General features: G+C 51.5%; 1 protein-coding gene across 1 annotated transcript; it reads right to left on the minus strand.

Annotated features, from left to right (window-relative positions):
* Positions 1 to 756: 756 nt before the first annotated feature.
* Positions 757 to 33,311, minus strand: FAIM2 (Fas apoptotic inhibitory molecule 2). Its single transcript, XM_006729236.3, has 12 exons — positions 33,154 to 33,311; positions 29,819 to 30,014; positions 27,114 to 27,214; positions 26,586 to 26,650; positions 26,122 to 26,175; positions 20,349 to 20,399; positions 19,972 to 20,011; positions 19,404 to 19,441; positions 18,785 to 18,872; positions 18,420 to 18,515; positions 16,677 to 16,730; positions 757 to 4,384 (listed from the first exon to the last, which is right to left on the minus strand). The coding sequence occupies exons 1-12, from the start codon at positions 33,166 to 33,168 to the stop codon at positions 4,235 to 4,237; spliced, it is 948 nt and encodes a 315-aa protein (XP_006729299.1). The 5' UTR covers positions 33,169 to 33,311; the 3' UTR covers positions 757 to 4,234.
* Between the last annotated feature and the right edge of the window lie 37,649 nt (positions 33,312 to 70,960).

Genomic DNA, 70,960 nt, shown 5'->3' on the forward strand with positions numbered 1-70,960 from the left:
CTGTTGCTCTTGGGAATCCTTCCAGCTACAACATAGGCTTTCCTTCTAGGGACACAGGTTTGGGGTCGACATAAGGAAGGCTCTTCTAACAGAAGTAGAAGAGGGGCACCTCCAGCTGGGCGGTGACAGGTGCAAGCATCCAAAGAGCCTCTGCAAAGGGTATATATTGACAGGAGGACCTGTGTTTCTTTTCTTTTTTTTAAGATTTTTTATTTATTTATTTGACAGAGAGAGACACAGCAAGAGAGAGAACACAAGCAGGGGGAGTGGGAGAGGGAGAAGCAGGCTTCCTGCTGAGCAGGGAGCCTGAGATGGGGCTTGATCCCAGGACCCTGGGATCATGACCTGAGCTGAAGGCAGACGCTTAACGACTGAGCCACCCAGGTGCCCCGTGTTTCTTTTTTCTATTTTTTATTCATCTGAGAGAGAGGGAGGGAGGGAGGGAGCACGGGGGGGAGGGGCAGAGGGAGATTGAGAAGCAGACTCCCCGCTGAGCAGGGAGCCCGACTCCAGGCTGGATCCCAGGACCCTGGGATCAAGACCTGAGCCGAAGGTAGCCGCTTAACCATCTGAGCCACCCAGGCACCCCCAGTGTTTCTTTTTCCCCATCAAGATAAGTGTGGAGATTTAATTCACACTTAGCTATGCTGGGAGAAACAGCTCTGGTGTGAACCTTTCACATCGAATCTGAGTTAAACCTCACACGGACTCCCCAGCCATCTGAGGTGACAAGCAAAAGGCAGGCGAAGGAAAGGGTTCAGGTGTCATAATTTTATTCTTATCTCCTGTCAGTCACGGACCGGGAAGGCGAGGCCAGGGAAGGGAACAGGTGCGGACCCTGGGCAGTTTGGAGGAGCTGAGGCCAGAAGGGCTGTGAGTGGCGGTAGGTCTCTGCCCTCAGTCACTTGGGAGAAAGCTCTGGGGCCCGGGCGGCGCAGGGTAGATTCCAGCAGACAGAGATGTGACAACGACTGGACTAAGGGGAACCATCGGAGGCTGATGAGGAGGGAGGTCTTGGGAGGTCTGAGAAGGGTCACGAATGAAAGCCAGATCCTGCCTGAAACCTCAGGCCATACAGCCCGCCTGCTTCCCGCCTGCAGAACCAGGCCCTGCTTTTCCTCCGGCAGCCACTGCGGGGCAGTAAAGTGCTTGCGTGAAATCAGCCCACAGGGAGCTCTGCTCCGTCCTGGCCTTGTCCCAGGAGGGTCGGGGAGGGAGAGGCAGGGCCTTTTTGAAATCGGGGTATTCTGGTGAATTCTGGTGTCTGATTCCCAGTCAGAATCCTGGTTGGTTGGTTCCTGACTCCCCCGGGAGGAAGAATCAAGATTCCTGGGGCTTCCTCAGGTGACAAAGGAGCCACACACGCGCCTGGGAATTGGGGCAGGAGTCTGGGGAATTCCATGTGCCCTGGGGACCCCAGCTGCAATCCCAGCAGAGGATCTCTTGATCTGTCTTCCTCTTGGCAAGAAACCTCCGGCCTCCCATCCCAGATGGTCAGATTCCTGGCTGCCTTGAGCTCTATAAAATCCAACCTACCCCTTCCTGGGCCCAGCCCCACCCCTGCCAAACATGTGAGGGGCCAGCAGGTTCTCTTCCTCCTCTACAGACTGTGGCACTTCCTCAGTTTGGGATTCTCAGTTTCTCCTAATCCTGCATTCCTGTTCCTCCGCCCTTCCTCCTTCGCACGCCCCAGCCAGGTGTTCCTGGGGCTCCTCCTGGCCTCGGTGCAGGTGGAAGGCACGGCCCCCAGCCCTGGCTCTGTTGCCGGCTCGGCATGTCCCGGATCCCTCACAGGACCCAGAGCAGGAGGCTCTGTGGCATATTCTTGCTGCTTTGAGAATGCCCAAGTGGCCCTGTCAGGTTTGTTGCTGAGCGCTTACCTCCTCCCTGCAAGCTTTCGGAGCTCAGCCTTGGATTTAAGCTTCTCAATCCTATTTCTGCATCAACTGTCCTAGGAAGAAGAGGACTTGGACAAGAGGATTCTGGGAAGCATGGCCAAGGCCCGGGCTGAGTGAGCCCTTTGGAACTGGGGCCAGAGATTAGGAGAGGAAGTGAAGGGGCCTTGGAGGAAAGGTGGCAACCAGACCAGGAAGTCAGTGGAAACAAGGGTTCTGGCGCCTCTCCCTCCACTGTGCAGACCGAGGTCTTCCATCTCGCTCAATACCATGACCCTGCGGCAGTGAGACTGGGAATCAGACACCAGAATCCTGCTCCCCAGCTTGTGTCTAAAAGGTGGAAATGACAGAGTACAAAATTTGGGGGTGGTAGTTGGGGGCAGGGGGGAGGCCAGGGGTGGCACAGAGGACAACAAATCTCCAAAGACATCAGGAGATGTCTGGCCTGACCACCTGGTCTCATTCTAGCCCCAACCTAGTAGGTTAGCTGTATGCCCTTGGTCTTGTTCCCGATCCTCTCCATCACCTCAGCTTTTCCCTCTGCGATTGGCATGTGCAGACTACTCCCTTTATAGGATTGCTTTAATGGATTAATTGGGACCAGCACACAGTAGGCATCCAGCCATGCTCCCAGTTGCCTTTGTCTCATACACAAACACCACCATCTGTTTTTGCTTCCCTCTTTCCTCAAGTGCCCAAGGTGGAACAAAACTTCAAAGGCTTCTGCAATATTTCTTGAAAGCTGAAAACAGGAAGGGTGGTCTGAAGGAAGAGTCAAAACAGATTGATAACGTACCTAGTCACTCTCTCCAAGAGCAAAAGAGCCCCCAGCATAGGGGAGAGAGGTGAGCCCAGAAGGGAGAGGCCAAGGGAAGGTCCAGGTATCTGAACCTCCCTGACCCCACCCGGTAACTTTCCACTGGCCCAGAGCCAGCTTTGAGGCGCCGGCTACACACTTCCCCCAGGTGTGGCCCCCTCGTCCCCTCCCCAGCAGGGCCTGCAGGGGACTGGCTGGCTGACGCACACCCTGCCCAAGTCTCAGCTCTCAGCTGCCTGGAGGCTGATAAGGAGACCAGACCTCATCACATGGGACCAGCTGGAGGGACGGGCTCTGGCTGAACAGCTTCCAAACTGGAGAGATAAGGAGATAAGGAATGGAGGGGGCTTAGGATTCCAGGCTGAGTGGCCAGAGAAGCCAGGGGGAGGGACATGGGCACTGCCAACTGAGGCCTCAGGAGGCCTGGCTTGGGGATCAGCCGGCACATGGCAGCAGGGGATGGGGGAGAGTTTAGGAAAGAAGTGCAGAAAGGACTCAGGGCAGGGCAGGATTGCCTCCCCGTGGGGCTGGTTCAGCAGCCAGTATAACCATCCCTCTCTCAGAGCATCCAATCCTCTAGGGCCCAAGCACTCCACTCAGCCTCAGGCCTAGGGTGGGGGTCAACCCAGGGGCTCCAGAGAAGAGGGTGAGAGAAGGTCAGTCCTGCCAACCTCAAACGCCCCCCAGGGAGATGCAGGTCTGAGTGAATTGGTGCCACTACAGAGCCCACGCCTCCCAGAGGGCTGCCTGCTCCCCCTTCCCTTACAACCCCTGGACAGGTCCCCACTTAGAAGCAGAGCCCCCTGTCCCCACCTCCTACCCCAGCAGTGCTCTGTCATGACCCAGGAGGGTAAACCAAGGCAAGTGCAGATGGCTTCCTGTCCCTCTCCCACGGGCCCCAGGGCTCAAGTGCCTAGAACAAGCTGCTGGTCTCAAAGCTGCGAGGATGGGCAGCCTGGGACAACCATTCGGTCCACCCACATCCCCCACCTGCAAAGCAGCCTCACCTCCTCGCCCAGCTTCCTACCACCCCCTTATAAGTGTCAATGCCTGATCTGCAAGGAAAGAACAGAGGGGTGGATTGGACAGAGGACAGTGTGCCCCAAGGTCACATAGCTGTGGCAGCCTTAGGAGGAACCTCAGTGGGGTGCAGGCTTCAGCTAGGCTTCCTGGGGTCTCTTTCCCACATCTGAAATCCTGCTGGTCCTCAAACCCAGGGGAGCCTCTGGCCTTGACTGTCCACTTTGGGAGATTAAGTGGGGGAAAGGGGCAGCACAGAGGGGGAGGGTGTGACCTCGGTTCCACAGGGCCCCTAATGCTTGGGTACGAGCTGCAGAGGGTGAGGATGAGCATCGGGCTGAGGGGAGGCCAAAGGATGGGCTGGCAGCTAGTTTTATATCTGGGCTTGCAGGAATACAGGGAGGGTCAGAGGACCAGCAAGGGGACATTCTTGGAAGGAAGGAAGGAAGGAAGAAGGAAGGAAGGAAGGAAGGAAGGAAGGAAGGAAGGAAGGAAGGGCTCCTCATTCCCGGTTGGTGCCAAAAAGCTGCAGGAAGAAGGTGAAGATGTAGATGATGTCTAGGTAAATGTTGAGGGCTCCAAAAATATACTCCTCAGGGCTCAGTGAGTGGCGTCGGTTACCCATCAGCAACTGGGTGTCAAATGCCAGGAACTGAGAGAAGGGGGAAGAGAGAGAAGTCAGAAGGTCCAGCACTGTGTCACCAACCGAGGGGGCTCAGTGTCCCCATCCAGCCTCTCCCCTCCCCGATTTTGTTACCATCATCTGCTGCTTGGCTGCTCAGTGACCCTCCTGGAATGGCCCAGAATCTGGAACTTTCTCAACACCTCCCGTCCCTAATTAACACCTATTTCCCCAAGCATCTACTATGTGCCAAGCACAGGGAAATAGTCAAGAAAGACAGACAAGATCAGGCCTTAGAGTCTAGAGTGGAAGTAATCGTTAATATGAGGGAAACCAAAGAGAAATGGGAAGTGTCCCAGGAGGGTGGCTAATAATAAGGATCTTGACCTATGTGAGTGTGGCAGGGAGCTAGGGAAGGCTTCCTGGAGGAAGGGACCTTCAAGCTGAGGCCTAGTCTTCTCGCCATTGCCTCAGGGCCCTGCCCTTAGAAGATGAACAAATGCTTCATTTAACAGTGAGCAGAGAATAGGCACTTACTCTGTGTTCTGTGGACATTAGCCCACTTAGTCCTAATAACATCCCTTGAGTAGGGATTATTCCTAGAGGAAACCATGGCCCAGAGATGTTAAGCTCTTGCCTGAGGTCACAGAGCTGGGAAGTGGCAAAGCTAGGATTTGAACCTGAGCAGTCTGGCTCCACAGGGCCCCACGCTTAGGCATTCTGTTCTGCTGTCTGTGAGCAGCACCAGTGGTTAATGTGTCTCCTGCCAGGCAACACTCTCTTTCCAGGGCACCTTCTTGGCCTAACAGACTATGAACAGTGATTCCCTTAGAGAGAGCTCCTCTCTGCCCCCCTCCTGCCCCCTCACCAGGCCTTCCTACTGTCTACACCAACTTAGCTATTCCCTGGGGTCCAAGCACAGGAAGCAGAACCCCCTAGAAATAGCATATGACACTTCACAGGTACAGTGTAGTTTTCTGGGAGAAAAGAAGCCCAAAAGTTCCACCAGTATCTCAGAGGTTATGAACCACTGGCCCACATGGGTTTGGAATTCTTTAGATCCATTCACATTCTTGTTAACTGGGCTGTGCCCAGCTCTTCCGTCACTTGTGTGTGGAAGACCTATGTACCTTGAATCCTCTGGAACATTCATCATGCAATAAATATGTATGAGGCAAGAGTTGGTGTGAGCAACTTACTGGCAGAGACACCACCATGCCGTGCCTGCCTTCTGGGGCTCACCGCTTCGTGGGGTGATTACAATAAAACTCAGTAAATGCCATAATTAGGGCTGATTGAGCAGGAGGAAGGTGGCCCAGGAGAGATGACATTTTACCTGGGGCTGGAAGGACGAGTTGGAGTTTGCTAGACTGAGAAGGCCTGGGGAGGTGTGGGCCATGGTGGGGAAAGTGAGGAATGCAGCATGGCAGGAGCAGGGGGCAAGGGGACAGAGGGAGAGGGACTAGAGCCCAGGGGCCGGAGGCTCTGATAGGGAGCATCTCCAGCATATGGGACATCAAGGCATGACACCCTGGAAGGTGGGGGCGTGGGGGTGATTATGAGCACGGGCTTGAAAGTCAGCCCGAACTGAATCCAGCCTCAGCTCCACTCCTCACTAGCTCCGGGACCCTGGGCAAGGCAGTCTCCCTGAGCCTGAGTCCACATCTAGAAAAGGGAGACGAGTGTGCTTGCCTCCTGAGGTTGCGAGAATGAGGATGCGCACAGAGTGCCTGGCCTGGTGCCTGACACGTGGCAAGAACTTAATGAATGCAGGCTGTTAATGTGGGCTTGTAGTTATTATCTGCAGAAGGAAAGGTGCCCCCTTGAGAACATGTCATAGGCTGCTGCTGAGACCCAGGGGTCTCCGGCGGCCCACCAAGGAGGCAGAAATGTTTCTAGGGGATGCTGTGTAGCCTTAACAGAAGGAATGGGGAGAGCCACAGCGGGGGCTGAGGGGGGCCTTGTGCAGCGCAGGTCAGGCTCCCTGAGCTCAGCAGCGTTGAGGGGAGGGTGCATGAGGACACAGGACTGGAGTCAGAACATTTGCATTTGAGCATTGTTTCCATCCCTCCGTAGCCATCACCCGCCTGACCTTAGTGTCCTCGTCTACAAAATGGGACAGTGATAATGACCACACCACGGCGTGGTGTTGAGGGTAAACGAGCATTATTATTCTCTCACTTCTTCTGCTCTGCTCCTTCTGATTTGGATTTGGATTCCCACGGAAGTGTTCCCCTCTCCAGAGAGAACGAGCAAGGAGAGGGACCTCCATGCTGCCAGCAGAAGTTAATAAATTGCTGATCTGGCTTATCAATCAGTGGCTTGCTTCGTTGATTTCTCAGAGCCCGGTCACCCCTGGGTGAGCTAATGAAATTGAATCTCTCAACCTAGAAGGCTTGGACCTGACCAGGTTCTGGGGGTGGCTCCTCCAAGGAGCACCCACCCAGGAGGCCTCCCAGAGCAGCCAGCAGGCTTTGCTCTTGCAGAAAAGAGGAATGAAATGATTTCTGCCCCTGCCTTTGACCTGTGGCCATGGATGCTTATCAACGTGGTGCTACCTGGGATAGCGTGGCCCAGATTTCAACTGCACTGCCTGGTACCACCCAGCACTGCAGCCTCACACCTGCGAGTCAGCTGACGGCTTTCCGCTCATTTAGTCCCAACAGTATTGATCGAGCACCTACTAGGTTCCAGGGAGCTTGCCTTCAGACAGCCGGCGGTCTAATGAAAGCAAATTATCAGAGATTCCATTATGAGCATGCACTTACTGCAGGGGAAAGGAACCTGATAACCTTGGGCGATGGTGAGCTTTGTTAACTAACGTCTCGGTTTGAGAGCAGCTATGTTGGTCATAGTTAACATCTTGGCAGCTAAGATCTTAGTTGCGAGCTAATAGCTGGGTTGACCGCTGACGCCTGAAAGGTCACAGGTGCTTGAGCTGGCAGCCACCTGAGCACGGGATGAGATGCTGCAGGAGGAGCACGCGGGAGGAGGGGCACGGCTCAGGGCCAAGAGGCAGAGGGGGACTAGGAGGCTACTAACTTACCTCTGAGGCGCCCTTTCACCCACTAATCCTTGATCTCAGCTCACTTCATAGGAGGTGGGTATTACTATCACTGTTTTACATACGAGGAAAGGCGTCTCGAGCCAGTGAGGGGCTTGCTGACGGTCACTTCCCTGGCGCTGGATCCAGACCATCTGTCTCCCATTTTGATAGAGAAGCAGGCCGGGGTGGCTGGTGGGGACGGGGCGGGGGGGGGGGGCGGTCATTCACAGAGGACAGAGGAGCCAAAGGCCAACTTGCCTCGTCCACCCTCTTCGCCAGGCTGGGCCCGGTCAGGGCCCCCTGGCCACACTCCTGGCCTGAGGCTGCTGTGTCCAGGACCTCGGCTTATGTCTGCTGTCCTCCCAGAGGTGAGGCTGAGAAACACTGGGGAGCTGTGCCAGGCAGAGGCCCGCTCAGAGCCAGCAACAAACAGGCACTGAATACAAAAAGCTGGGGTTACCATGTGTTGAATCAGCATAAAAAAATCACACGGGGACCGTGTCCATCCTACAGAAATATCAGTGTTGAGTGTGCCAAGCAGCGCACGCCCAGGGCCACGTGCAGCAGTGCCGGTTCTGACAGTGAAGGGCTGGAAGCCCCAAACGCGCAACCAGGGTGGGTTAAATAAACCGTGGGCAGCACCTACCGAGGCAGAAACATCCCTGAAATAGGCCGTCACGAGAAAAGAACAGGCTGCAGAAAAATCTACATCATAAAGTCCCCTTTCTGTAACAACAACAACAAAATACCTGCACAAGACTATGTCATAGAGGCCCACATAGCATATACCTGTAAAATGAATATAGAAAGGTCTGGAAGGAGAGACAACTGACCACCGCACTTACCGCTGAGGAAGGTAGCGAAGGGCATGCAAGTGACATTTGCTTTATCTATATTAACTGAAATATATGAATGAATGTAATCATATATTATTTAATTGGAAATTTTGAAAAGAAGGATTAAAGTAACACACAAAAAAAGAGCTGGTGAACCTTTTCATTGGATCCTCACACAAGCTTCTAGGACAGGTGTTCCGTCATCATGTCCATCATGAAGCTGAGGAGTCTGGGGCACACAGAGTGTAAGTGACTTGCTCACTTCACATAGCCAAGAGGACAGACCCCAAATCCCGTTCTCCTTCCACCATGTGACACTGCTTTGGGGCATATGTGTGTGTGTGTGTGTGTGTGTGTGGAAGGCTGGAGGTGGGGGGAAGAGAAGCACAAACAGAGCACAAGGCCAAGAGCGCTGTAGGCTTCCTGGGGGGCTGTAGGGAGCGCTGGGCCCACCTGGCCTGGGCCTGGGGGATTCTATAGAAAGAGGCTGCCAGCCTTAAGCCCTTGTGTCCTTGGCCGGGATGTGGGACAGGATGAGGGAGTAGGGGAGTGGAGGAGAGGCAGTGAGTGGAGACCTGGGGTCCACTGTTGCCTGGTGCCAACAGAAGATACTCGAGTGTCAAAAGTTTAAATGGCAAAACAGCATCTGCATGCAGCCCTGGGTCCTGGGGAGCACCTCCAGGTGGCCACTGGAGAAACAGGGTCTGGCAGGCACGTGAGCCAGAAAGCCTGCCCCAGGATAAAGGGGAGCAGTACATGAAAGTGTGTGAAAGAGCCCCTGTGTGGTCCTCTGAGGAAGGGCATGAGTGTAATACAGTGCTTAAAAACACGGGCTGGGGAGTCATGCAGACCTGGGTTCCAATCTTGCAACTGACTACTACTAACAGGTGATATTATTGATTAATCATGTGCCAGGCACTTTCTGAGTGCTTTGCATATATTAATTCACTTGCAAGTGACAACAACCTATGAGGTAGGTACTATTATTATCTGCATTTTAGAGATAAGGAAACGGAAGCACAGGGAGGTGATATAATTTTATCAGTCCACACAGCTAGAATGTGGCAGAGAATGGATTTGAACCCCAGGAACTCTGCTCCAAAATTTGGTGCTCTGAGTTACAAGGTTAACATTTACAATAAGGATAAAAGCTATCATGGTAGTTGAGAAAGCACCAAGTTCCAGGTGCTAGGCTGTTTTCATTTTTCCTTTCGTATATTGTCTTATTTAGTTATTACCACGGCTTTGTGGAATAGTTCATAGTAGCCCATTTTGAAGATGAAGCAACTGAGGCACAGAGAAGTCAAGTAACTTGCCCAGGGTCACAGTGGTAAGAGGATGAGCTAGATCTTGAAAATTGTTTGGGTAGAGCGCATGTGGCCACCTAGAGAGCTCCCCGGCCCTTCTGATAGCACCTCTTCCTGGCTCTGCTCTGGATAAGAGAGCAGTGACTCGTGCCTTCCCTGCCCCAGCATGTCAGTTAGATACTCCTTGGCCCTGCGCCCTACAGGAACTCTGAACCGCCCCTCCCCTTCAGTCCCCCATCCCTGGGGGCTGGGAGGGAGACTTCTTGCACTTTCTCCAGGTCAAAATGTCGGTTTGAAGGGCTTGGTTTGAGCAGGGCTTTGTTGCTGAGGATTAGTGCCTCAGAAAGTGAAACTGAGGAGAGTCCCGGGAGGGGGACACCAAGTGCACTTTCCCCCTGAAGGAGCAATCACCCGGCAATCCACCCTCCCACCTGTAGCCCTCAGAGGAAAGCACTCCATTTCTGGAGGGTTCAGATGAGGCCTCAGGGGAGGTGTTAGGGCTGTTTTAGTGGCCGGAGGATGGGTGGCAGAACAGAGAAGGTTCTCATAAGATCTTTCAGGCTCATGTAAAAAACTGAGGCAAAAGAACCTCTAAGCTCTGAATGAAATAAAGATAAGACTAAAATAAAATCATACCCTGCCTTGGGTTTGTGTAGACCTTTTTGCTTTTCAAAGTGTTTCTCTAATTGTGAAGAAGATAAGGCATATATCATGGCCCTGACAAGAAAAGCAGGGAGAGGGGTGGGGTGGTGGCAAACAGGAGTCTCTTTCCAGATGCTGTGGGGCTGGCCCAGGCCAGTCATGGGGACACAGGGGACATAGATTCTCTGTTGCGACTGGCTGGAAGTAACTGCTACAAGCCTGGTCTCAGGTTGAGAAAGCCTCTCTGGGTCCTTCTGCTGTGGAGGGAGTCGGCCGGGAGGCCTCTGTTTTCCCTGTGAAATGGACAGGGAGGTAGAGTTGAAAGAATACTGGGCTGAGAGTCAGGAAAATGGGGCTTTCATCCCGCTTTGGCAGCTAACACTGTGTGCCTGTCTATGTGTGTGAGTGTGTACAAACATGGTGTGTGGTGCATGTGTGGTGTGTGTGGTGTGTGGGGGGGGTTGTGTGGTATGTGGGAGTGTATGTGGGGTGGGGGGCATCTCTCTCGAGGCCTCAGCACAAATAGGTCCATGCCAGCTCTGAGCGCTCAGTCTCCGCCCTCCTTTCTTCCAGGGGCTGAGGACAGATGGCTGTGTGCATCTTTCCCATGGTCAAGGGCCAACATCCAGTATTGGGGGCCTAGCACCTCCACAAACAAAGCATCTTCCTACCTAAGCTTCATTCATCCAAACACCATCGGGCCCTGAAACGTCCAGTTCTGACCAACACATGTTCTTTGTACCACATATTCTTTCTGCCACCCTGTCCCTGATGCTGGGACTTGGCAGTGGCCTCTTAACTGGTCTCTCTGCCTCCGGCCTATCCACACAGCTTCTTGATAATCTTCCTTAAAACACAGAGACTGTGGTGTTTTCTGAGGTCCCCATACTGGCCAGGCTGAGCAGGGGAGAGTTTTGTTCCTACTGGGCTTGTCACCTCATTTCTAAAATCCTATGCCTAATTTCTTCCCTAAGTTTCCTGGCTTGGCTTCTCGATTTAGGCGGCTAGGAGAACTTAGCTTCCCGAAAGAAGGGCCAGCTCTGAGGTAGAGCCATGTGAGCACAGAGGCTCAGCCACAGTGGGAAACCTGCTGGCCTGACCTGCTTTCTCTCTCCCTGCCCCAACCCTTCTGCTTTGTCCCAGCCCCTCCACCTTGCCCCATCATCCCACCCAGCCAAGCCCTCATGCTCCCCTGCCTGATCTTCCATGAGCTTCTACATGAAAGCACCCAAGAAGAGGGAATGAGATGGGTGAGGAAGATGAGGCCGCCCTGAGGTACCTGTGGGCTGACTCACCCACTTCTACTGGCATTTGTGTCTGGTGCCCAGTGCGGGGTATGAGATAGAGGTGAGGCAGAAAATCCAAAGCCTCTTGAGAATGCACCAAGGCTAGACAGGTGAGGCCTAGAAGGGGCCTGTTCCTCAAGGCTGGACCTCGGCTCTAAGAAGCCTGGGCTCCCCACCCCCAAGCTCAGCTTCATCCACCTTGGCGGCTCTGCCCTCCCAGATGACGGAGACTGTCAGGGAGGGGCTGAGGTCTCCAAGAGAGGAGACCATTTGATTCTAGCAGCCCTTCCAAGGCCCTGGCTGGGAGGATTGGGTCGGGGAGGGGGCTCCTCCCTGGGGTCTGGGACCTCCTCTGATGCCTCTCTCCTCTCTCACACATCCTCCTTGCAGCAGCTGGGCAGGGATGCTCTGAGTGGCATCTTGTCGTTCTAGCTGCAATGCTGGGAGGGCCCATCATGGTGCTGAGACTTCTCCACAGCCTGGGGTGGGAGATGCCAGGGTGGGCAGATGAAGAGACTAGGGGACCACAGCTTCCACAGGACAGAACTGACCCAGGAAGCAGGGTCAGATTGAGGTCAAGGACATTCTGAGTTGGGGTTAATGGAAAGGCCCCAAGACAGTTCTTGTGGGGCTGGGCCTCTGATGGCCTCTGTCTACCTGAAACTCAGAGGAGGGAGGAGAATGAATCGAGGGCCCCTCCTCAGCTCTATCCTACCCCAGGGGGCCCAGAGGACCTGTGGCACGTCTCCCCTCCTGGTGACCCAGGCGAACAAGGGGCAAGGAACAGAGCTGGGGTATTCACACCACACCATGCACTCCTGACCTTTGTTTACATAATCGGCAGGAGGAGCAGGACCTTTCAGCGTGTTGTTCTCCTAATGAGACATTAACTGGTCATTAGGCACTGAGGCTTTTCCTCCCTGTGACTCACTATACCACTGAGGCTGTCTTTGTTCTGCTCTGACGAGCACCTCGGCCAGCCCTGACCCCTCGGCTGGCCGGGCCTCTCAGGCCTCCACTCCTTCCACAAATATCAACGGGGTGCTTACTGGGTGCCGGGCACTATTCGAGGCGCTGGGGATGCGGTGAAGAACAAGCCAGACAAAAATCCCTGCCCTCAGGGAACTTAAATTCTGCTGCAGGGAGACAAGCAATCAACAAAGAAATCAGAAAAATATAAGAGTGTGTCAGAGGATGAGAAGTGCTATGGTGAGAAATAAAGCAGGGAAGAGGAGTAGGGAGTTGTGTGTGTGTGTGTGCACACGTGTGGGTGTGCGCGCGTGCACGTGTGGGCGTGTGTGCGTGCACAGTCACACAGGATCGTAAACAAAGTGAAGACTTGAAGGCGGGGGACACAGAGAGCTGTGAGTGGATCCGAGGGGACAGACGGAGGCAGCTGCAGGTGCAGAGGTGCTGGCCCGGGCGTGAGCCTGTCATGGTCAGGGGTGGCAAGAAGGCAGCAGAGTCGGGGAGGGGGCATGGGGGGAGGTGAGGTCAGCAGGGGCCTGGGGAGCGATCTCTGACGGCCAAGTGGAGGAATGATCTGACCTCATTCACCCTTAACAGGATCACTCTAACTGCTTGCATTGAGCATTGACTGTGGGGGCCCCACCAGTGGGAGCAATTCGGGACATGGACCAGGGAGTCCTCACGTAGGTGGAGACAAGTGGTCAGATTCTGGCTAGAAGGTGGAGCCAACAGAATTTGCTGCGGGGCCAGATGTGGGGCGTGAAGAGAATGGAGGAGTGGAGGATGTCAGCAGGGCGTTTGGCCTGAGTGACTGGAAGGAGGAGTTGCCATTGACAGAGATGGGGAAGTTGTGGGAGAAGCAGGGGTTCAGGGAGAAAGCAGGCGCTCGGTTTTGTACATAATAGGTTTGGGGTGCCTCGTAGATTTCCAAATGGGGATACTGAGTAGGCAACTGGAAATTCTAGTCTGGAAGTCTGGGCTGGAGATCAGTTTTAGGGCCATCCGCATTAAAGATGGTATTCAAAGTCTTGAGACAGTCTGAGATCCCGTAGGGAGTGAGGGTAGAGAGAGAAGAGCTGATGGCCCCATGGCACTCAGGGTGAGCATGGAGGCTGAAGGAAAACAGGACAGCTGGTGGCCAAGATGCCCAGGGAAGAAGATGCTTCTGGGTGGAGGAATGAGCAACTATATCAAAGAAGCTGAGTCTGGCAAGGCGAGGGCTGGGAGATGACCTCTGGATTTAGCAACATGGAACCCGTTGCTGACCCTGGTGAGAGCATTAAGAGGGTTCAGAGAATTGGAGAAGGATTGGGAGGAGAGAAAGCAGGAGACAAATTGGAAATACAGGTACCCCCTCTTGTCGAAATTTCAAGTTACACCATTTCATTTTTACAAAAGACCTGCGGTAGTACCTGATTTCACTAACCAAAAGAAATCCAAAGAGGATTTTCACTTTTATAAAAAAGAAGTATCGACCACAGCATCCAGGATTTGCTTTGCAGTGAGCTGTTATTGAGGCAGCATGCACCCTGAGCAACGAGCGGCGCCCCCAAGCTCCTTGCCTCGGAACCACACCCAGCATCTCGGCATCAAGCTGCCGCAGCTTGGAGCCATGTCTGTGAGCTCCTGTGTTTTATCTCTATTTATTTTGTGCCAAACGTCAGCAAGATGTGTCCTAAGGTAGCAGAAAAACCTAAGAGGGGTTATTTTTGGAGTCTGGGACACTCAAAATCTCTTCCATATAAATGAATGGTCATTGCTTGTTCAGTTTACACCGTTCTAGTTTACGAAAGGTTTCATAGGAATGCTCTACTTCCAAGGGGGAAGCCTCTAGTCAGAGTAGATTCCCTTATTAGAGCTTCTTGCTCTAAATGGGGGTGTTAGAAGGGGATGTGGGTCAAGAGTGGGCTGTGTGTGTGTTTCCAGACGGGAGAAATTATAGCCTGTTTCCATGCTGATGGGAATAATCCAGGAGAGAGGGCAATGCTGGTGGGGGTGGGGAGCAGGGAGGTTGTTGCAGAGAGCTCCCCAGCTTCCCCCCAACTCCGAGCTAGTAAGAGTTGTCTTCTTTGAGGGGGACCACAGGGGTGCTGGAAATGACACCAGGCTGGGCACAGGACACCTGGGTCCTGTCCTAAATCTGCCCCTTCCCGGCAATGGGACTCTGTGCCAGCCCGAAACACCCAGGGCTTCAGATGTGGAAAGCAGGTCTTATAACATCAGCCACTTCCTCCCTCCCTGGGTTGTGGTGGAGAGCCAACGAAGTAACAGGTGTGAAAGTGTTTTGTAAAATGTAAAGGGTGGAACAGATGATTGGGATTATTTTTATTATTCTAATATCACAGGGGATTATTCAACAAATTTTAGAGATTACTGTTCATCCAGCCCTATTTGTATGTACAGCCTTCCCGCTACGCTGACATACTAGCTGTGACCTGATCCACATGAAGCCAAGTAACCTCCCCAACCCCCCACTGATGCTCATCTGCCTCCCACTCTGCCCTGCATATTGACCCCTCTTCTTCCATTTGTCCCTGGCAAAAGCTGCCCTCCGAAGCCTCCCAGGCTCGCTCCACCCCACCCCCCCACCCCCCGGTGACCCTGCCTCTTTCTTTCCTCCTGGCCCTATTCCCCATCCGTCCTCTTCACTGAAATTTGTTTTAAGTAGGTACTGCCTGCAGGAGAGAGCTTTGGAGCAGGAGCCAAGAGAAGTTAGTGCAGTGTGGTGACCAACCTTCCCGATTTGCCCAGGATTTAGGGGTTCCCTCAAGAAGTGGGACTTTCAGTGCTCAAACTGGGAAAGTTCCAGGTAAACTGAGATAAATTGGTCAACCTAGTCTTGACCAAGGCCACGGTTAGTTGATATGCCCTTATCTTGCCAGTCATTCAACTTCTTTGTGGTCCAGTTTTCTCATCTATAAAAGGAAGGGTTTGGAGTTTCACTAGATTCCTTTTCAGTCCCCTCCAGCCTCAGGTTTCAAGCCTGAAGGTCATTTCCTCATTCCACAAATATTTCCTGAACGCCACTGTATGCCACACACTGTGCCCCTCCTGTTGACCGTGGCATCCTGGGCACAGAGCACAGCACCTCACACATAGTAGCTGCTCAATAAACACCTGAGGAGATGAATGAATGAATCTACCACACCCTGACCACACCCCTCAAAACATCTGCTCCTAGTTCTGACCCTCCATTTTTTCCAGTCGGTCACCCACAAGCCTGTGGAACCTGTGAATAAGCCTAGAACTCTGGCCAGACTGAGCTGAGCTGAGCATTCCAATGAGGGAGGGCCGGAGGGCCGGGTGGCTGCTCGTGCTGGCAGTGAATGTTGACCTTGGGTGCTCCCTGAGAAGATGTTACCAAGATGAGCTTGCCCACCTCGGGGGTGGGGGTCCTGGAACACCATCGCATTCAGGTGCACGGAGCCCACCTGAGCAAAGGACCTGTGGTGGGCTGCTCCAGGCAGTTGTCTGCCCCTGGCTAACTCCTGTCTCCTGGGCCTCTGCTTCCAACCATCCCATGCCCCTCCCCATGTGGCCTCAGACCCAGAGTGGGGCTCTGGAACCAGACCATCCGGGTTCCCAGTGGGGTTCTCCACCTCCTAGGATGCTGTGTGAACTTGGCCAAGTCATTTGGTCTCAGAGCTTCAGGTTTCTCATCTGAATCTGATAACAATAGATCCTATTTTATAGAGCTTTGGTGAGGACGAAATGCACATGAAGGGTTTGCTGGTGGGGGGAAGTGCTCAATAAATATTAGCTATTACTGTTATCATCGTCATCCTCATTGTCGTCAACGCTCTCAGTCCAGTGAGAACAACCAAGAGCGAGCTTGAACTAAGTGCATCTCTCACACTTGGAATCTCCCTGACTCCAAGAAGCCTTCCCACATTACCCCTAGGACAGCAATGACTTAGTCCCCGTGGCCAGGGCACCCTCAGTCTCCCACCCCCACAAGCAGCACTGCCTCCCCAGGACCCAGGGGTGCCTCTTCTCAGCTCTGGCTAAAGCTCTAATCCTATTGTTACAACCTCCCTCCTTCCCTTCCCTGCAGCTAAGCTGCGTGTTCTGGAGACCAGAGAGAGTTCCCTGAATGTGGCATTGAGCCCTGACCCGCCCCCAGGAGCTTCACAAGGTGTCAGGAAGGAGGACTGTGAGGAAGACAGGGACAGAGGAGGGACCTGGGGAGGTGATCAGAGGCTGAGAAGGCGGGGCCCCCCAGGGAGCCACACTCACCAACGTAAACACGCCCGCTCCCAGCACGGCATACACTGCATGGAGCCAGGGCACCTGCGGAGCAGACATGGAAAGGGTTTAGGGTGGTGGGGGTGAGGGGCAGGGAGGAGGGCTTAGTCCAGAAAGCAGAGGACATAGCACAGATCTCCGTAGTGGATTCCATCTCTCACAGCACCCCCCAACCCTCCCCAGCAGTCCCTAAGAAGCCCCAGAACAGAGAGGGGTCCTTGATTCTCTGTGGGCTCAGGGTGGGTCTGGGGAACCCCAGGATAGCAGTGATCATGGAGGGACTGGCAGGGCCATTCCCAGGTGACTGGTACTTGTTCCCTGCACACACAGCCCCAGACTCAGGCTGGATGAGGGAGACTCATCCTGTGGGACCCCTGTCATCCTCCCAGCCTGAGCCTGGCCTCAGGTTGCGACCTCCCCCTCCGCCCAGTGCGAACTCATCCCTGTCCTGTGTGGGGTCTGTCTGTTCCTCTGTAGGGGAACTCCCGAGCTTTGTCTGAAGGGGTAAGGGGCTCAAGGATGTGTGTCGGGGGGAGAGTCCTCTGGAGTCCCTACCAGGTGTGCATGATGGGACTGCTTGCAGAGACTGGAACAGCGCCCCTGCCCAACCTTGGCTCCCCCTAGGTCTCAGGGGCACCCAGGTGTGGAAACTCTGCAAGTTTCAAGTCATGCCCCCCTCCATAGGGCCTTCCCCCAGAAGAGTCCTGGAAACACAAGCATCCCATTAGCCTGCCCTGAGTCAATAAAGGGTTCTTTGAAGCTCTGAGGCCCCTTCCTGTAACCGTGCCCCCATCCTAGATACACAGAGGGCCCCCAGACCAGCTCCGGTCCCTCCCTTTGTCAACAGGATCCTGGGAAGTGCCAAGGAAATGCTAGAATCAATCCTGATGTCCTGGACTTGGAGCCAATACCCTGGGGGCCGGAGCTGGGCAGGATGGGGTGGGGGAAGGGGAGAGTGAGGAATGCTGCTCCTAGCCTAGCAGAAGAGGGGCAGCGGGGGGATCATGCACCAAAAGTGGCTAAGAGGAGCCTTGGGTGGAGGCTGGGGGGTGGAAGAACTGAGCCCTCTAGCAGGGGTCTAATAGCCTCATCCCTGGGGTTCCCAGGATTAAATCTCAGTCCCCTCCCGTGATGCCCTCGATCTGCCCCCTTCTCCGTCTGCAGCAGCCTGACTGCTTCAGTCACCACTGAGCCCTTTGCAGTCCTGGTTGGATTTCCCAGGGCCAACCAGCGGCTGAGGCCCCACTGATACTCTAATGGGGTGGGGGTATGCTCAGAGCCCCACTGCCCCACCTCCTGCCTGTCTGGCCAGCCAGATTCTGTCTCTCTGGACTTCACTGATCCCACAAGAGCTCCGGGGGGCCCTTGCTCAGGGCCCTTCTGGGCCTCGTGGCCCTCTGGCGTTCCTGTGCTCCCTTCTCTGCCCCGGGTTTAAATGTGTTGTGCTCCCCCCCTCAGCCTCACCTCCCCCCTAGAGGGGAGGATGAGAAAGGTGAAGCGGATGTGGCTCATGGTGCAAGCAGGTGCCCAGGCCTGCCAAGAAAAGCCTCCTTGTTGGTTTGCTTATCCTGCCAACAAGCCCAGGGCAGGTGCCAGGAGGCCTGGACAGGATGTCAGGCTGTAGGCCTTTGGCTCTGGGCCTTCCCTGGAGGGCGGGGGAGGAAACAGCACCCTTGGGCAAGGTGGGCTCTCCCTCCCTCCCCAGGGCCCCACTGGGAGACCCGGGGGACTCACATATTGGAAGGGCAGGAGGATGGCCAGGATGAGTCCACTGAAGAAAAGAGTCATGAGCAGCACGAAGATCACACCCTGGCAGGAGGTGAAGTCAAACTGCAGGGATGGGACAGGCGTCAGCTGTTAGGCCTGCCCAAGAGGGCTGCACATTCCCAGGGGGCCCCAGCTGGGCAGTGTGCTGGTGTGCTGGTCAGAGGGCGGAGGCCTACACGGCAGCCTCACGCTCCCCCCTAGAAGCCGGCATTCCTCCTCCAGGGGGCCTCCGCATATCCTACTCACCCCTTTCACTTCTCCCTAGCCAGGGACCCAAGCCTGGAGCCCCCCATCCCACAGGCCTTGCCCTGCCCACCAGCCCCAGAGCTGACCTTAGTCTGGAAGCTGAAGACAGTGACGGAGAGGCAGACAAGAGCCGTGATGCCCAGGCACAGAAGGACGGACGTGGTGTTGTAGTAGCTGCAGGACGCGGGGCCAGGGGCTCAGCTTCAGGCAGGCCTTCCGGTCTCCCTGGCCCTCCCCTTCTGCCAGCACCTGACCCCTTGACCTCAGGTCCCCACCCTCCCCCCCTTCCCACGGTCCTCCCTCTCCCTGCCTTCCCAGCCTCTTCCCTGGGCCCTGCCCTGCCCAGCATGCTTAGACTCAGACTCCTGTTAGAAGGATCTTGAAGAGGTGGGAGTAGAGGGTGGGGGGGGGCTTTGTGCTGCTGCCAGGAGGTGGTTCACAGGGAATGGGGTGATCAGCCAGTCTGGGGTCCTTCGGGCTGCAGCTCGAGAGAGGTCACCTTGCTCCCCTCCGTTCCCCACCTCCACCCCGCTGACCTGGCCAGGTCCCGCTGTCACTGTGGAGCGGAGTGTGCGAGAAGAGGGCTCCAGGCCAATGTCTCCTGCCTGCCTGAACCCCCTCTCATCTGAATGCTCTCTGAAGGGATGTGTTTGGGAGCAGCTCCCCTCAGAGTGTGGCCTGTCCCCCTCCACCTGTCCCCTTTACCTGGACAACATCCCAGTGAGGTAGGCCATGGACAGGGTCTGGAAGGAGAAGCAGGATGAGGGAATGCTCCAGAACTCAGCCTCTGGGGGCCCAGACACCTTCAAGGCCCAGCCTGGGTCTCCACCCATGGTGCACAGCCCTCAGCTCTGCATCTGCCTCGCCCCCACACACATTCACTTCCACAACTCAGGCCTGGTGAGGAGCGTCCTGACAGGCCTGCCTACCTGTCCCCTTCTTTCTTTTGCAGTCCTGCTTCCACCTCCCCACCCCCCAACTCTCTACAACCCACTCTTCATTATCCAGAGCTCTAGGATGCCTCATTCAAACCTCTTAAAAACAACATCACAAAGAAAAGAGACAGTGGATGGAGTCGGGGAGAGACTAAGACCATTTGGAAAGAGAGGATGAGACGTCTGTAGCAGAAGTGGGGTGAAAATACCCCTGCCCCAACCAGTGACCTCACATTGGACACCCCCAACCCAGACTTCTGGGCCCTCGAAGCCCAGCCTCCTTCCCCCCCCACCACCTCCACTCAGCATCTGTCCCCAGCCACCCCTCGGTCACTTACGAAGATGGTCAGGAGAATCAGGTTCCAGGGGAAATGCCTCCTGCAAGACAAGCCACAGAGTTCAGAGGAGAATGGGGGGGACTGAAAGCCACAGGCCGGGTCACTGCCGCAGCGAGGAGGTCTTGGCCTCACCCCAACCCCACTCCTCGGAGCCCCTTCCTTCAGCCACATCCCCAGGTACCCCCATCAGTGGATCCACGCTGCGCTGTTGCTACCTCAGGGGCCCCAAGTAAAGGAGGGAGGGGCAGGCTTGATGGAGCCCAGAAGATAGAGACCTCTCAGAGATGCACAGAATACTGGGGGAGGGCAAGACCGAGGCCAGAACTTTCCAGATCCTGCTCATGTTCCCACAAGTTGCTCCTCGAGCCATCACATACCTAGGTCCAGAACAGCAGGCCAGGGTCAGATAGGTCGCAAAGAATACAGCGCTGTGAGAGACAGATGGATGGGCCAGTCAGCCCGTGCCCCCTGAGGCCCCTTCACCCAGTCCCCTGCTCCTTCTCCTCTCTGCCACCCCTGCCCACAGGTGCCAGGCAGTAGGATCAGGTTGGGGGAAGGGTGTTTAAGACGGCAGTCATCCTAGAACCTGGCAATTGGCAGGCTGGTGGTCCAATCCCCAAAAGACAGGAATGGGCATTGGACGAGCTTCTGGAAATACTGAGTCTGGGGTGCCACGGGGCAGCTGACCACCTGATCCAAAGTGGCCTCCCCAGACACTCTCAGTACTTCACACAGAAAGTTTGTCTACGGTGTTTTCTATGTGCCAGGCAGAGTGCTAAATGCTTTATGACTACTAATGGATGCAATCCTCCACCTTCTTGCTCCAGAGTCCTGGCTTGTGACCAGTGGCCCATACTGCCTCAGTCCCCTCCCGCCCTTCTCACTACTTGTAATCACCTTGTCACTTTATTGTTAGTCTACCCTACTAGACTGCGATTGAATCAAGGGAAGGGCCCTCATCTGTCCTGCCAGGACCTGGCCCAAGCAGGAAGTACCTGTGGCATGAATTTCTGGATCAGGTGGCCATGTCCAGCAGACGACTGGCCGGGAGCTCAAGTGCCACACAGTGACAGGAGCCGAGGATTGAGGGTTTTCTAGAGAGCAGTGGAGGTGAAGGCCAGTCTAGGAGGTGGAAGATGAGGAGCTGAGGACCCCAGGGGCATGTTCATGCCTACCTAGATTGGTGCCACCACCAACGAATGGTCTCCAGCCCCCAGTGGGCTCTCAACATGGCACCTGCCATCCTTGCCCTTCTCCCTCCTCGGTTCGTCACCTATCCCCCACAGCAGCAATTCCAACCATCCTCCGCCACCCACAGACCTCCCAGGCTGCCTCACTCCTGCATGGTCTGGCCTGATGCATCCCAGAAAGATTTGAGATGAGGTGGGGCTCCCTTGGCTCCCTGGCTGCCACCTGCAGACATCGTATCATGCATCTATGTGCCCTTTTTCCTGTCCTTCCATCCCAGACCAACCCAACCATCCCAGGCTCAACTGCCCCACCATCTCTGTCTCTAATACCTCATCCTTTCTACTGGCGCCTCTCCTTCCACACAACCCTCCTCAGCTCTTTTCTATCTTCGGTCTACGTCTTCCCCAGTTCCAGCTACTGCCACTTTATCCACCCTCACAGATAAGCTTGAAACAGTCGTCCCCACTTCACTATCTCCTTCTTCATCTCCAAATTACTCCCCAACCCTGCAAACCCAAATCCAGCCCCACTTAATGAGAGCCGGCTTTGCCACATCCCTGTGACCTTGTTGAATCCAAGTGACACTTGTCAGTCCCTGTCTTACCTGACTTTTCTTTTTTTTAAATTATTTATTTATTTATTTGAGAGAGAGAGAGAGAGAGAAACAGCATGAGAGGGGGGAGGGGCAGAGGGAGAAGCAGGCTCCCCGCCGAGCCGGGAGTTACCTGACTTTTCAACATCTGATCACTCCCATTGTTCCCCGGGTTCCACAGTGACAAACTCTTGGGCCCCCTCCTACCTCCCTGGCCACTCCTTCCCAGTCTCCCTCAGGATATCTAAATATTCCCTGTTCCTTTGGTACAGAGTCCCACCCGGCTGTCTCCCCTCATGCTCTCCCTGGGGGCTCGCTCTTCCACAGGACTCCCTTTAGCAGGCAAATGCTCACGGCTCCCACACCCTTGTTTCTCATCTAGATGCTCCTTCTTAATCCCAGACCTGCATAGGCAACTGCCAACTCGGCAGACATAGCCATTCAGAAACATGCCAAACCCAACAGGTCAGGAGTGAACTCGCCCTCCTCCCTGCCCCTGCTCCTGCATCTCCTATTGTCAAGGACGTCATGCACATTCAGGTGGCCCAACCAGAGAACTCAGCATCCTTGACTCTCACCTGGCCTCGCCCGATTAATCACAGGGACCTGCCGATCCTCTTACCCAGGCAGCGCACAGATCTGTCACCTTCTCTCCATGCCCAATTCCACCCTTTTAGGTGGGGCCACCTCTCCCTATCTGGTCCTGCTGCCTCCAGCCCTACCTTTCACCCTCCAAGCGACAGACAGATCTGACCATGGGACTCCCTTGTTTAAAATTCCCAAAGACCTGGCAAGGCCCTGCTTGATCTGCCCCACCTACCTCCCCCTGTCTTCTGCACCCTCATAACATGCCCGCCACACTGTGCTTTTGCTGGAAAGGACTGACTGGCAGCGACGCCCGAGGCCTGGGTTAGAAGGGCTCCCTCCATGCACCATGGGCATTCCTCAACTGAGGCCCGCACTCACACACCCTACGGGCCTGTTCATCTGAACCCTCACCCAGATGTAGCATCTGGCATGAGCTACTCATTTTGCATTCCTACAATTACCCCGGGGCCTGGCAATGGTTAGGTGACCTTTAAATACTTCTGGATGAAATGCAAAAGCATAAAGGATGTAGGGACGGAGAAAAGCCGATTGGATTTGGCAAATAGGACCCCTCCATCTTCACCTTCTCCTATACTTTGGAGGCTCTCAAGTGATGTGGGACAGTTGTCACAGTGATTAAGGGGCTCTTAGTGCCGGGACCAGTGAGGGACAGTAGAATTGTCCTGCCCCAGTTGAGAAACACTCCAGGATCTGCTCTCTTCTGGTCTCAACTTGAGTCATTGGTCGGTCACGTCGGCAATATTGATAATAATAATACCCTTGTCTATGTGCATCCTGGGTGTGAGTCCTGTCTCCCTACCGGACTGGGAGCTTCCAAAGGGCAAGGGCCCAGTCTCCTTTCCTCCCTGGCCCTCAGCTCCTCAGCCCTCAAGACCAGGGGTCAGAGGAAGGGCAGAGGGACACCACCCAAGGCTTATGATGCAGCTTTGGAGCCCGACTCCCCTATTCTTAGCCCAGCTTTGCCACTTTGATTGTGTGAGCTTGAACAAGCTACTTAATTGCGGAGCCCCCTCATTTCCTCCTTTGTAAAACAGCAATACTGATACCAATTCACGGGGCTGTAGCTGGATTGGCCGAGAGCACGCACTCCAGCGCTTAGCACAGGGCCTGGCACAGGGTACGGACTTGAGAATGGGAGTTGTTATTACAATTAGACTGACAGCCTCCTGGGGAGGCTCTGACCCACCTCTCCCAGCTCTGGTCTCACCGTTTCCTCCTCTGCCTGGCCCCCCCACCCCCACCCCCCAACAGCCCCAACTCCTTCCCGCCGCCAGGGCTCAGAGGGAGCAATCAGACAATATGGCAAGAGCCCGCTAGGGGAGATGACTGGGGCCTCGAGAAGGTGGTGAGTGGAGGGGGCTGCTGGAAGGCCGCCATCCCAGGGGGCAGAGAATGAGTCACAGAAGTGAAAGAAAGACTAACTTGCATGTCAGAGCCTGGGCCCCAGGGCCTGGGCTGGAACCACCGTCTGTTTATAGAGTTCCAGAACAGGGGAGTGAGACTCAGGTGGAGGCCAGCATCCAAACCCAGTGCCCTCCCTCAGCATGTCCCGCTCTAGGGCCGATCCTGGGCCAGCCGAGCACTTAGGGGAAGTGCACAAGACTCCACTGCTTAAGAAGCAGTAACTGCTCTCCGAACCCCACATCCTCATCTGTAGAATGGGGATAATCATAGTATCTGCCTGGTAGGGTTGTTTTCAGGATCAAATGATAAATACCTGGAAAGCACTTAGCATGGCGCCTCACACATAGGGAAAGAGTGGTTTTACTCTTATCGCTACTAAGGGCTTGGTGTGTGGTAGGAGGTGAGACCCACTAGGTCTCAGACCCAGAAGCGGATTCAGGGGGCAAAGTTGAGGGGCGGGGAGGGGGTAGGGCAGGGCAGAGCCACAGGCTGGCTTTCTGGAGAAAAGGGCAGCATCTTGGTGTTGGAATTCGCAAGCACCTCCAAGGCTTTGTGACACCCCATAAAAAGCACAGGGTCCATCCCCACTCCCAACTTCTCTCCACCACCACCCCCACCAAGCCGGGGGGAACATCTCTCCTTTCTGTCTAGAGATGTTGAGGAGGAGGGCCGTTCAATCTCACCATCCACAGGCCAGATTCTCATGCCTGCCCTCAGTGGGGTGGACTCTGCCCCCACTTGCGAGCCTGCTCATTCCCCGGCTGTGCCCCGGCCGGGGTGCTCCATCTGCTCAGGACGTGGAGTCCCGCCGACCCTCCCGTGGAAGGCCTGGTGAAGGGCCTGGGGACTCCATTCCCGAGTCCTCAGGGCACCTGAGTCTGCCGGGCGGTGCTGACGTGCTGGGAGCCATGCCAACCTGCCATGCGGGCTGGCCTGGCGGCCAGTCCCTGGGGTCTCATGAGCTTACCACACAGTGCCTCCCCGTCGCGTCTGCAGACAGGCCCTGGGTCCTACGCCCTAAGAAAGTCTCCAGGTGTGAATGTCTCCGCCCCTGGGACTCCCAACTTGACTGAACCACCCGTCCACTCCTCTGCTCCTCCAAGGAGCCGCAGAGGCTAGGATGAGTGAGCCTCCTTGCTGTCAGCTTATGGTTGGCCTGTGTTAATTCAAGGCCCACTCTCAGACTGTTCTGGACTTGGGGTGGTGCAGGAGGCCGAGCGAACATCTCCACCATTTCTCCGCCCAAGAGCAGGCCTAGCACAGCTGGAGTGGGCCAGCGCCTCGCCAGACGTTCAGTTTCCACTCCGTAAGGCTCCACGGCTCTCTCAGGTGTCTCAGATTCCCTAACAGGGAGCCTTCCGGTCCTCCGCCAGTCTCGTCCCTTATTTACCAAATGGACCATGGGCAGTCCCACTCCTGTGCTTTTGTCTGAGCCACTCCAGTCCCCGAAGTGGACTGAGGGCTTGGGTATCTCGGGCTCACTCCCATGCTGCTTTGTGCTGCTCACTACCTTCCCCTGCAGAGGCTTCCTCCCCAGCAACCCCAGTGGCCAGTATAGGGCTGGGCTCACAGGCGGTGCGGAAGGAGACTTAGGTGAGAGCAGTTCTGCTCTGAGCCCAGGGTAGTTCTGGCCTAGAATTATCCAGAATGACCCCAAATTGCCCAGATAAGAGGGCCAAGAATCACCTACACCATCAAAGCTCTTCTCTTAAGTTATCCGCCATGCTCCTTAAAAAGCATAGGACAAGCAGGAGCCAAATGGCTTGAGAAGAAGGGAATCTGCCAAGCAGAGTGATGAGGAGCACAAACCTCAACCTGAATCCTGGATTTGAATCCCAGCTCCACCACTAACTAGCTCTGTGACCTTGGGCAAGTTACTCAACCTCTCTGAACCTTAAGTTTTCTGAGGTAATCCTACCCAGTTGACTCGAGGATCGAATGCAATACCATACATCCAGCACACAGAACAAGGCCCAGCCCTTGTTAGGCACTCTTTAAGTGGTAGCTATTATGATGAATAATTCATAGGCATTAATAACAAAACATTAATAAGAGTCACAACATCATCATTAGTGTGGGCCAAGGTGTTCCAGCCCCGCTTCCCCTCGGGGCCAAGGTCTGGGTCTCACCAGCCAGGGCCCCAGCCCCACCCTCCCCTCTTTGTGCAAGCACCGGAACGTATGCCTGTCTTCTTCCCCCCGTCTCAGATCTAAACACCAGAAGGGCCGTCCTGGCCCTTCTCTTGTGAGGAGGTGGAGAGGGGCCATGGGCTTGGATTCTGTCAGGGGAGATTTCCCACCTTGGGCCACTGAGCGTTCTCTGGCAAGGGGCCTGGAGGCCTGGGGAATACTCACTAGGATGCCCAGTACCATCCTGGGTTGGCCTGAACATAGTCCTTAACGGGGTCACTGCAGAGAAAGGAGGGGGGAGAATCAGAATGTGCCCTCTGTCTCCATCTCCACATCTGCCCCGCCACGGCTCACAGGACTTGTGAGGAAGAAAGGCGGAAGGCATCCCTGGTGGCACAGGGGGCCCCAGCCACAGTCCCAGGCTGGGATGGGGAGGCGCGGGGCTGTGGGCTGGAAGATCCGAGAGGATGTGTGCTTCGCAGACACCTGCTGGCCCGGAAGGCACCAAGTCACCCTCCCAGGGAACGGAGGACTCCTCCGAGGGCACTCGCTGAAGTTCCTCCCCAGCACGAGGGTACCCACTGCCCCCACACAAATCTCTTCAGGCAAACATTCCAAGAGCAGTCTGGCCTCGCCATGGCTGCCCTGGAAGACCCAGACCTTGTGCCCGGTCCACACTGCCAACTCACCAGAAGGTAAAAAGAGCCACGACACCCAAGGTCACCAGCAGCTGGATCAGCAGGATTGTATAGACCTAGGGGTCGGAGGGAGTTCTGCTCAGTTTGGGGAGCCCCATTTGTGGCCAGGGAGACTTGGCCCCCCAGTGAAGCTCAGGGAGATCCCAGCTTCCCAGTGACTTAATCTCCTCTCCAGACCTGCATCCTGTACCCTCCACTCTCCTTCTTAGGGGTCACTAGAACAGACCCAGGACAAGGTGAAAGAAGAGCAAAGATGCTCCAGAGCCCACTCCCACAGGACAAGGGATCCCAAGTATCTGGAGAGAGGGTGAGACAATGAGTTTAAGCATAGCAGGGGGCAGTGGAGTGAAACCTAAGGACACACTTCCCAGCAGGTGTTGTCATCTGCGGTCACAGGAGAAGGGGAGAGGGATGGCCTCTGCAGGAATCTGCAGACAGAGGGATGGGCCAGGGTCTTCTCAAGGGACTCCCCCTACCTAACCCCTCCCCCCATGCTGGAGAGTTGGAGGAGGTGGTTACCTTTCTGATGAAGACTCGGCGAACTTTCTGGTCGTCCCAACTGAAGGTGGTGAAGAGCTCATGGTCTCCAGCCGGGAAACCATTCTCATAACTGGAGCTGCCTGGATGGACATGGGGAGGGCCATGAGGGCTCCCATACATTTAAATCATTTAAATGCTGCTCCCAATGGCCACCTGCTCAGAGCTGACTTTTGTCAAAGTGGCTATCTGGACCGGGCAAGGCTTTCTCTCTAGCCCCGTTCTCAAACGTCTCACCCCAACCCCATCCCATCCCCAGATCTCTCTCCCCACCTGCTTCTCCTGTCTGAGTCCTGAGAATAAACTGTCATCTCCCCTCCCCTTCCTGCACGCTGGTTGGGGCTCCCTGCGGCCAAGCCCTGCCAAACAAATATGACCCTTTCCTCTTATGTCCCCCACTCTCCTCCCTGAACATGCTGGCTCCCTTGTGGCTAAGAACCAGAGAGGGACAGCCACTCTCCCCGGGCCACCTAGCCCATCCCAGGATCAAAGGTCCTGCCCCAGCTTGCTCTGAGGCCCTTGGGGTGAGAACTGGGAACTAGTGTGGAGGAAGGACCTGCTGGTACTCCAGCTGGGAAGCAAGGCAGGGGGAAGATTGGAGGATGAAGAAGAGCCAGGACAGGGCAAGGAGGAGGGTATGGTTGGGGGTGAAGTTTGGGGGCCTACTCCCAGAACTCAGGACCCAGCTATCAGGCCTTGGGAAGAACATAGGATCCACAGTCAAACAGACCCACATGTGGATAACTTCCTCTAAGACTAACTAGCTGTGTGACCTTGAGCAAGTCACCAGCCATCTCTGAGTCTTTTCTACGATATAGGTCAGTGATACTCACCTCATGGGGGCAAAACTAGGTGAAAGTGGAAGCCTCCGGCTCTGTGCCTGCTGGGGACTGTGCTGCCCCTCCTTTACACCCCTCAGCTCAGCTGGGCCATTCCTGAGGCTTCTGCTCTGTTCTCGTCCACTGTCATTTCAATTCCCCTATTCTCTTCCTGCAATTTCTCCACGAGCTTACCCTCCAAAGCCTCCCCTGAGCCCTCAGCGCCAATGCACATTCCTCCCTCTTACTTTTCTCCAGCCTGACTATATTTTTTCAGCCATGTGCTTTCTTGCTTCTGGGCCTCTCTGCACATCATATTCTTTCAGCCTGAACACTCATTTCCCCGTCTCTTCACCAGTCGAACTCATGTCATCCTTCAGGACTCGATGTGGATACCCCTTTGTCCAGGCAGTCTTCCCTGACTGCCGGGTAGGTTAGGCAGGCTGCCTAGGCCCCTCTCATTGCATACTTGTCTATATAGCCAGGTCTGTGAGGGCAAGTCTTGCAAATCAATGCATCCCCAGAAATTTAGCTGAGTGCTGGACACAGTGCTTGGCCCACACTTAGAAATGTTTGTCACATGTTGGCTAAAATGAGCTTCCTTCCTGCCCCGACAGTTCCCTGGAAAACATTACTTAAGGCAGCTAGTCTTGGCCACCTGGAAATGGAAAATGAGGAAGGGGGAGAGAGGAGGAACACACTGCAAACCTGGGGCCTGGATATTTAATATTTACCCTTTAATATTCCACTTCTCTTTCACGTTCTGTCTACAGCCCCTGCCAAAGCCTGAATGGCCAGGCCACAGAGTGGGAGAAGAGGAGAAAGAAAGCAGTCCTGTGGGTATGGGGCAGTAAGAAGGGTTCCCACAAACACCAGACCTTCATTGGCCCTCCAGTAGGTCACGGTGGGGTAGGGCTGCTTGGCTCTGGGCCCAGGGGGTTTGTGGTAAGGGATGTGGACCATGGTGGCTGCTCCTGGTGAGTAGAGGCTCTGTCTGAGGCATTGTTCTTGAGATTGCTTCTAGAATTCTGCTGGGGAGGGTGGGAGTTGATAAGATGGGGGTGGGTGGATGGGTTTGAGGGGCTGCTGAGGGAGGCCGCAGGGGCTGAGGAAGATTTGAAGGGGGCCCTTCCTTATAGATTGTGGGGAGCTGTATGTTCCTAGCCCTGAGGCAAAGCTCCCACAAGCTGCTCATCCTAACAGAGGGGCTCCCACTGGCTGCGATCCTTGCTCTGCAAGGAGCTGGCGTTCACCAGGGTGAGTCTGCCTATGATATGCCCGGCCGTGAGGGGCTTTGAGGCTAGCATCCACACACCTTCTCCACATCATATCCTCCTGTCCCCAACAAAGGCTTGGAGAAGGGATCCTCAGACCCCTGGCCCCCAGCAGCCCTGGGGTCTTCATGGGGACATGTCTCCACTAAGGTTTCAGATCAGCCCACATGGAAACACACTGCACTCCCACTCACAGGGAGCCAGCCACAGCTTAATACTGCCCCTTCCTGTGTCCACTCTCCCCACCCTTTTTATGCACCCCTTTCTTTGAGGAGAGCCTTTCTAGAATGGCCCCCGGTTTCCCCCTCCCCCTCACCCCATCCCCTCTATTTGCCCTAGCTTGATGGCTTGAAAAAAATCCCCTCTTCCCCATCCAAGAGTACTGTGACTGTAGACATTGTGTTTCTCCCTTTTCATGGAGTCCTCCTTGACCTACCCTTGGAATAGCCCTCCAAATCCAAAGCCTTTGACTACAGAGCCTCATATAACAACCACACAATGCATCTATTTATGGGCAACTTCCTCCTACCCGGGTTTTTCATCTGGGCCCACCACTCCCCTTAATGCTCCTGTCTCCAGGAGCTTAGAGACTTACTAGGGTCCACATAGGCCCAGCTGGGGTGGAGAGGCACAGCCGAAGGGGCTGGGGGGAAGGCCCCTGCCTTCAGTCCCTCCCCAGAGGTGGCCTCCTCATAGGAGGGCGGGGCTGAGGGCACTGCTGGAGTCTCCTTCTTCTCACCATTGGCCTGCTGCTGCCCCTCTGTCCCGGGGGCCTTGTTAGCCACGGAGATCTGTGGAGTAGAGGCAGAGAGAGACAATCACCGGGGAAAGGGAGCCTTCCAAGTCCTCCTCACCAGCCCCTAATTTCTGGGACTTTCTCACCTGCACTAGGAAGGGTGTGGGTACAGACAAGAATCTCCCTATTTTATGCGGGATATGAAATATTATTCAGCCTTAAGAAAGAAGGAAATCCTTCATTTGCAACAACATAGGTGAATCTGGAGGATGTTATGCTAAGTGAAATAAGTCAGACACAGAAGGACAAAAACTGCATGATATCACTTATATTGGGAATCAAAAGTAGCCAAACTCAAAGAAGCACAGAGGAGAATGGTGGTTGCCAAGGGTTGGGGGTGGGGGAAATGGGACGATGTTGGTCAAAGGGCACAAAGTTTCCATTGTGCAAGATGAATAAGTTTTGGAGATCTAATGTACAGCATGGTGATTATAGTTAACAATACTGAATTGTATACTTGAAATTTGCTAAGAGGGTGGATCTTAAGAGTTCTCATCACACACAAAGGTAACTATGTGAAGTGACGGATATGTTAACTAGCTTGATTGTGGTGATCATTTCACAATATATATGTATATCAAAACATCAGGTTTTGTACCTTAAATATGTATAATTTCTATTTGTCAATTATACCCCAATAAAGCTGGGGTGGGGGGAATGACTCTCCCTTTTTATATAGATGGTTGAACTGAGCTCCGGGAGGGTCAGGGCTGGCCCAGGGCACACACTGAAGCTGGAATAAAAACTGAGGAAGGAGAAATTCTTAGGAGAGCCCACCATTGGCGGTCATCGTCCCTGGGGCAGAGAATGCATCTGTATGGTCCCACTGTCTCCCTGGGGTCCAGGGAAGGGCCTGGCACAGAGCAGGCCCTCAAGAATATTATTGAATGAAAGAGTCTTTGACTTAATCTTCCTGCTACCTTGCTAGTTGTATTTTGACCCCTGTTTTAAAAGGAGGGAACTGAGGCTCAGAGGGGAAGAATGACTTGCCGAAGGTCACAGAGCCACACATAGACCATTGGGCTGCAGGGCCCAGGCGCCATCCACTGGGATTGGTCTCCTTCTGTTGGGCGGGAGATGACACTAGGCAAGTGGGGATGGGTGAGCAGGGAAACAGAGAGGGGTGGAGGGGGGAGACACGAAGAAGAATGGGGACTGGAGGAAGGGCAAGAGGTCCTTGGTAAAGGGTCCTGTTTCGGCCTTGTGTGTTGGAACCTCAGCTTCTCTCCCAAACCAGAGCAGAATCACAGGCTGTCACTGCTAGAAGGGACCTCAGGAGGCATCTAGTTCTGCCCCTTCCTTCATTTTATGGATGAGGAAACTGAGGCCCAGAGGGAAATGTACCATGGCAGGTTGAAAACTCAAGTCTATTTATACTCAGCTCTGCTCGCTGCCCCAGAGTGTCCAGTAAGCTTTGGTGAGAGGATTGGAGCTGGGGCTGGGGGGGGCCTGAATGCCGCCATCAGTCAGAGGAGACTGCGGGGCAGGGGTGGCATGAAAACTGAACTGACAACAGAAAGACTGAACCTCAGAAAATGAATGGGAGTCAGGTCTGGCTGCAGAAAGAATGTGTTAAGCCTGAAGGGCCGCAGAGCAAGGCTGCAGAGTTCCTTCTTTGCAGGGTGCTTCTAGCTGAGGCAGCCCAGAGGTGAGCGAGCACCAGATCTCTGCCTCCATGCAGCCCTAAGGACCACTGAACTGGAGGGTTCTTTTCCATCCCCAGAAAGCCTGTGAGCAAAGCTGGGGATGAGAGGGAGAGGGGGCAGGGCAATGCACTGCACTCATCCCAGGACAGGGAGCAGTGTCAGCAAAGTGACTGGGGGGAGGGGGGGATTAGCAGGGGGGGGGCTGGGGGGGAAGCTCTTCATTTTCACCACGGTGAACACCCTTAGGGAAGGGCCTTGCGGAGCCCAGGCCTGTGGGAATAGGGCCCTGGCTCACCGGCTGCCCTCCCACTCCCCGACCTCCTCCATCACCCAGACCAGAAGGGTCACATCCAGGAAAATCCAGTTCAGCCCACCACAACCAGGGTCCTTTGAGCCCAGACCCAGGCAATGGATTATCACCTCTGACTTCCGCCCTGTCCAGAACAGGTCCTCCTCACCAGCCCCCACCCTGCTGATCAGCCCCAGAGACTCCAGGGCCCTGCCCCCATACACACACACACACACACACACACACACACACACCCGGCATTCCCAAGTGAGGTCTGCCCAACGGGAGGAGGTGGTATCACCCAATGACATCATTTTGAGGTCTCATGAGATTAAAAACAGAGAGAGGAGGGTCTGAGAGCCCACAGAAGGATGCCATTGGCTCTGAGGCTCATCTTGGAGAAAAGAAGGGGGAGTGTGGGGGAGGTTCCTCTTCTGTTTTCTCTGCCCAATCCTTAGCACCCTCAAAACAGAGGGCCAGAGTACCCTCCCCCTTTGCCCCAGGCCCTGGTTGTTGTATAATTCCACAGGCTGTTGACATTATATAACCATACTAGGCAAGCCAAGTCTCTGCCCCAGCCCCTCCCCTCCATTTCAGGCCTAAAACTGGGAAAAAAGAGAAGACGTTTTATCTGGTCCCATCTAGTCCCATGCCCAGCCAAAACAAAAACAAAAATTAGAGCATCCTGATGCAGGGTTGCCATGGTAAATACCTCCCCAACCCAACTACAAGGGATGTGTCCAGATGTGGAATAATGACAGGGAGTTGGGTGAGGGGTGTTTCTGTGGGGGTGCGAAAGATGAGCATAATGTGGTTGGGATTGGGATTGGACCAGAGGAGGGTGCAGGATAGGCATGGCCTCTCGGGGCTCACCCAGGTGCCCTCCACCACTCCCCCCACCACACCCCGGACACCCAGGCTGATTCCTTAAGGGAACCTAGGCACCTGTGAAGGGTCCTGAGATGCCAAAGCCCCCTGGGGTGGAAGGGAGGGGAGGTGGGCCTGTTGGGCAGGAAGAAGTCTGGACCCATTCCTTGAAATGGGCCTTTAGGTCCTCTGACTTCAACAAGGACCACAGAGGACCTTTGCACAAGCGCCAGGGGAGGATGCTTATAGTGGTCCAGAGAGTTTGCTTGGGAGGGGCCGGAGGATGGAGGATGGTGCAGGTGTGGGGGGGGGGCGGGGGGAGATGCCGATACCTTTCCTTGGGTCATGGTGCCGTGTCTCCGGGAAGGGGTCCCTGAGGCAGGGGCGGCCGCTTGGCTCACCACAGCCTGCCTGCGTCTCTTCCTTCCTCCGCGTGGGTTCTAGCAACATCCACTGCAGCCGGGCCAGGCGGACCGGAACGTACCATTACAGCGCGGGAGGAGGAGGGGGTCGGGGGCGGGCCGGCAGGCTTGCTGCGGAGGCCGCTGCGGATTTACAAGCCCAGGGGGAGGAGGCGGCCCACTGCCGCCTCCCGCGTCCCCTCCATCCGGTCCCCTCATCCCGGGACCAGGGAGCGCGCACTGCAGAGCCGCCCAAGTGGATGGGTCCGCAGGGCGGGAGGAGGCGCGGGGACTCCGTGACACCCGACCAGCTGATGCTGCCTGCCTGAAACCGGAGCTGGGTGTCAGGGCCTTATCTCTCCACCATCTCTGCTGCTGACAGGCTCTCTCCAAGCCTCAGTCTCCCCCCTCCCCGCCTCTGGATGCGGCCCCAGATTTCTGTCTCCATTTCCACCTCCCTCCTCCTCTGTTTCATCATCCATGGCAGAGTGGGGAAAGTCTCCCACGGCTTGTCTACCCTCCCTGGCTTCTAACAGGGCCCCTGGGCCCTAAGTTCCTATGGGCCTTTGGGCAAGCCATGTGGGCACCTCTCTTGCCTCCATGTTCCAGCCTGTGTGATGGGAGCAATGGGCCCCGCCCCACCTTGTCACTGAGGCCTGGTGTGGGAGGATGCTGCTGCTGTTCTTTTCAACCCTGCTGGACCATTTGACCAGACCTTTCCAGAAAGACCTCTAGTTCTGTCTCAAAGCCTCTCCAACCTCCATCCCCACCCCCAAACTGCTCCCTTTCTGCCTCCACTCTCAGCCTCGATCACCCCACCTCCATCTTCCCCCCATTCTGGAGCCCGTCCCATCCCCTTTCCCAGGCTTGTCCTCGGGAATCGGCCGTCACCAGGCCCTGTTTTCTAAAGCTGCCGCAGTGCCGCTGTGGAGTTTGCAATCTCAAGAGCTGGGCTGGATTCCCAATTTAATCACCCACTGGCCTTGTGACTTTGACAAGGCCTTAATGTCTCTGAGCTGCAGCATCTCCTACTGAAAGGAGGAGCTCTGTCCATCCCAGATGGACTGTAAGACACGCAGGGTATGGCAGGGGAAGCACACTGAAGACCACAGAGTGCTGTCAGTATGTGAGTTATTATTAACTGAGCAATCTCCTACTGGAGTGTCTTGGGCTGCCCCAGGGTGAGGACTCAGAGATCTGCCTAAAAGGATCTGAACCTCATAGGATTGGATGGGAAACCAAGACCAGATGCAGGGGTGGCCGCTGACCTTCTGCTTCTCTGTCACCTCCCAGCTAGACCCACTTAAAGATGGTGAGAAAGCAGGGCCTTGGGTGGGCAAGTAGATTATTGAATCTTGATTCCAACTCAGCTCACTCTTTGTGCCCCACCCCCCATAGCTACCAACTGCCCACATGCTTACTTATGCGCCTGGGCCTCCCTGTCTAGAGGCTCTCTCAGCCCTCAAAACCCCGAGCCCCCACCCCCATCCTCCTCTCTGTCCCCTCACTGGCCTCCCCGGCACTTCTCCCAACCCCTTCCTCCTGCAAACTGTCGTCATAGGTCCCCACCCCCACCCCCACCCCCACACCACTGCGGCCCAAGGGCTGCCTGGTCCACCGCTTCCCTCTCTGAATCTGTTTTCTGGAGTGGTTTTCTTCTCCTGTCTGACAGCTCAAGTGCCTCCTCCTCCAGGAAGCCCCCTTGTTCCCTGGTCCAGGTTAGATGTTTCTTCTGTAGTTTCATAGCACCTGTCACATGGCACTGTGGAGTTTCTTTGTCTCTCTGGTAGATTCTAAGAGATCCTGTCTAGCGGTTTTTATGTCAGCAGGACTGAGTACTACTCTGCTAGGCATGCGGAATGCGCTCAATAAATCCTCACCGTGACTCTTACCCAGACATATGGTGTTACACAGAGGCTAAATTTATGTAGGCCTGAATTTATCTGTGACTCTCGCTTGCTCCTTCTCTCCCCGTTTACTCCATTCCCGCCACACAGGCCTCTTGGCTGTTCTTTGACGGGCTAAGCATGCTTTTAGCTCAGGGCCTTTGCACTTGCTATGTCCTCTGCCTGGAATATCTACAGATTGCTGCATGGCTCACTCCGTCACTTACTTCATGGCTCTGCTCAGTCATTACCTTATTGGGGAGGCCTTCCTGATCCTATGTAAGTAGTAATGCTGCCAATGTACCCCCACCCAGCTCATTGGACAGTCTCTTCTTTGACCCAGCTTTATTTTTCCTTCCTTGGCACCTCTGACACATACCTTTTGTTTAGATTTTTGCTTTCTCTTTGTCTCTCTCGCTCTCTTTCTACTAGAACGTCAGCTGTATGAAAGGAGGCACTTTGATGGGTCTGTGCCCAGGGGTTAATATACTACCTGGCATGGATGTACCAGCTGTCTATGAATGTTTGGATGAGCAAAGTACAATATACAAAGTCCCTATATTCTTCAGACATTTTGACATTGTCAGTGCTGTGATGTTTCTCAGATGTGGGACTCTATCTTGTGTCATTTATGTGTCCCCATTTCATGGTCTTTGGCCAATACCTGGAGTTGGGGATGTTTGTTTCACACGCCTCTGGCCTCGGGAGGCAGTAAGGTGTGGTGTTAAGGGCACGGACTCCAAAGTCAGGCGGCCTGGGTTCCCAACCCAGCTTCTCTACTTGAAAGCTGTATGACTCGAACAAGTCAGTGCCGCTCTCAGAGCCTCAGTTTCCTCATCTGTGAAATGGGAAATAGCGATCGTACTGACTTCCCAAGATTATAGAGGGGATTAAGTCATAATATAGAGAGAGCGCTTCACATGGTACCCAGCACCTGATAAGCTCTCAGTGTCAGCTGCTAGCATGAGCCTTAAGGGTTCCACAAATGTTGTTTAAAGATTTTATTTTTTTAATTTATTTGACAGCGAGAGGGAGCACAAGCAGGAGCAGCAGGGAGAGGGAGAGGGAGAAGCAGGCTCCCCACAGAACAGGGGGAGCCTGATGTGGGGCTCGATCCCAGGACCCTGAGATCATGACCTGAGCCCAAGGCAGACGCTTAACCGACTGAGCCGCCCAGGCGCCCCACAAATGTTGTTTAATGAAATAATTAATTTCCACCCTCATAAGGCAGCTCAGTCCCACATGTGTCGTGCCTACCTCCGTGTGACACACTGTGGTAGAAGCTTTGGTGGCTCAAGGAGGACTCTGACATGCAGCCTTTCTTCGAGGAGGAAAGGTCTATTCAGAGCTCACCCCTGTGCAGTGCTGGGGTGGGAGCAGGCGTGAGCAGGCCCACCAGAGAGGGGTACCGGAGGGGAGCCAGGGACAGGGAGGGGTTCCCCAGGGGAGCGGGGAGCTTATTGGGGTCACATCCCTGAATCCCTAGCCCAGGGAATGGGTTTTATCCTGTTAGCATGAGAAGTGGGGGTGGGGGGGAACTTTCAAGGGTTTCTGAGCAGGGGAACAGCAGGTCCGAAATCACACTTTAGAAGGACCAAACTGCCGCAGCAATTTTTGTTATTAAAGCGTTTTTTCTTCAACAAGAAGGGAAAAAGGATCAGTCTGGGAGCAACGTGGGGAGGGCCTGAAGGAGGGCAAGACTGAGGTGCAGTAAGGAGCTTGCAGACTCTGTGAGCTCTCATGACAGCCCGGAGCCCAGACTTCAGAGCAGGCTGCCCCAGCTCAAATCTGTAGAATGAAACCTGCGAGTTAGTATGGGTAAAGCACTTAGAGCAGAGCCAGGCATTTAACAAGTACTCCATGCATATATGATCATTCAAAAATCAGACAAATGATCCAGTGGCAAAAAAGCTGGAGAGAGGCAGACGGCTGGGGGCAGGATTGATGAGGCTGGATGTGGGATAAAGGGAGAAGGGGGTTCAGAAGAGATGGGGCTTGGAGGCTGAGGCCCTGGGAGAATGGTGCCATTAGTAAAAGGAAGGAAGGAGCTGATGTGTTTGGGTGGGGTGGTTGAGTTTGTGGTGCCCATGGGACATGTAGATAGACATGTCCCGTAGGCCGTTAGCTAGAGGCTCCTGGTGCCCAGAAGAGAGGTCCAGGCAGAGCCTTACAGAGCTCAGGGGGCACCCTGCATTGTATTCTAGGGGAATGCCACGTCCCTTCCCGCCCTGGAGCCCAACTCTGGGGCCTCATCAAGTTGAGCAGTGCGGCAGCTGGGACTGGGCTGGCCTTGGAGGTTTGGGACTCCTTGGTCATTAGCTGAATAGTGGCTGAATCAGAGTACGTGATGATATCCTGCACGGTGAGGGCAAGGAGAGAAGAGGGGGAGAGCAGGCCCAGAGCAGCACCTGGAGGTGATGGTGGGGAGTCGGAAGGAAGTTCTTCCCTCTCCCCAAAACCCCCTCACTGTCTCCAAAGGCCAGGCCAAGGTGAGAGGGAGACCAGCAGGCAGTGCTGTCAGGCTGTCTCTCAGGGTAGGGGAAGGGGTGGGCTCCTGCGCTTCCTCTCCCTTCCTCTCAGGCCAATGCAAGGCTGCCCCTCCCCTCCCCTCGCTTTACTCTGCTCACCAGTCAGCTCCGTTTGCTGCAAGCGCAGGGAGGGGAAGGGGGGGTGAAGGTGTGGACAGAGGCGAGGCTTCTCGTTTTACAGCCATAGCAGCAAAGGGCCAAAGAGGGTGTGTGACTAACTCAAAGTTACAGGGCGTGTTGGGGGCCAAGCCAAGATGAGAAGTGTCTGTGACCCCAGCTCTGGGACCCTCAGGCCAAGTATTTCAGTGACAACACTTACGCGGGGTGTAGGGGGGCTTTGGGGGTTCTCGGGCTCCCTAGGTGGGCAAAAGCAGAATTACCCAGGCACCTCTTCCCACATCCTCACCCATAACCAGCCCCTCCAAACCGGCAATAGCCCCTGCCCCCCAGGGATGGAGAGAGAGAACCGGAGGTGGCAGAGGCGGGCGGGCGTATGAGGCTGCTGAGGAGGAAGGGCAGAGGCAGGGGCTAGAGCCCAGGTCGCTCACAGCAGGCAGGTTTCTCAGGCTGGGCTGTAAGAGCTGGACGTCCGGGTGAGCTCAGGCTCCAGGGCACCCTCCTGGCTTTACCTGAGCCTCAGCTGTGGCTGCCCCCGCCCCCACCCCCGACAAATTTCAAAGCCTGTCATTGCCCTGCAAGTCCCTGGCCCCCTGCCCCTCTCACTGCTATCCGAACAGGCCCTTCCTCCCTCCCCCTCCAGCAGCCCAGCAGCGAAGAAGCGGACCTCCTATCCTGGCCAGCCGTAGCCTGGTCGTACAACTCCCCTGTGCTGGGGTTTCCGTTCCTGCCTCCCGACCCCCCTTCCCCATGGCACACTGCCTCCCCAGATACGGTTGCCAAAGCACAGAGGCAGGAGACCTTTGGCAAGCATCAACACCCTGATGCAGGGATTGCTTACAGGTGTGAAACCACATTCCTGTCCCTCTCTTCCCCACCTCCCAACCCCTGGGCTTTCGCTGATTCCTGGGACGGTCATGCGTTCTATTATGATCAGGTGTTGTGCCATATGATTTCTATATGTGCCTTTCTGCTTCTCCACCGAATGGAAAGCTCCTTAAATGTAGGACTGTGTATCTCCATCCTTCCAGCCCCCACCCTTCTTCCACCTGGTAGAGCTCCATGATAAAACAGGTTTTGGAATTAGGTCTATCTGGGTGCAGATTTTGACCTTACCACTTAGGCAAGTCATTAAACCCCTCCAAGCTTAGTTTCCTCATCTGTAAAATGGATATTCACTAATTAATTCACTCATTCAGCCCATACTCATTGAGGGCCTGCTACATCTCAGGCGATCATGTATATACAGCAACTAACACAAAGGACACAAGTCCCTGCCCTGCTGGGCTTGCTTTTTTGTGGGGGTGTTAGCACCTGTCTCAAAGGGTGACCGGGGGGGGGGGGCTCGATGAGCTCACTTAGGAACGAGCTCAGCGCAGCGCCTGACATGATAGGCCCGACAGATGAGAGCTGTTGTTGTGAACACCCACGCAGAGCCCCCTTTCGAGAACTTACTGTGTGCCAGCTCTGTGCTGGGTGCTAGAGACCAAGATGTGGAGCAGCCATCCACCTCCTCAGGGACCTCACGGTCTAATGCCCCTAATGTGCGTTGAATCGGCACTACCTCATCATTGCTCCGAAGCTTATAACCAGCACCAGCCTGTATTGCAAACGACAAAGACCCCTAGAAGTCTAGAGTGTAGCACAGAGGGCTGTTTATTCCCCGGTACCCTTCAGACTAAGTCGTACATGATTGGTGTGCTTTGCGGAGGTTCAGAGAAAGGAGTGGTTGTATTTGGTCAGGGGATCAGAAAGGATTTGGGGGAGGTGGCTTTTTGAACTGCATCTGGAAGAAAAGAATAGGATTCCACAGAAAGAGACAGTGGTGGTGAGAGAGGAAGGGAGGCCCTTCAGGGGACCAGAATGGCACACAAATCAAGGCTTGGAGGAAGGAAAACAGGAGGCACCAATTTTGTGCTTAATCCCAAGGTGGCTTAGCCCAGGGTGAGGATGGAGGTTGATCCAGGCAAGGCAACTGTATTCACAAGCACAGGAGGCAACCGTCCAAGAGGTGGGGTTTGAGGGACCCCCTTCCTAGCCTTCTACCTTAGCCAAGACTGCACCAGGCTCAGGATTTCACCATTAGAAATTCATTCCCTTGAGCAAGCATCAGCTTCCAGGAGGTCCCTGACAGAAGCAAACCAGCCCCAGAGGAGTAACACAGAATTTTGGTTCCAGGCGGAGGAAGGAGTAGTGGGGAAAAGAGCTCTGGGAGCAGTGGGGAGCACGGCAATGACAGGAATAGCTAACATTTATGCACTGTTTCCTTCAGGCCTGACAACAGAGGGAGGTCCCCTTAGCGTCTCCCTCCGACAGCCGAGGAAACGGAGACTCAGGACGGCACGTGACTTGCCCAAGGTCTCCCACAGCTGCGGGTCAGCAGGCAGACCCCGAAGCCGGCTGAATGGGGTTAATGGCAGTGGCTTCACGGAGCCGCGAGGCCTCCAGGATGAAAGCGAACCCCTCCCCAGCGGGGTGACGTGTTGTAGATACTTCACACGCACCGTGTCCCTTCCCGGCTCCTCAGCGGAAAGCTCCATTTCACGAGCCAGGAGCCTTGTAAATATTTCAGTGGTGTCTGTGGGGTTGAGGCCGTGAAGCCCGTTCTCCGCAGCACTTGTGACAGTGAGGTCTGCGACGTGTCTCAGGCCTGTTACGAGTGATCAGCCTCGTGTTAAAAAAAAAAGACCTTTTCCCAGAACAGTTGAAAGCCACTGGCATGAGACAGATCTGCAGACTTCTTCAGGAAAGAGGCCAGGACGTGAACCAGCAGAGGGTTTCCTCTTACCAAAGAGGCCTGAGGGCCGTGCGTGGGCTCCCCACACCCCCAGCCCGTAAACTGGGCCAGGCAAGGGCTCTGTCCCACTAGGGGTCCGGGGACGACTGCAGGGAGCCCAGGAAAGAAAACAAGCGAGACAGACTGTGCCCCTACGGCAGGGGCTGAAGCTAGAACTGAGGGCAAGTTGGCCCCAGGTCAGTGCCTTTGAATTTTTTTTTTTTTAATGTTTCATTGTGATAAGAACATATAACAAGAAATGTATCCACTTAACATTTTTAAGTGCCCAATATGATATTGTTCACTCTAGGCATGATGCTGTACAGCAGATCTCCAGAACTTACTCACCTTGCACTGAAACTTTATACTCATTAAATAACAACTCTCCATTTCCTCCTCCCCCCAACCCCCAGCAACCACCATTTGACTCTCTGTTTCTGTGAATTTGACTACTTTCTTTTTTTTTTTTTTTTAAGATTTTATTTATTTATTTGACAGAGAGACACAGTGAGAGAGGGAACACAAGCAGGGGGAGCGGGAGAGGGAGAAGCAGGCTTCCCGCGGAGCAGGGAGCCCGATGCGGGGCTCGATCCCAGGATCCTGGGATCATGACCTGAGCCAAAGGCAGACGCTTAACGACTGAGCCACCCAGGCGCCCCTTGAATTTGACTACTTTCGATACCTCATGAAACTGGAATCAGGCAGCATTTCTCCTTTCCTGGCTGGCTTATTTCACTTGACATAATGTCCTCAAGTTTCACCCATGTTGTTGCAAATGGCAGGATTTCCTCCCTTTTGAAGGCTGAGTACTAATCCACGATGTGTATACCACATCTTTATCCATTCTTCCATCTATGGACATTGACTTTGTCTCTGCATCTTGGCTATTGTGAAAAATGCTCAATGGACGCAAGAGTTTAATATCTCTTTGAGACCCTTTTGCTTCCTTAATTAACTCTATTTCAAGACATTTTATTCCTTTTGATGTTATTGTAAATGAGATTGTCTTCTTAATTTCCTTTTCAGATACTTTGTTGTTAGTGTATAGAAAAGCAACTGGTTTGTATGTTGATTTTGTATCCCATAACTTTATTGAATTCCTTTATTAGTTCTGATGGGGTTTTCTGCTCTTTGGGGGTTTTCTTCATATGAGATCATGTCATCTGCAAGCTGACAATTTTACATCTCTCTTTCCAGTTTGGATGACTTTTATTCCTTTTCCTTGCTAATTGTTCTGGCTAAGACTTCCAGTACCATGTTGAATAGAAGCAGTGAGACTGGGCATCCTTGCCTTGTTCCTGATCTTAGCGGAAAAGCTTTCAGTGTTTCAACATTGAATATGATATTAGGAATGAGATTTTCATATCTTGCCTTTATTATGTTGAGATAATTTCCCTCTATGCCTAGTTTGTTGAGAGTTTTTATCATGAAAAGATGCTGAATTTTGTCAAATGCATCTATTGAGATGATGATCATGTGATTTTTTAAAATCTTTCATTCTGTTAATGTGGTGTATCACATTAATTGATTTTTGTATGTTGAATCATCTTTGCATCCCCAGGATAAATCCCACTTTTAACGTGTTGAATTAGGTTTGCTAGTATTTTGTTAAGGACTTTAGCTTCTATGTTCATCAGGGATATTGGCCTGTGGTTTTCTTCTCTCGTAATATCTTTGTCTGGCTTTGATATCAGAGTAATGCTGGCATGATAAAATGAATTTGGAAGTGTTCCTTTCTCTTCACTTTTTGGGAAGAGTTTGACAAGGAGTAGAGTTAATTCTTCTTTAAAAGTTTGGTAGAATTCACCAGTGAAGCCATATAGTCCTGGGCTTTTCTTTGCTGGGAGTTTTTGTTGTTGTTTTGTTTTGTTTGTTTGTTTGCTTGTTTGTTTTAAGAGAGAAAGTGGGGAGGGTGCGGGGGGGGCAGAGGGAGAGAGAGAATCTTTTTTTTTTTTAAGATTTTATTTATTTATTTGACAGAGAGAGAGAGAAAGCACAAGTAGGCAGAGAGGCAGGCAGAGGGAAAGGGAGAAGCAGGCTCTCCACTGAGCAGGGAGCCCGATGTGGGGCTCGATCCCAGGACTCCGGGATCACGATCCGAGCCGAAGGCAGCCACTCAACCGACTGAGCCACCCAGGCGCCCCGGGAGAGAGAGAATCTTAAGTAGGCTCCACACCCAGCACAGAACCCAACTTGGGGCTCCATCTCATGACCCTGAGATCATGACCTGTGCCTAAATCAAGAGTTGGACACTTAACCGACCAAGCCACCCAGGTGCCCCTTTTGGGAGGTTTTTGATTACTGATTCAATCTCCTTATGAGTTATAGTCTATTCAGATTTTCTATTTATTCATGATTCAGTCTTGGAAGGTTGTGCGTTTCTAGGAATTTATCCATTTCTTCTAGGCTATCCAGCATTTTTGGCATTGGGGGACTTTGAATTCTGACATGCTCACAACTTACCCAGGTTGGACCCAAGTGGCTAAAGCACGTAACATACCCAGGAACAGGGAGAGGAGAGGAAGGGAGGTGTATGACCCAAGGTTCACACCAGGGACAATGTGAACTCTCAAGGTGTGTCCCTGGCACCTGTGGATTTCGTGATATATTGGGTGATGGAAGTCAGGGAGCAGAGTAGCTTGGCTGGTCACCACGAAAAAGGAACAGCAGGACTCTGTTGAGCCCTAAGGCGTCCAGTCCAGTCGGAGCCCTTCGGGCTCTAGCTTGCATCAATCATCCATTCCACAACAGCTAGAGAGGCCCTGCTGAGAGGCAGACACTGAGGCAGGCCCTATGGTGATGCGGGGCTCGATCTCAGGACCCTGGGATCACAACCTGAGCCGAAGGCAGATGCTTAACGACTGAGCCACCCAGGCACCCATAAATAAATAAAATCTTAAGAAAATATGTAGGTATACTTTCTTCTGGTCTTTTTTCCATGTTACACTGCTTTCTTTTCTCCCTTGATTTTGTAGCTTCAGCACTTCGAAGGCAACATGTTCGCAGACACGGTTGGAGGAAGGAGTGGAAAGGCATGAGGGGCCTCAGATTGGTTAATGGGCCACACCCTTGGCCCAGCCTCAGCCCATTTTCCTGCCTGGCAGGAAATGGGAAAAGCCTGCTGGGGCTGTGTTCTGGGCAGGAATGCGAGGCTATAGCTACACTTCTTCCCGGCAAGGAGACAGAGCTTGTTTCTTGGGTAATGGAGTTGAGTTTCCAGCTCCAAAATTAAGTCGGGCAGACCAAATCCCAAAACCCATCTTCTAGATCCATGCCGTCCAGTATCGTAAACCACTAGCCACCTGGGGCTGCCGAGCACTTAGTATGTGAACAGTCAAAACAGAGATGTACCCTAAGTGTAAAATACACACTGGATTTCCAAGAGAGTATGAAAAGCTAACAACGAAAACTGTCTCCTTTGTAATTTTTTTATATTGACTACATGTTGAAGTGATCATATTTTGGGTATATTGGGTTCAATAAAATATATTAAAATTAATTCCACTTGTTCTTTTTGCTTTTTTTCATGCAGGTATGAGAACAATTTAAATTACAGACATGACTCGCACTTGTGTCTCCTATTTTTCTGTTGAACTATGCTGATCTAGACCGAGCCGTTCTATCTTCCTTCCTCTTCTAAGGGAAAGCCCATGGGGAGGTATGTGGTGTGGCGGGAGGGAGCCTCGCAGAGGGATTGTGACCCACCCAGAGAGGCCGCGGGCAGACGGCTTGCCAAGCCCCATGGGGCTCCCCGGGGCTCCTGGGGAGAAGGGAGTGTGGAGCAGGTATTCTGTCTGTCACCCTCCTATTTCTCCGTTCCTGGGTCGGCCTCCCTAGCCGACTTTGAGCTTCCCTAGAGAAAGAAAATCTTGTTTGATTCACCCTTATATCCTCAGTGCCAGGCACCGTGCCTGCCGTAGAGTAAGCACTTGAAAGCATGCACTGAATTAATGAAGGAGGGGAGGGAGAGGACGGGGAGAGATGAGAACTGTGCTGAGATGGGGCCGGCCTGCCTGCGTGGCCACAGCACTCAGAATATTTGGAGATTTTAATCCTCCAGGGCTTTAGATTGTCATCTCCAGAGAGCCGGGAGACCAAACTCTTCTATACCTCTCAGTGGTGGGGAGACGACTGGGAACGGGCAGTGAGGACACCGGAATGTCATCCTCTCCTGCCTCCTTCCCCCTCTCGGAGGGGCAGATTCTGCCCATTGCCGCCGTCGGCCTGCTAGCTCGGGCCTGGTCCTCCCCACAGGCACGTACACCTGGGCGAGGGCTCATCGGGCCTTCGCACACCCAGGCCGGGATGGGGAAGGCTGCCGTGGCAGCCTGGGGAAGGAGGAAATGTTCCACTATTCCTGTCTGGCTCCGCCCTTGCCCAATTCAAGGGTCAGAGACTCTCAGGAGCACTCTTCTCACACACCTCCACTCTCGAGGTGGGGTTCTCCTGGCAGGTTCCCACAGTGCCTGCCTCCTCCTGCCTGGCAGAAGGCAACGTACGGATGCAGGAGGGTCAGGGAGTGCCTGTGAATTTGGAAAGCACCCCGGGGGGGCTCCAAGGGTCGGATGGTTAGGACTGCATGTTGAGGCCTCCAGCAGAACTTAAGCACCAGGGCTCTGGAGCTGGAATGCCTGGGCTCAGATCTCAGGTTCTCCACTTGCTGTGTGTGACCTGAACAAGTTAACTAACCTCTTTAGACCTTAGCGTCCTTACCTCTAAAATGGGCACAATACAGGTTTCCTGCCCTTAAGATGGTTCCGAGATTCAATGACTGAGAACCAATCGAGGGCCTAGCACTGTGCCTGGCACATGGCCGACCCCGTGTTTACAAACCCTCGCTCCACGGCTGGGGACGTGAAGCCCCAAGAGGAGTAATAACTAAGGCTCAGTTATAAAGACAAAATTATTTTTTATCATTTGGGTTTTTTTCTTTTAGCTTTTATTATGGAAGATTTCAACCATATAAAAATGGAAAGAATAATATAGTAAACTCCTACGTACTCATTACCCCACTTCAATGATTATCAACGCCTGGCCCACTGAGTCTCATCTACAGCCCTGCCCTACCGCGGGGTTCTTCTGAAGCAAATCTCAGCTATCACATCATTTCATCTATAAATATTTCAGAATGTATCTCTAAGAGATAAGGACTTAAAAGTAGTTCTACTGTCATTCTTACACCTAAAAAATTTAACGACAGTGTGTCAATGTCATCAAATATCTGATCGTTCAAATTCTCCAGTTGTCTCATTTCAGAAAGAATCTGCTTAAATTGGGGTTCCAAATACAGTCTATATAATGCACATGATTGATGTTACTCCAGTCTTTTTTAAATGACAGGTACTCCTTTTTCTCTTTTTTCCCCCCTTGCACTAAATTTATTCGTTGAAGAAACCAGGTCATTTGTCTGGGAGAGTTTCCCACAGTCTGGAGTTCGCTTTGTATCTCTCTCCGTAGAAACTTGATGCGATTCAGGTTCAACATCTGGGACAATTACTCCACACGTGGTGGTGTGTTTTTCTATCAAGAGATACACATTGTAAGCAGCTGTTGATAATCAACGCTCAGATCCATGATTTCTTTAGGGGTTGCAAAACAGTGATAGTCTGTAATTCCTCCTGCGTCTGCTAGCCGAAACACCTTTACTAAGAGAAACCTCCCTTGGGGCACCTGGGTGGCTCAGGATTCCCCAATCCCAGAATACCCTAGAAGCTTAAAAAAGAAAATACAGGGGCGTCTGGGTGGCTCAGTCGTTAGGTGTCTGCCTTCGGCTCAGGTCATGATCCCCTGGTCCTGTGATTGAGCCCCACATCGGGCCCCCTTTCCGTCAAATAAATAAAAAAATCTTGGGAAAAAAAAAGAGAGAGAAACCTCCCTCTCTCAACTACTTCGTTAACCTGAGTTAACTTTTGTAAACTATACAGGAAAAGCAGGTCAGGGCTTGATTCTTTTCCCTTTCTTTACGGTTTTCAAAATAATGAGTTACTTTTCCTAACATCTCCAAAAGTGATCCATTTTTTAAAGATCATAATCGCATGGATTTAAATATATTTGGAGGGCTTCAACTCATTGTCATTATAGCTAGCATATACTTTTTAATTGTTTTCTGGCTTAAGTTTATTGAATGAAGGCAATAAAAATAAGGGGCAACATGGGAAAGCCAAGAGAACTCTGACCTTGGAGCCGAACAGCCTGGGGTGGAAATCTTAGCTCTACCACTTACAAGTTTGGTGACCTCGGTCAAGTTACTTAATTAATTTCTCTTTTCTTCTATCTCTTCATCCCCCAAATAGAGAAGCAGTTAATAATAACTAACATTTATTGAGTGCTTGCCATCTTCCAAGCATTGTGCTAAGTACTTTAAAGACATGATGACATTTCATCTTCATATCAGCTCAGTGAGGTAGGAGCTATTCTTATCCCCATCTCAGAGAGGAGGAAGACACTGAAGCAGAGTGGTTGAGCGGTTTGTCAAGGTTACACAGTTAGAGGAGTGCCTGGGTGTCTTAGTCGGTTAAGCGGCTGCCTTCGGCTCAGGTCATGATCCGGGGGTCCTGGGATCAAGCCTCACATCGGGCTCCTTGCTCAGTGGGGAGTCTGCTTCTACCTCTCCCTCTGCAGCTCCCCCTGCTTGTGCTCTCTCACTCTTCTCTCTTGCTGTCAAATAAATAAAAAATCTTTTAAAAAAAAGTTTATACCCCTGGAAAGTGGTAGAGCAGGGACTTGAACCCACGGCATTTTGGTGCCAAAGCATGCTGTCATCCAGTGGTTATTGTGGAGATTTGAGATGATGATGATGATCATTCATCATATGCCTACTACATGCCAGGCATCATGCCAGATACTTGGCCTGACTCCACCAAAGCCCAGGCTTTTAGCTAGCACCCTATTTTCACAGTACGGCCTGTAGTTGCATAATTAGTGAGAATTATCAGTGGTTGTAGAAGTAACCCCCATTAGAGCGAGGGATTGGGCAAGGAGGTAACCAGGAAAAAGGCAGGCTCAGACAGGTAGAAGTTCAGGGCAGGTTCCAGAGCTCGAGCAGGGCTGTCCTTGGCTCTTGGCACTTCCCCTCAAAAACGGAGGACAATCACTTGGGGGAGGGTGCAAATCTACTGCAGCTGTGGTCTCTCCCTCCCCGGGCTTCCCTCACCTGCTGAGATGGAGATCTCTTCTCCAAGAATGCAGCTGTCCTTGGCCAGTTCTATTTACACTGCCATTATGGCTCTCATCCTAATTGCCTTATTCATCAGTAAGGGCAGGAAAGTTCCCTCTGCTTTCCCAAAGACTTCCCTCAGGTAGCCTTTGAGGATAGGCCAGGACCTCCTGGGCTGATGGGGAGGGCAGAGATCCTGGGCGCAGCTGGGATACAGGAGGTATTGAAAAGCACACTCCGAGCAGCAATATTAGCTCTCATTTCCTGAGCACCTGCCGTGTGCCAGGCAGGGGTCAGGCCCCGTGTTATCTCAGTTCATCCTCACGGTGCCCCGAAGAGGTGGGTCTTGTTATTATCTCTATTTTGCAGATAAGCAAACCAATGCTAAGAGAGGTTAAGAAACTTAGCCCGAGGTCACTCAGGTGGCAGAGCCAAGAGTCTAACCCAGACCGCCAAACTCCACCTCGGGTATAGGGAGACAAGGAAGCAGGTGATGCAAAGGGAGGGGGGGGGGCATTCCCAGCAGGAAGAACGGTCTGTGCAAAGGTGTGGAGGCATGAAAGGGTATGGCCTATTTAGGGTGGTGACTAACTCTGGCCAGAGTGAAGGGTGTGTAGGGAGGAGTGGCAGCACATGGATTTGGGGGTTGGGAGGTGCTGGGTAGAAGAACCTCAGCTTTCAGGAGTGCAACTTTGTTCTCGAAGGTTGGGGGGCCATGGGAGGCGTTGAGCAAGAAGGCTGATGCATGATAACTTGGGTTTGTATGATGATCTGTGGTTTGCCAGGAACTACCAGAGGTACATGTCACATGGAAGCCTCACGTGGATCCTGGAAGTTAGCCCATTTTACAGATTAGCAAACAGACTTGGAATGGTTATGGGATATGCTCAGGCCACAAAGCAATTAATGACGGGCCCCAAGCCCAGTGCTCCAGACACCATAGGAGTTTGCTCCCCAAATCAGGGCATAATGAAAGAAAGAGGCAGGGGCATCCTTCAGGTCCTGATTCCTCCAGCCCTGCTCCTGCTCAGTCTTGTTGGGGAGTGCGAGATGAAGATCAAATGGGTTGATGCCTAGGTCCCAGGCATCTCTGCTTACAAAGACTACCACAGTAAGTAATAAGAACCAATTCACTGAATTCCAACTATGTGCTAGTTTAGTTGGGTTAGGAGAAAGCTAGACAGAGATCAATACCACCAGGGACTCTGATAATTAATATTCTGACCTGAGGGCCCCCACACTGGATTAGGAGGTGCCCAGATCTGCCTGAAGAGTTAGAAAGGACCCCAGTGGGAGAGAATTGCCAGAATGCTGGCTTGGGCCCTAACTATGCCCTTCTGGGGGCCTGCCTTGCTAAGTGAGGGGACCGCAGGAGAGAAGGGGCTTTTATATTAGAAGCCTTAGCAAGCATTTCAAGCTCACTCAGAAGGTCCAGGGAAAGGACTCTGATTGGGGTATTTCATTTTGTTTGTTTGTTTTTTAGATTTTATTTATTTATTTGTTAGAGAGACAGAGCACAAGCAGGGGGAACGGCAGGCAGGGGGAGAAGCAGGCTCCCCGTTGAGCAAGGAGCCTGATGCAGGACTCCATCCCAGGACCCTGGGATCATAACTGATTGAGCCACCCAGGCATCCCTGATTGGGGTATCTTAATGAGTTCCATGGGAAACTCCAAAATAGAAACAACTAGATTATCAAGGTCCCTTCCAGATCCAGTTCAAGTTCAGTACAACACACATTTATCGAGCACCCACTATGCCAGGTGCTATTCCGTAGGTTGGGGATACATTAGTCAACAAAACAACAAGATAAATAAGTAAAATTTCTGGGAAGGAAAAAAGGAGCACCAGGCAAGGGCAATGAGGAGTGTGAGCCTGGGGAGAAGTTACAGCATTTGGCAGCGTGGGCAAGGGCCAGGCCCACTGTGAAGGTGACTTGAAGGAGGCCAGGAGTATCTGGGTGGACACCTGGCAGAAGGGCATTCTGAAGATTCAACAGCCAGCAGCACAAAGGCCCTGCTGTGGGAGCATGCGTGCAAGGGAGCCAATGTTACTGGAGCCGGGGGCCAGAGTTGGGGCTGCACTGGGGAAGGGGACAGCCATGGAATGCTGCTCCAAAATGCTAAGGCATATTCAGCCCTGCCCGAGCATCTTGACCCTGATCTCGATCCTGAACCCGTCCCTGCCCTAACTCCTTTCCCACTGAACTTTAATTTTAGGGACCCACCTGTACCCTAATTGCCAGAACTGCTAAATCGAACATAAGGTTACGTGCCTAGGTATGCATTTGGTATTTTACCTCCTTAATCCTGAGTGTCTCCAACCTGTCCTAGTCTTCTGTCCCACCCAGGTACCTGCACTTCCTTTCCTGACTCCTCTGTGGCCTGAAGGTAAGGGAGCAGAGCAGCTGGGGAACAGTGGCCAGGGTTATCCTCATTGCTCCGGGGAAGCAGTGGTTTAGGGTATAACATCCAGGAAAGAGAGGACCCCTGCGAGTAACTTTCCCTGGAATACTCATTTACTAAGCACCTACTCTTAGCTCCTGACTGGGACTCTCAAGGGGAATAAGACTGTCCCTGCCTTCTGGGGGCCCAGCCTGGGGCGGGGTGGGAGGGGAGAAGCTGGGTAGGGAAGGAGACAGACACACAGAAAATTCTAATTCATATACAGTGGATCGCTTAGGATTCTCCAGTGGGCGGCATTGTGAGAAGGAGGAGAGGTAGGTGACCCCCAGGGTTGCAGAGTTCAGTCAGCCCTTGCGGAGGACCCTGTGCAAATCCGTTAACCTCTCTTCCCAGGCCCTGAGAAGCGCTGAGCTTTATTTGTAAATGAATGCACTGCAGTTTCCTTGCATGTAAATGGAAGTAATAATACTCACTTCTGAGCTCACTCTCCTGTCGTCCGCCTCTGACTGTCCCCTCAGCAATGCCTGCACGTCTCCCCACTGTGGTGTCCAGTGTACCACCAGCTCATATCTGCTGAAAGGAGGATCGTAGCAGCCAGCGGATGTGACCTTGGCCGCAAAGGGCAGCACACAGCTGATGCGATGGTCATTAAAGTGTCCTACAAATGTAAGCTGTGATGGCCGATCAATGGCTAGGGTTGCCAACTTTAGCAAATAAAACCCCAGGACACCCAGTTAAATTTGAATTTCAGATAAACAACTTTTTTTCTTTAGTGTAAGTATGTCCCACACAGTATTGGGGACCGCAGGGGAGGCAGAATTCTAGGGTTGTTTGGCCGGGCCTGAGAATCAGATTGACATAAGACAGATGAATGGGAGCAAAGCACACACATGTATGTAAGTTTCCCAGGACACAGGGAGCCTCGTAAGGAAGCGGAGACCCGAGGCAATGGCGAAACCACATGCTTTTATACTGGGTGGAACAGAGAGAGGCAAATGGGGAGAAGTAACCAAACCAAAATAAGGGAAGGCAAGGAAGTCAACTTACTTTAGCAAAGTCTTTTGGCTTTGACTCACCTTTGAAGAATGTTTCCTGTTTTCCTGGTACAGGGAGAGCATCTTCCACACAGCGAAGAAAAAGGAGGTGAGGCTGCTCTTCTTGCGTCTGCTGTTTTTCAAGGGCCTTTATTTAGCTCAAAATAATCTTCCTGTCAGAGTGGCACCTTGGGCATGTTCTGCCACCCTTCAGGACACATTTATACAAAAATGTGATTTGTTTGTCTGGAATGCAAATGTAACCGGGCATCCTGGATTTTATCTAGAAACCTCTTTGATGACAGTTTATTGGCTGGCTGGGCGTGACAGGGATGTGGGGCCAGGAAACGGCTCGGCAAAGGCTGTGTAGACCTGAATCGAACGTGAGGATGAGTTGCCAACACGTCCGCTGGGGCCGTGACATGATTGTCTTAGGCCCTTATCTGTTAGCAAATCCCTCACACTCAGGCCTGCTTGAGGCTCCCAGTCAGCCTCTCTTCCCTCCAGGTCTGGATGCCCCGTCCTGCTATCACCCACCTGGATGCTGCCCTGGGTGAGTGGTAACATTAATACCACTTAGCGCATGCTCACGGAGGGCCAGGCGCCATGCTGGGTGCTCTAGGGATGTGAGCTAACAAAGCCCAGCTCTCTCCTCAGGGCACCACGCTATGGCCTCTTCAAAGACTCGAGCATCCAGGATGGCGAGGGAAGGAGCAGGAGTGGACCTGGAGTATCCTGAAGTGGCCTCTCACTCTGTCCCAGGCACTGTGAGAATTCATTGAGTTGTCACAAAAATCTTGTGAAGTTCACTCTCTAGGACACTCTGGGAGTGAAGTATCTTGCCCTAGTCACAGAGATTAAGCGATGGAGCAGGGATTTGAACCCAGGTCTGTCTCACCTCAAAGCCTAAGTAATTTTGCTCTCCTTTGGGCATGTGCGTTGTGGGATGATGCGTGTGCATGCTCGCACATGTGTGGTCACTTCTAACCTTCAGAGTAGGGCTTTCCAGGCCTCTGCAGGCCTCCCTCTCTGGATTTAGGGCCTTGGAGACGGGCACACTCCGGCAGTGCTCTCCCGGGGCTGGTTTTCTCAGGGGCTTGTGCTGTCTGTCCACTGACCCTCAATCAGCAGCTTCTCTTGGGCCTTGCCTTCCATGCCAGCGTTTCTAGGGATGACAGGCAGTTGGTTCCCAGGCCTTTGGGCCTTGGGCTGAGGAGATGGGGGCATGAATGGTGAGCGGGGGGTGTAGGGTTGGCACTGGAGAGACTGATGTACACCACGGATGCCTCCACCTCCCGCTCTCTCTCACGCTCTCAGGCACACTCTCTGTAATGCCTGGAATCAAACAGCATTAAAGCTGGAAGAGACCTTAGGAACCATCTAGGCTTACCTCCTCGTTTTATAGAGGGAGGAACGGAAGCCCACAAGGCAGAAATGAATTGTTAAGATCCCTCATCCAGCTAACGGTACAGAGATTTGGGACCCAGGTTGTCTACCTCCCAGCCCAGTGCTCCCATCCACGCCTGTCTCTTCCAGTGCATTGGCATCCATCCTGACATATTAGGACCAAAAGGAACTTTAGGTTAGGGAAAGTGCTGGGAATGCTAGTGAAAGGTCTAAGCATTTCCACTTCAATCGACAGAGAAAAGAGAATATTCAATAAATGGTGTTGGGACACCTGAATTATTGTTGGGGGTGGTAATAAAGATGAGACCTAAACAAGTTCTATTCGGATCAAAGATTTAAGTGTAATAAACAAAACCATAGAAGCTCCACAACAAAGTGTGGATGAATTGATTTATAATTTCTAACACTATGAGACAGGTGCTATGATTATCTCCACTTTATTTTTTTTTAAGATTTTATGTCTTTATTTGAGAGAGAGAGCACTAGTGGGAGGAGGGGCAGAGGGAGAGGGAGAAGCAGACCTCCTGCTGAGCAGGGAGCCCAATGCGGGACTCGATCCCAGGACCCCGGGATCATCACCTGAGCTGAAGGCAGACGCTTAAGCAACTGAGCCACCCAGGGGCCCTATTATCTCCACTTTATAGATGAGGACCCAAAAGCAGTTTAAAAAGATAGTCAAGGGCGCCTGGGTGGCTCAGTCGGTTAAGCGACTGCCTTCGGCTCAGGTCATGGTCCTGGAGTCCCGGGATCGAGTCCCGCATCGGGCTCCCTGCTCGGCGGGGAGTCTGCTTCTCCCTCTGACCCTCCTCCCTCTCATGCTCTCTGTATCTCATTTTCTCTCTCTCTCAAATAAATAAATAAAATCTTTAAAAAAAAAAAAAGATAGTCAAAGCATATAGACAAGTAGTTTACAGAAAAAGAACTATCAAGAAATCAATAAAAATATCGATATATTTACTTAATATAAATAAAGCCAATAAACATTGTGAAGGATGTTTGATATGACTCATAACTGAAGAGACACAAAGTCCAACTAGAATTTAGGCATCACTTTTGCACCTCTCTGCTTGGCACCATTTGTCAATACTCAAGCTCTGATGGCTTGGAGAAACACCCTGTTCTGTAACCGTTCCTCTATTCAGAGTTCTATGTTGGTATCTGTTCATGTTGGCAGAAAACTGTGCAGTTGAACCACGTCAGCTTAGCTGACCATATGCAAAGATGCCTTCAGCCCAGTTCCAGTTTAATGTTATACTCTTAGCATCCACTGATGTTTGGTGGAAGAAATGACCATATAAAAATCACTGCATTGTTTTTGTCCCGGAAAAACTACCCCTAAATTGGGTGTTACGCACAAACAATGAATCATGGAACACTACATCTAAAACTAATGATGTAATGTATGGGGATTAACATAAGAATAAAAAAAATATTTTTCTTGAAGAATATGGGAAATACAGAGAATTCAATATGTTATGCCGAGAATAAACAGGGAAGAACTAGAAAAAAAAAAAAAAAAAACTGCCCCTAAATGCATTATTTACTCTGGTAGTCTATATTACTTATAGAAGGAAGGACCCACCCAGCAAATTATCTTTATTATTTACTACCGGGAAAAAATGATCTCTCCTGAAAACCTGGTATGTTTTATTTTACCAGATAATGGTAATTATACAACCCTTCCTGTTTCTTTTTGCCTTGGCTACCAAGAAGCTCAGAGCCATATTTTATGGTCCATTACAGCAACGACATAACTAGGGAGGTTGACATCGGACTTCTTAACCCAATCTGACCTCATTTTAGCTCCATTTTTCTCTCTCTCCTTCAACTGGTTTCTCTCCTTCCATCTGCTTTTCAATTTTTTAGTTCGAGTTTAACAAAATTATTGTAAATGTGTAATTAGTTGGAAGCGATCTCAAAATCTTTTGGAAGCAGGCAGATGTAAGTAACAAAAGTCAAATCCCCTCATTTTATAAATGGGAAAACTTAAGTCCTCTGGAGATTAAGTGATTTACTCCCATCACTCTGTTACTTAACACTGACCTCTGTATACAGGTGACTCTGACACTCTATTGTAAGCTCTTTAGAATTGTATTTATCTTTGAGACCCTGATGGCCAACTCTAAGCCAGGTATATGGTAGGTGCTCAATAGATGTATATCTTAGTTGAAAGCAACATAAGTACTATAAGGAAAGAGACCACTTTTGCATGGAGCAAGGTCTGGCAGGTAGCAGGTGCCCATGAGAACTGAATTGGCAACAGGGCATGGCTGCAGCCTCTGACCCCACCCTGCCAGCCTAGGCCTCCATCACTTAGGCCTCTTTGGGCTGGAACCCAGAACAATCAATCTGCCTCACATCCCAACTCTGCCTTTATCTCTGCCCTTCTCCCTCAGCCCTTTTGCCTGGTCCAATCAGCTCCCAAATCTTTTTGAGTTTCACCCTGGGTGGAGACTGGCATATCTGACCTCCTGGTCTCCTGGCCCTGAGATGCCTGAGGGGTAGGAAATGGCATCACCTTTTGAACCTTGTGTAGCAACCAGTAGAGGTAACTGGTGATGATGAGGAGGAGGAGGAGGAAGAGGAAGAGGAAGAGGAGGACCCAGGGTCATGGCTTTCTCTGTCCTTTAACACTCAACTGATATGTGTTGAGCAGAGGGGACAGCAGAGATTGACAGGGTCACTCTTCTGCCACTTCCTAGCCTTCCTTCCAGGCTGGGAGACAAAAATATGAGACAAAGCAAGGAGGTCAAGCTGGACCATGAAGATGAGGTGAAGGGGACAGGCTTCCTCTGTCATGCCATCTTCTACAGTGTGAGACACTGAGCTGGTTTCCCATTGGGTGCCCCCTGACCAACATCTCTATCCCTGGCTCCCCACCTGGCTCTTTTCCTGAGCAGCCTCTATGGAGATGTGTAGAAAGAGAGCCAAGGTCTGGGCAAGGCCTTCTGACCCAGATTTCCTGGACTGGCAGGCAACCCATGTTGAGAAACTGTGTCTGGGCAAGCTTGGGCAGACACACCTGGCAAGCCACAGGGAACCTCGGGCCTGGAGCACCCCTACCCAGTCACAGCCAGAGACCTAGCCCCATGCAAGGATGATGATTGTGCTCTAGGGAGATGCTTGCCCTTCATTCGCATTCTGGACTTCATCCTTGCAGCCCACATGAGAGTGCTGGGGGACGGGAGGAGTGTCTCAGGTGGTCTCCCTGTCCTGGTCTCTGCCTAGATAAAGCATTTGCCTTGCATTGCATGCTCCAAGAGGTTCCTTGTGTCTGGATGGTGACTTTTCACACTGCTCAGGCAATTCTAGGACGATGGAAAAGGCAGTGAGCACCACAATTCCAGCTGAAATGTGGATTCCACACCTTATTCTCTTTTGTTGGTAGCAGAATTACCAGGTTGAGTGAAAAGTGGTTGATTGGGGGAGTGGGGGTGTTGGGATCTGAACATTCTGGAAACTCTTGCCAACTTCTATAAGAATGATGACCCAGCGTGTAGTACCAGGCCCACTCTTAACTTTTGCGGGACCCAGGTAAGGTTCCCAGACCATGTGTTTAAATATGGGAGAGTTATCAGTTAAGCTGACAAAGTGTCAAAGTGTTAAATAAAACATGTTCTATCAGCCTACCTTGATGATATACTTTCACAATGACAAAAAATTTTTAAATATGTAAAGTTATGGTTATTATAGAGCTGAAAATTGACAAAACATTGGAAGACTAAATTAATTATTATTGTGCTTGTCTGGGAGTGCTGTTGATGGGCTGGCAATGTTCAGTTGAGTAATAAATTTATATGTAATTATGCAGAATTCATAAGTGATGACATGTTTGTTCAATAAAATTTATTTTTCTTGCCTTTGTCATAGGAAAATCACTGATTATATGGTTATAATTGAGATTTTCACATAATTTGTGTTCTGTTGGCAGTCATGCCAAATTAGACAACCTTCCCTGAGTCATTATAGTTCTTTAGTTTTTTATTAACTTCAATTTGGAGAAATTTCACTCTGCTGAGGCTGGAAATTATCAATATAATTCTCATAGCAATACTTGGATTCAGAATGCAGCAACGGATTTTATGTATCATGTACAAACAAAATAATGGGATGGCATACAATACATTATCACTGTCATAAAAAATTACAAATTTTTTTTTCATTATATAAATTGCTATTCCTTATATGGTGAAAATTTCTAAAAGTAATAACTAGATCTATAGAATAGCAGTTTTAATTTTTTAAAAAATTTTTAAATAAAGATTTTATTTATTTATTTATTTATTTGAAAGAGAGAGTGCAAGTGCAAGTGGGGGAGCAAGCAGACTCCACGCTGAGCACAGAGCCCAACACATCCCATGACCCCGAGATCATGACCCGAGTGGAAATCAAGAGTCAGACTCTCAACTGACCGAGGCACCCAGGTGCCCCTCAAACATTTTTATGTCAGAACGCCTTTACATTCTTAAAAATTATTGAGAATTCCAAAAAACTTTTGTTTATGTGAATTATAATATCAGTATTTATCATATTATAAATTAAAACTGTTAACTTTTATTATTTTATTTTTAAGTAGGCTCCATGCCCAGTGAACCCAAGACCCTGAAATCAAGACCTGAGCTGAGATCAAGAGTCTGATGCTTAACCAACTGAGCCACCCAGATGACCCAAAACTGATAACTTTTATTTTTTTTTTTCAAGATTTTGTTTATTTATTCATGAGAGACAGAGAGAGAGGCAGAGGCAGAGGGAGAAGCAGGCTCCCCGCGGAGCAGGGAGCCTGATGCAGGACTCGATCCCAGGACCCTAGGATCATGACCTGAGCCCAAGGCAGATGCTTAACCGACTGAGCCACCCAGGCATCCCAAAAAAACTGATAACTTTTAAAACACACCAGCACACATTCCATTAGCCATCAGAGCAGTGATGACACCACACGCCAAGCAGCTTCTGGGAAACACTGTATGCACAGGAAAGAGTTGGCGTGAAAAGGGCAAATAATGTCTTATTATTATGAAAATGGTTTTGACCTTACAGACCCTCTGGAAGGGCTCAGAGATCCCCAGGAGTCCTTCGACCACACTTTGAGAACTGGGGCTGTCGAACAATGTAAAGAATTGGTATCATGCTCCCTACATGTTACGCCTAGACCTATAAATATACAAATATAAGAGTTTTAAGAACTAGTCTCACTGAGGCGCCTGGATGGCTCAGTCAGTTATGCAGCTGACTCTTGATTCCGGCTCAGGTCATGATCTCAGGGTCCTGGGATCGAGCCTGCCATGGGGCTCCGCGTTTAGCGTGGAGTCTGCTTCAGGATTCTCTCCCTCCTTCTGCCCGTCCCTCCACCTGTGTGCTCTCTCTTTCTCTCTCTCTCTCTCTCTCAAATAAATAAATCTTAAAAAAAAAAAAAAAAGAATTAGTCTCACAAAACATTCCCCAACTGCTGTGTGCAACATCTGTGAATATTGCACTAATTCATGAGTACCTGCAAAACCACGAATAAGAACATGAAGAGAAGCAAGAAAATGGACCTGTTTTGATGTGCTTTGTAGTGTGTCAAATTCAGAAATGGCTCTCAACCTCGCAGAGCTTCGGTTTTCTCTTTTGTGGAATGAGGGTGGTATCCACCTATGATTCCCACCTAGTTCTGTGCATTGCTTGATGACAGACCCTGCCTTCGACCCCTCTGTCCCCAGCACCCAGGCAGCGCCTGGCCCGGAGCAGGAACTCACTAAACATTGTCAAGGTGAGCACGCGACTCCTGGCTGATGATGAAGGCTGCCCTCATGTGCACCTTGGAGTTGTGCTTATCCATGAAGCTGTTGATGGATACTTGGATAGTTGGTGGAAGGCCCACCACTTCCAAACCTAGAAACCTGGGTAAGCTGCTAACTTGTCCAAGAGCTCAGTTTCATCATCTATAAAAGGGAGTAATAATACTAGCAATTATCTCGTTTGGTTGTTGAGAGGAGCAAATGGGATGACCTATATAAAGCACTTGGCACCTGACACATAGAAATCACTCAAACTATTTACTCTACTAGGTAAGCAACTTCAATATGGGGCAGATAGATTTATTATAAACCAACTCCTAGCTTGGCAAGGGCAAGCACTGTTTCTCAAGTACAAGTAAACTCTAGAACTGAGCTCCCAGGCCTAACACATAGAAGCTGCTCACCAAACAGGTAGTTGAATGAATGAACAAATGAATACATGAATGGATGAAAGTTCTTCCTATGCTAAAGTGCTTTTTGGGTTTTTTTTAGATTTTATTTATTTATTTGCCAGATAGAGAGAGAGAGCACAAGCAGGGGGAGCGGCAGGCAGAGGGAGAAGCAGACTCCCCACGGAGCAAGGAGCCCAATGTGGGGCTCGATCCCAGGACCCTGGGACCATGATCTGAGCCAAAGGCAGACGCCCAACCGACTGCACCACCCAGGCGTCTCTTATGCTGAAGTGTTATACCTTCTGCCCACTGGCAGTGTGGACCTGCGTAGCTTCTTTGGCTCCCAAATATTGAGAATCGCGTTCTTGCCTTGGTCCTCTCAGCTCCTGGCTCTGCCCTGTTGCAGAAAGTAAAAAGCAAATTGCTTTTGAATTATTCGGTGACCTGTTGATATTGCCTCCCGCAGCCCCTGGATTCACTGGATTCTCCCATGAATAACCAGAAAAGTGGCAAAAATGGGATGTTTTTCTCTACCATTTTATCTAAATTAATGTTTATGCTTTTAATTAATACATGTTCATCATAGAAAAGTAATTTTTAAACAGAAAACACAAGACAAAGAAAGTCAAGCTAACTCCACCAAGCAGAGAACTATCAGTAACATTTTAGCTTCTCTACCTCCACTTGGATATAAAGATGGGGTTATAAATAACTTTTTTTTTTTTTTTTACAAAATCAGGTTCTTAGTGTGTTTGCTTTTTTCCCTTAATGTATTTTGAACATCTTTCCATGTGATGTTCTCTCCTACAACTGTAGAGATCCTATTATTGGACACTGGTGTGGTTTCCATTTTCTCTCTATCGTAAATAATGTTACCATCACCATTCATTGTTTACTGTGCATACACTTGATGAACACTCGCTGGTTTACAGTAAGAACATATTTTCAGTATTCAATGGGATGGTGACCATCATCGGAGCCTACTTCTTGCCCAGATTCTTGCATGACCTCCCAACTGGGGCCAGCTTATTCTCTCCAGCACTCTTCATGGCTCCTCCTTGTCCCCCATGTAGTCTAAGCTGACATTCAGGCCCTCCAAAGGTCTGTACCAGTCATCCCCAACACTGGCTACACTCACCCCATCTTTTCCCACCTCCTTTGCTGATGTGTCCCCTAGCCCGTGACATCATCCTGGTGAAAACGTGGGAGGTGCTTTTTCTTCTTTTTAAAAATATTTGTTTCCAAACTTACTATGATAAGCATGTTGGCGAAGGTCACCAAAAAGTTGTGACCACCAGTTGACCCATGATCTGGACCCAGGTGATAGAAGCTTCTTCCCCCTTCCCCTGTCCTTGGAATATGGTTCTGCTTATCCTTCCCAGTTCCAGAAGCAGCTCTAAGGACATAGCCTTGAGGTAATGGTGTTGAAAACACCCACATGGTATACGTGACTGAATCCAGTTAAGGCCTCTTTAAAAACTTTTAAGATTTAGTGGGCAGAAGGAAGGGAAAAATGGGGGGTGCGGAATCGGAGGGAGAGATGAACCATGAGAGACTATGGACTCTGAGAAACAAACAGGGTTTTAGAGGGGAGGGGGGATTGGTTAGCCCGGTGATGGGTATTAAGGAGGGCACGCACTGCATGGAGCACTGGGTGTTATACGAAAACAATGGATCGTGGATCACCACATCAAAAACCAATGATGTATTGTATGGTGACTAACATAACATAATAAAATTAAAAAAAAAAAAAAAAGATTTGGTGGGCAGGTGCAGGGATCCATTTGTCTTGCTGTTGCCCAAAACAAGCCTGGGGGGTAAGTTCCCTTTGTTTATTAAAACCATCACCTTCCAACCTAGAGTGGCCTGCCTCCACGTTGGGGGCCAATTTCAGATATCACCCAAGAAGCTCCCAGGAAAGTTATGAACCAACACTAGCTTTTTTTATCGATGGACAATTCACGTAACATAAAATCCACCCTTTTAAAGTGCACAATTCAGTGGTTTTTAGTATATTCACAAGGTCGTACCACCATCACCACCCTCTAATTCCAGAACATCTTTCATCACTCCAAAAAGAAATCCTGTACCCGTTAGCAGTCACTCCCCATCCTCCCTCTCCCTGGCCCCCAGCACCACTAATCTACTTACTCTCTCTGTGGATTTGCCTACCAGGATATTTCATATAAATGGAATCATGAAATGGGTGGCCTTTTGTGTCTGGCTTCTTTCACTAGCATGATATCTTCAAGGTCCATCCATATTGTAGCAGGTGTCAGAATTTCCTTCCTTTTTAAGGCTGAATAATATTTCATTGTATGGCTATATCACTGTGCTTATCCATGAAGCTGTTGATGGATACTTGGATTGTTTCCACTTTTGACTATTGTGAATAATGCTGCTGTGAATACTGGCACGCAACGATCTATTCAAGTCCCGGTTTTCCATTCTTTGGGGCATGCAGTGGAATAGGAGTGGAATTGCTGGACCATATAGTCTATATTGAGTTTTTGAGGAGCCACCACACTGTTTTCTACAGTGGCTGCCCCATTTTATATTCCCACCAGCAATTTATGAGGGTTCCAATTTCTTCACACATTGTTAACACTTTTTATTGTCTGTTGTTGTTCTTTATTACAGCCATCCTAGTGAGTGTGAAGTGGTATGCCATTGTGGTTTTGATTTGCATTTTCCTAACGACTAATGACCCTGCGCACCTTTTCAAGTACTTATTGGCCCTTTTCTATATATTTATAGAGAAATACCGATTTTCCCTCTCTCTATATAAATATTTTTAGAAAAATATCTATTCAAATCTTTTGCCAATTTTTAAATTGGGTTATTTGTCTTTTTATTTTTGAGTTGCAAATGTTCTTTACAGATATTGGATACTAGACTCTTATCAGATAGATGATTTCAAGTACTGTCTCCCATTCTATCAGTTTTCTTTTTTCATTTTCTTGATGGTGTTCTTTGAAGCACAAAAGTTGTTTGTTTGTTGTTTTATGGTACAAACTCACACATTCATTAGTGACCAAACAGAGAAACTGGAACTTTCCTTCCTGAGCATACAGGATAAAAACAGATGCCATCATGTTGAGAGTTCTTGCTGTCAGACACCCACTCCTTTTTCTTTGCCTTGGAGCCTCTTTTACCCTCCTGGGAAGACAATATCCTATACACCAGTCCAGACTGCTCCCACCAAGAAGGAAGGAAAATTATACAACATCAGGACACTTATCCAACCCGGACTGTGTTCATTTTATTGCCTTTGCAAGGTTTACAAACAAGAAATGTAGATCTAGGTGTTTCTTTCCCTCTGCTCCTCGAAAAGCTCATCTATGAAACCCTGAAGAATGGTTCCAGGCCTAGAGGGCTAAGGACATGAACACCAGGGGACTTGATACGTGACGGGGGTGGGGAGTCAACTCTGGCCCTCACCTTGGCGGGCTCAGATGTGTCCACGGCGGAACTGGCATCCATGTCAGCTGATTCTGCCTGGCCAAACTCTGCACGCTGCAGGGACAGCCGCATGTCATAGGCGATCTGCTCTCCTGGGTCATACTGCTTAGGTCAGGGAGCCCGGTGCGGCCAAACTCCTGCTCGCTGACGATCATCTTCAGCAGAGCGTCGTCTGAGTCTTCAGCCCCAGCTGTGGCGATCCCCGCCTCAGCCGCGGAGGCTGCAGCTGCCCGCCGGGCCTCCTCCTCCTGCCACTTCCGCTGCTCTTCCATAGAGACACGGAGGGCCGGGGCTAGCTCAGGATCGGCACTGGGATCCACTCCGAATTCAAAGTCACCGGCACCACCTTCACCAGCCAGAACTGGAGAACTGATGAGGGCATCGGCCGAGCTGGGCCCAGGGGGTTGCTGCGGGTCTTAGAGTGACAGACCATGTTGACAGCGTCTTGTTGAGCCTGCAGCCAGGTGGGTAAGAAGTCCCCATTCCTCATGTACTCACTGTTGTCCACGCAAACCATAGTGCTTTCCAACACCATCTTGCCACCTTCCTCCCTCCCCGACCGGTTCTTCTAAAGTTTTTAATTTTTTTTAAGGATTTTATTTACTTATTTGAGAGAGAGAGCATGAGTTAGGGGGGAGGGGCAGAGGGAGAAGCAGACACCCTGCTGAGCAGGGAGCCCGATGCGGGGCTCCATGCCAGGGCCCTGAGATCATGACCTGAGCTGAAGGCAGACGCTCAACCCACTGAGCCACCCAGCGTCTCAAAAGTTTTTAATTCGATTTGATTGATTAATGGTGCTTTAGATGTCATATCTAAGAAAGCACCTACTCCAAGGTCAAAGAGACTAACCCGTATGTTTTCTTTGACAGTTTTATAGTCTCTTACATTAGGCCTTTGATCATTTTGACTTAATTTTAGTCAAGGGGTCTAAATTCATTCTTTTGCATGTTAGACATCCAGGTGTCCCAGCATCATTGGTTGAAAGATTATTATTTCCTCACTGAATTGTCCTGACACCTTCACTGAAAATCACTTACCCATAAATATATGGGCCTATTTCTGGATTGTCAAGTCCATTCCATTCATGGAACCACATTCTTGATACAGAATACCACTGCAGCTTTTAGTAAGTTCAAATCAGGAAGTGTGACTCCTCCAACTTTGTTCTTTTCCAAGATTTTTTCAGCCATGCTGAAGCATGAATTACTTTTGTAGAAAGAAAAAAAAAATCCTATTTAAATAAATCCTACATATTTAACTCATTCCAATCCCAAAGCCACCTCCTCCAGGGAACCTCTCCCAGACTCTTCATTCAGGATCTGCCTTCCTCTGGACATCTCACTAGTAGAATACTTCTCTTACAGCATCTTGTACTCTCGTGGGGTTGGTGGGATCACCCATCTCACTGAAAGACAAGCTCACTGAGGGCAAGGCTGGTGTCTTCTTTACTTGAAAATATTTCCCATGGCCCCTGGCATGGAGCCCAGGACTGTGGTGGGGTTGAGTATATGCTGTGTGCATAAATGAATGAGTGAACAAATAAATGAACGCTATTGAGTCACTCACATAGTTCATACTCTGATCAGAACCTGGACAAACACCCTTTACAAAAGACTTAGGAAATGCATTCATTAAATTCACGGTTACACCTCTATTGAGAGGTGTAGTCATGTGTTGTTTCACCTGAGGCTTCCATAGCTTATTACAGTCATTACAATGCTTGTCAATAAGAGAAAATTGTGCCAAATTACTGGAGGAATTTATGTGTGAATTGCATACTCAGGCATTCCACAGCGAGGGCCTGGCTTCAATCAATACTGTAACAATGACAGGTCTTACTGAAGCATCAGAACTTGCTTAAACTAAAAGATTATTAGCCTTTGAATTAGCACTCCAAACAGGGCTCTTAATTAATCCGCTAATGATTTTCTTTGTTTAGAGGGATTAGCCCTGATCAATCCTAATACATGCTCCCAGAGCTAGATGCGTGCATTTGTCCCTTCCATGGTCCTTCGGAGAGCTGGGGTTGGAGCCCCTGCCCTCGGGAGCACACAGTCCAGGAGTGAAGCTGGCACACACGCCACCCCTCGGAGTCGGGGGGCCGCGTCCTGGCTCACACAGGGGCCCAGAGCAGGAGGGCAGGAGTCATTCTGGCTGCGAGGCAGGGAGGTGTCAGACCACATCAGGCCTTTGAACTGATCCTGGACGCCTGCCTAGGATGCTGTGAGGTGGAGACTAGGACGGGAGGGTTGCAGGCAAGGTGGGTAAGGTGTTCCCGGCAGATGGAACGGCTAGAGCAGAGGTATGTTCACAAGCACACACAGGAACCCATACACACTCTGGCGCTCAGACGCGTCCTTCTCCCAAGAACCGGGCAAGTCCGAAACTGTCTAAAAGATGTCATTATGTCCACCTGAGTCAGCACACGGCTCAAAGTCCCACCAGGCTCTGGATTCCAGCGGTCCTTTCCTCAAGAGGGCTTTCAATGTCTGCCATCCCCTGCCTTCCTTGCCATCGACGTATCTCTGTCACCAGCTGGACATTCGCCTCAGGGTCCTTACTCACTGCACACTTTGACACTCTCCCGGGAGGCCCGGTGGGAACTGGGCCAGAGGTTACCAGTCCTGATGAAGCTTGGGTGTTGCAAGATGCGGACTTTCCATCTGTCCCTGGGGGGGCCTTTGGCTGACCGGCCAAGCTGTGGGGGCAGGGAGAGCCTCCATAGCACTGTGGACCGCTGATGGGGGCGGGGACTGTAGCTTTGTCCCATATTTAAAGCATGGGTTAGAAACAGTCCCAAAGTGCTTTCTTCCATCTATCAATGACAAGTATTTATTGATCAATACCTCTTAAAGTTTTTAATTGGCATATTACAAACATACATCAAGATGCACATGTCATTAGTAAAAAGCCTGATGCATTTTCACCGGCTGAACACACCCGTGTAACCAGAACTGGATCAAGACACAGAACGTGACCAGCACCACCGAACTCCTCTCATTCCCTCCCCAGCACCACCTACCCCAAGGATAACCACTGTCCCGGCTTGTGACAGCATAGATCAATTTTGTCTGATTTTGTACCTTATATAGATGGAATCATACAGTATGAACTTTCTTGGCACTTACTCTTTTTTTTTCAGTTGAGATGTAATTGACCTGTAACATTCTATTAGTTCCAGGTGAACAATGTAATGATTTGATATATATGTATACATTGCAAAATGATCACAAATCTAATTACCCTCTGTCACCATGCCAACTTACAATTTTTTCATCTTGTAGTGGGAACTTTTAAGATTTACTCTCTTAGTAACTTTCAAATACACCATACAATATTATTGACTATAGTTACCATGCTGTACCCCATGACTTAATGTATTTTATAACTGAAAGTTGGTACCTCTTGGCCCCCTTCACCCATTTCACCCGACTCCCCAACCCACCCTGGCAACAACCAATCCATTCTCTGTATCTGTGAGTTTTGCTTTGTTTTGTTCATTTGTTTATTTTGTTTTTTAGATTCCACATATAAGTGAAATCATATGGTATCTGTCTTTCTCTGACTTATTTTACTGAGCACAATATCCTCCAGGTTCATCCATAGTATTGACTTTCTCGGCACTTACTCTTTTTCTTTTATTTTTATTTTTATTTTTTTAAAGATTTTATTTATTTGAGAGAGAGAGAGTGAGAGAGAGCATGAGAGGGGAAGAGGGTCAGAGGGAGAAGCAGACTCCCCACTGAGTGGGGAGCCCGATGTGGGACTCGATCCTGGGACTCCAGGATCACGACCTGAGCCGAAGGCAGTCACTTAACCAACTGAGCCAACCAGGCGCCCTCTTTTTCTTTTATTGAGGTCTAGTTCACATATAACATTATAGCAGCTTCAGGTGTACAACATGACCCTTCGATATTTGTATACACTGTGAAATGATCACTGCAATCAAGCCTAGTTACCATCCATCACCATACCGACTCACAGATTTTTTTCTTGTGGTGAGAACTTTTAAGACTTACTATTTTAGCAACATTTAAATATGCAATATAATAGGGGTGCCTGGGTGGTTCAGTGGGTTAAGCGTGGACTCTTGATTTCGGCTCGGCTCGGGTCATGATCTCAGGGTCGTGGCATCAGCATCTGCTTTGGGCTCCTTGCTCAGCAGGGAGTGTGCTTGGGAGTCTGCTTCTCCCTCTCCCTCTGCCCTCTCCCTGCTTGTGCACTCTCTCTCTCTCAAGTAAGTAAATAAATCTTTAAAAAAAATAAATATGCAATACAATGCAATTGACTAGGGGCACCATGCTTGAATAAATAGATTGGTCAAGGATTCTAAAGAGGGTGTTTGAAAGACTGACTCTCATAAGGAATAGGGACCCACAAATGTAAAACGGAGCCGATCATGTGTATTGGGGTGTAGTCTCTATTCTCCCTGGGAGGAGGGAGAGGGCAGGTGGCCTGGTGGAAAGTGCTCTGGTGGGAGTTGGAAACTTGGATTCAAATTTGATATTTATCAGCTGTGCCACCTTAGAAAATCTCTTTCCCTCTCTGGACCTCAGCTGCATCCTCTGTAGGGTTGGCATGGATAATAATATCCTACCTTTTCACCATCAAAGACACCGTCTGTTATCTATTCCTACCCCCTACTAGTGCCATGGACATCATGCTTTGAAAAATGTTACCAACTGAGCGGACCACATGTAAGTAATGATTAATTTGTTCCCTCATTTTTCGTTAATGGAAGATGTATGGAGCAGACTCAGATCTGTAGCAGATAGAAAGCGGTGCCAACCTGGCTTGATGGAATTCCAGGAAAAAGCAGAGGCTCTTTATGGCTGAGTTACTTGATGGCAGCTTCATGTCAGGGAAATGTTCAAAGCCTGGTGCACCTGATGAATTATAGTGAAGAGCTTGAGAACCCCCACCCCAGCCTTCGTGAAGCCCTGGATGCAGGAACCACTGATGAGACAGGCCATCACCAGCTTTCCTTCTGGCTCTCATGAGCCAAGGGACTGGGCGTTGCCCAGCTGCCGCTAAAATTGACTGCAGAGTTGTGGAGTGGAGACCTGCTCCCCTGAGGAGGGCCTCCTTCCCAGGGTGACCTCAACCCCTAACCCCACTCTGTGTCCACAGCTAGACAAGTCCTCAGGGGCTCAGGACTCACGTTGCTCCCGGGGACTGTTGGGAAAGTGCTGATGGAACATGAATCCCTGGAGCACTGTGCTAACTGCCCTCTGCAGCTCCAGGCAGCCCCCACCAGTCTGGGGAGAGAATTCCAGTGTGCTCTTCAGGACTGTGACCTGCTGCCTCCTTCAGGGACTGCCTCCTCCTCCAGTCCTGGCTGCTCAGACTCAGGCTCTGGGGCCTCACTCCACTTTGTGCACCCTCAAGAGCTCTCTTTGTGCACCCTCAAGAGCTCTTCCAGCCCTGCCCCCATTTCTGTCCCTGACCCCAGGATGGGATGAAGCCTGCTTGAGGACAGGACTCGCGCTCACTGATGGGGTATAGCACCACACCCACGAGAGATCAGAATCTGTCCAGAGCTGGGGGCAGCGAGGGAGTTGGGAGGGGTAGAATTTGGTCAAAGAGAGCTTCTTGGCAAAGACGTGACTGTGGAAGGAGGAGGGGGCAGAGCTAAACAGAACGAGGTGTTGTGGGGGGTCATTTGGCTCAGACGGTCTCCATGCAGAATTCTGGACAGGATGAGGGTGTACGGGGCACCCAAGGAGTCACCCCTACAGGAATGAGGTAACCAGAAATTCTCTAGGGGGCAGTGGCCATGGTGGTCATGGTGAGCGCAACATGGTGTGGAGGCTCCGGGCAGCGGTTTCAGAACTCAGCACACCTTGGTTGAACCCCAGCGATGGTTGTTATCACCTTGAAGATGGCCCCGAACTCAGCCTTCAACAAGCAGTTTCAGGGAGGCTGGGAGGTGTGAAGGGTCAGCATCACCCAGGGAGCTTTCTCAGTATGTAGGCGCCACTCCTCCCCATTCTCACCCATACGTAATTGAGACAATATGACCTCCAGGGAGGTTGACAGTTGTATGGTGAAAAGCCATCCCGGTAACTCTGATCCATCCCAGACACTGTCTTTCTACCCCCCGAACAACTGTCCAGGGATGCCATCGGAAGAGGAACAAGACACTATTCCTTTGAACTAATTAGACCACCAGTAGCTCAGCCCAGCCCAATTCAACCAACTAGTACATTCATTCAAGACATTTTTATTGAGCTTCTACACTGGGCCAGACCCTAGGCCCCGTGTTAGAGACCTAAGACCCAGCTCTTGTACCATCCACGGTGGGGAAGGCAGGCCAGAGCAGAGACGTCACAGTGTTGTGATGGCTCTGTGATAAGGAAAGCCCAGAACACTCTAGGAACACCTAGGAGGGGCAGTCTTGGATCATTCGGGAAGGCTTCTTGGGGGAAGAAAAGGATGGGGCCAGGAACCAGCCGGGAGGTGGAGAAGGCCTTTCAGGAGGAAGGTACTGTGTGCACAGCCTGGAGGCTAGAACAGAGACTGTTCAGGGAAGTACAAGTAGTCCCAAGCTCAGCCTGTGTGGTGTAAGAAGATTTGGGGGCGGGGGGGACGGGGTGGAGTTTATCCTGTGGGGGGCTGGAGTGCAGGCAGGGAAGGGTTCTGGGGAAGACTACAGGGCCAAGGTTGCTCTGGGGAATAAAGGGGCCTGGAAAGAGAAGTCTGTGGGGTCAGGGGATAGATACATTTGCTGTTTGGGGGATCAGAGCAAAAGATGCTGAAGGCCTGAATGAAGAGAGTGTCCTTGGGGCCAGAGAAGAGGGCCTGAGTTCCTCAGAAACACAACTCCAGCTGTGGCTGATCCCTCCTGAGAGGCCTGCTGCCCCCATGCAGCAGGGGCCCCCAGAGGGGATTGTTCTGGAAGTCTTGCATCCAGGCTTCACCATCTGAGCTGAGTCCATGTAGCCATCCAGCTTTTCCCTGCTTTTTCATCTCTCTGCTTCTCTTCCCTCTCTCCCTCCCCGGCCTTCCTGTTTCCTCAGCTTTGTCCTTAAACCTCCTCTCCACCTGCTGGAAGCCCAGCTCTCTTCCTGTGTGGGGAAGATCCACCTCTGTTCTGTCCATTAACCTTCTCAAACCCAAAGGCCTCCTCATCTCCACCTCAGTGGAGTCCCTCGCATAGCCACGGCCTAGAGCTTGTCTTTCCTAAAATGCTTGCGTGACTCAAAGCTTAGATTAAACACTTGGTTCATTGGCCACATCCCTCTGTGCTTCTGATTTTCACTCCCTCATTCCTGCCTCCTGTCCCAGAGTCCCGCTGACCTAGACTGCCACTGTGCCCGGCCTCCACTTTCTCCTCCTGCCCCAAGGCCCTCTGGCCTTCACACCCTCCCCAGCCCCTGCCTGGCTGCCCACTGTGCCCTCCTGGCACCCGCTGGGCTGATGAGCCGGCTGCCTTCCCAGCTTCCGTGCCTTGGCTGCCTCATCCAGCTGGAAACAGCAAGCCCCCAAGGAGATCCTGGCCTCTTACCTCAAACAGGCCCTTTCCTTGGCTCCCCACGGGTCCTCTCTCAGCTCTGCACTGTAGCTCTTTCAAAGCCTCTCCAGTGCCCTCTGGCCTCCACCTTTCCCAGACCCTCCGAGCAGCTGACCTGTCTCCTCATTCACAAAGAAAGCAGAAGTGCTAAGACAGCAATACCCTCAAGCTCTTGCCACGCACCTTCACGTTGCAATATCCCACCCATACCCTGCCTTTCTTTCTTCAGAAACACACATTTCCCCCCTCCTGACAAGGCCTAGCCTGGAGGCTGGATCCCAGCTCCTCCCTCCTCCTTGGGCATGGAGCACCATCTGTTATCCCCTCCCTCATCCCTCTCTCCAACTGCGTATTCTTCCCCAGCTGCTCCCATGAGCCCTGAAACCCCCTCTGGCCTCCCCTTCTGTCTCCTCTCCCATTCGCTCCTACCCACTGCTTTTGGCTTCGGCAATTGCCCCAGAAACTTCTTCGAGCCATCCCAGAAGCACCTCAACATCCAGACCCATCTCATCATTTCTCTCCCAACCTGCTCCCCCTCCAGGGCTCCCCATCTTGGTAAAGGGCAGCAGGGCCCAACTACATACCTGGGGTCACTCTGTCCTCGTCCCTCCTTCGACCCCACATCTCACCACCCACCAAGGCCCCTGGAAGCTCCTTTCTAATGTGCCCAGGACCCACCTTTATGCTCTGCTAAGTGCCCAGCACTTACCCTGTAGGTTCTTGGTTTATTCTTTCACACATTCGTTCAACAACCATTTCTTGGAAAGCCCAACTAAGGCAGCCCCGACTGACGCGTTCACGAGTCCAACTCAGACAGACAGCCCACTTGCCACCCGACTTCTCTCATCCTAATACCAGTGATTGACCTGAACTCCACCCTTACTGACCAACTCTGTCTTACCTCCTAAGCTGCCCGGGAGTTTGGCTGTTCCTTCTCGTTGCCATGCCTGGTTTCTGCAGCCTCATCCTGACTGTCCGTGGCGATTGGATGAGTTGTGGTGCTCGTGAAGGCTCAGTGTGGCCGTGGCAGTAATGGGGAAACCATCGGAGCTGGCGCTGCTGGGGGAAATGACTTGATCAGATTTCCCTTAGGGACGTTTATTAATCTATGCACTCAATAAACATTTATCAAGCATCTACTGTACGCCAGGCACTAGGCTAAGTCCTAGGGATACATCAGGAAGCCAACCATACACAGGTTCCCTCTTCTCTCCAGAATCTTACGGTTTAGTAGGGGAGACATTCATCATATAAACGTCATAATTATGATCAAGACAAGTGCTCCAC

The sequence above is a fragment of the Leptonychotes weddellii genome, chromosome 5 (genome assembly GCF_054177405.1).
Source record: "Leptonychotes weddellii isolate Sample4059 chromosome 5, ASM5417740v2, whole genome shotgun sequence".
Classification (NCBI taxonomy): Eukaryota; Metazoa; Chordata; class Mammalia; order Carnivora; family Phocidae; genus Leptonychotes; species Leptonychotes weddellii.

Coding starts and splice junctions, on each gene's coding strand:
- FAIM2 (XM_006729236.3), bottom strand. Junction 20,012..20,348: donor GCCTGCTGTTCTGGACCTAG/GTATGTGATGGC, acceptor CTTGTCTTGCAG/GAGGCATTTCCCCTGGAACC. Junction 16,731..18,419: donor TCCTCCTGCCCTTCCAATAT/GTGAGTCCCCCG, acceptor TCTGCTCCGCAG/GTGCCCTGGCTCCATGCAGT.